Source organism: Camellia sinensis, chromosome 7, assembly GCF_055761805.1.
Source record: "Camellia sinensis isolate YWXY chromosome 7, ASM5576180v1, whole genome shotgun sequence".
Classification (NCBI taxonomy): domain Eukaryota; kingdom Viridiplantae; phylum Streptophyta; class Magnoliopsida; order Ericales; family Theaceae; genus Camellia; species Camellia sinensis.
The window spans coordinates 179,984,312-180,056,400 of NC_138967.1; the positions used below are offsets into that span (position 1 = coordinate 179,984,312).

The following is a 72,089-nucleotide window of genomic DNA, read 5'->3' on the forward strand; positions in this document are numbered from 1 at the left end:
ACACTTGAAACAGGGCCACATCGGACATTCAACCCAACAGCACCCATACGCAACTTACCTTCATGCAGAGAAATAAAAACCCGACTACACTGCTCAACGAAGACCGTCTGTCAGTTTGGAACTCCTCAATGGCAATATCAGTTTGTCACCCGTGTAGTTTGTATACCTAATCGTACGTATGGTTTCAATTACCTAAGGAGGAATAGTTTCATAGTTCATAAATGGTAATGTCGTGCGAGTGGAACACAGTAGGTCATAATAATAATGTGCTCCGAAATAAAAAATAGACAGACTCACACATGCCGGAGAAAATGGTGACTGTTACCGTCGGCGACCTGGCGCAGTCGAAATGGAGACACAGAGAGAGAGTGTGTTACTGGAGGTGGACAGCAAAACCGAAATGGAGAGAGAAGGAGGGACAGCAAAGTAGCCGAAATTTGTATGGGAAATGGAAATGAGTTGGTGAGATTAGAAAGGCTACGGCATGTGTGTCATCATGAAAAGTACTGCGTCTGAGGGATTTCAAAAGCGCTGTCTGCCGACTTTGGTTTTTGTTCCAAATTTGGGAGGGAAACGGAAACGTACGTGACACTACATATTAAGGCCAAGTTTGGCAAGTTGGGAAAAAAAACCAAAAAGTCAAAAAGTTATTACTATTCACAGGAAGTCAAAAATTAGGCCTACACAATTCCGAATTCTAATTTTGCCTTACACATTAATTTATACAATTTTTTAATACACATTTTTTTATAAAAGTCAAAAAGTTAACCCAAACATCCACATTTTTTTCATCCACAAAGACAAAAATTGCACTTTTTTAGTCCAATTTTTTTCCTCACTTTTTAAATATAAATAAATGTATTTTTTCACTTTTTGTGAAATATGAGTTCCGTTTGGGTTAGGGGTTGAAATGATGTGTGTGACAGGTGATGTGACTTAAAATAATGTGATCAAAGTAAAAATATTGACTTTTTGACTTTTGGCTTTTTGTAAACATGCCAAACCAGCCCTAAAAGGTGGTTAGGAAGTTGCTATTTTTATGTTATTTTAGTATTTTCATATTTTTTAAATTTAATTTTTTGTGTTTTCAAAGTAATAGATTTTGTTGTACTTGGATATGATGTTTGTGACAGGAAATTTGCACTGATTATGTGTTAATGTTGTTCGTCCCAGTGTATGGATCAGACAGGTCTAAGCTCCTCCAGGCCGTGTCCAAATGATCAAGCCCACCAGATAACCTGCAGGCAAGTTCAACGGGGAACGGAGTAGTCCCCCAGCGAACTCTCGGACGAGCAAGTTGTTGGAAAGAAGCAGAGTATATGGGAGAGGATTCCAAATAGAGAACTTAACCTTTTTCTTGTTTACAACGGCCCTGTTTGGTAGAGCTGTGGGAAAGTGCTTATAGCTTATGCCTCAACAGCTTATACTTTATAACTTTCAGCTTAAGCTGATTTCCAGCTTATTCTTAAAGCATCTCCTGCCCCACTCAAAGAATAAGCTGATTTCTGACTTCCAAAAAGATATAAGCTATAAGCTATAAGCTAAACTAAACACATCAAAATAGCTTAAATTAAGCTGAAAGTTGAAATAAACTGTAATTAAGCTCTGCCAAACAGGCACAACATTTGCTTATATCCTTTTCTCATCATTTCGTTGTCCCTTCCGACCTGCTCTCCTTGCCGAAAGCCTATGTTGTACCTTACCTTGCTCAGGGTAAGGGGGTCCTGTTCCGACGGAGAGGTGTTGTCGTAATAAATGCTTGCCTCAAAGGTCATGGAGGTGGTGCCAGTGGTGGCGGCGATCGCCATAGGGGGCGCAAAGGTCGTCCCCGAAAGGCAAGTGGAGGATGAGGCTGTTGGCCCTGGGCCAAGGAGGGAGGGACAGCCTCAGGGGGGTCTTCTACCTCAAGAAGGAGGAGTCGGTAGGACCGCAGGGCGGCTGGAGGGAGAAGAAGGCCCAGCCAAAGCAGGGGCAGATCGCCTTGTAGGGATTGTAGAAGAGGCAGCCTTGCGCTCGGCCTCCAGATTCAACGAGGTTGAGCTGCTAAGGGGGTTATACTTCGCTCAAATGGAGGTAACCACCTTAGCAGGGGCCCTGCTGAGGAAGGCGGGGGGTGGCAAACTCAAGGCAGATGAAGCCAAGGCCCAGCTTGCAAAGTTGAAGGAGAAGAGTGCAAGTTGGGAGAGTGTCCACACTGAGCTGCAAACGGTTCAGGCGGAGCTGGAGGACACACGCCGCCAGGTTGTGTCGCTCGAGTTCCAACTTGCTGGCGAGCAGAAGAAGATCGACGAGGCCCAAAGAGCCTGTGCCGCCGCGGTCGAGCGACATGAAGAGGCTATGAGCAATAATGAGGAGCTGGTCAGGCAGAAGGACGAGGTGGATAGCAGAGTAGGCGATCTCTAGAGGGAATTGGAGGGCGAGCGCGCCAAGGCAGGGAAGAGAAAGGGAGGCTCCATAGGGACTTGGAAGCAGAGAGAGTGAATATAGCGATCCCGGTTTCCCTTTTCTTTACTTGTTATATATAGACTTAGGTTCTGTGGAGCTGATTGTTGAGAGTATGTTGTTTGCACCCTTTAATCCTTATTTTCAGTCTTGGGTTGTGTTGGGAAGATTTGGAGTAGGTTGGTTGAGCTTAGGAACCCAGTCTGGTTGCCCAGATTTTGGCTTGTCCGCTCGAGCGGGGGTTTGGACGCTCGAGCGGGGAATACACCTATCCAGTATGTCCTGTGTAGTGTTGGCCGCTCGAGTGGGGGATTACACGCTCGAGCGGGAAGTCGTGAATAACGCTCGAGCGGGGAGTTGGGAGCTCGAGCGGGGACATGTCTGCAAAAACTTCTGCGAGTGTGCATTCGCCGCTCGAGCGGGAGTCTGTGAGTGGCGCTCGAGCGGGGGTTTCCACGCTCGAGCGGGGCGACTGGTATAAAAATCCGAGATCCGACTTTCTGGATCATTTTTCATCTCCTTTTTGATTTTAAAACCCTAGAACCGTCTTCTCCCTCTCCCTACACACCTTCTCTCTTAGGTTTGATCTACTTAGAGTGTATTTCTACCCTAAGTCCTTTGTTAAAAAGATAGAGAGGGTCAAGGGCTTCCGTTTAATCTGAACAATCGTGGGTTTGGAGCACCTTGGTTTTCGTCATCTTTTTCATTCCAGTTCTTTTCTTCAAGGGTAGGGATTTCCTACTCCATCTTATAAGTTTTGTTCTAAGTTTTGGTATTTTGATATGTTGGAAATGCTTTGGTAATTTTGGGAAAAACCCTAGTTGTAATAATAAATTAATTTGTATAATTAATTTCAGGAGATTGGGGAATTTTGTTAAATTCATGAAATTGAGGAATTCATTGATTAAATGGAGTAGTTGTGTAATTTAAATCACTCACCTATTGAATTGTTGATATTGATATATTTATTTGCAGTCTAGAAATAACTGTTTTGGGCTATCGGTGGAGGATAGTCGTGATTGTTGTAGACATTGCATGTGGATTAGGAATAACTGAAACTAATCACATTGGTTAAGTCATTAATTTTTGACTATTGCATTGATACAGAAAATACGTGTATTGATTGAGCATTGCATTTGCATACATTGTTTTGTGTGGGAGGAGATAGGGGATGTACTCCACGGTTTAGGGGAAGATAGGGGATGGACCTCTAAACCGGATTTTGTTTGGGAGGAGATAGGGGATGGACTCCATTAGCATCACTTTTATGTGTGCTTATTTATATAAAAGTGTTTTATTGATACAACACTAAAATGTGTATCAATCTGGAAGTATGAAGTGTTTTGATTTGAGCTTGAGTCTCATTTGTTTGTTGATATTGGAAGAATGTGAATATGATATATATAATTCACTGTTGTAAGTTTGGCCAGGTTCTGAGCCATGTTCATAAAGTTGGAAAGTAAAACGTATCTTAGACAATAGTGTCATGAGACTGTAAAATGAAGTAATTGATTATCTTGGTTAACCATCTGTTGAACGCTATTGCTTTATTCATTGCTTATATGTGGTTTAGTATATTTCTACTGGGCTGTGGCTCACCCTTTATGGGAACATCATTTTCAGGTTCAGGTGATAAGCTACCTCCAAGGACTTAGCTTGGAAGGACTTGGACTTTGAAGACTATTTCTAGTTATTTGTTTTATTTTATTGTTAGTACAAGTAAACACTCAAGCCTAGGGCTTTATTTATATTTGAGTTAGAACTCATACTTTTGTGTCCAAGTGTTGGCTTGGAAAGATGTAAGCCGTTAGGGCATTAAATTTGATGTTACATGTAATGTTTTTGTTTAGTAAGACTCTGATGAATATTATAATGAATTATTGAAGTGTTTTCTTTAAATAATGCATGTCATTGATATATATATAATGGGTAAATTTTTAGGGCGTTACAGTGAATAAATCAACTTGATTTTTTACAGGTATGATATACTGAATAAATCAGAAAATTTGAACGGTTTGGATTATCAAAATTGGGCCTAAAAGTAGGCCCGACGGCTCTGCAAGGACGGGCACAAGGAGGGGCTTGCAAGGAGAGGATCCTTGTACGGGGAAAGGGGGTCCCAGTCTTAATTCATTCTGTCTTTTGTTAGTGATTTTTTGGCTTATGGACTAAAAATTAAAATGAAGACTGTTTGGTTTGTTTTTGGGAGAGTTGTTTTTGAAAAAAAATTTGGGGAGAGAGTTTAAAAATTTTTAGGTTTGTTCTTTTAAATAACAACAGCAGCTCGACAAAATCAAAGCATATTGAAGTTCCTAGTTGTAAAAGAAAGAGTGCAGAGTGAACAGATTTCCATAGAGCACATTGGGACAAACTCCATGATAGCGGATCCACTTACGAAGGGACTACCACCCAAGGTTTTTCATGAGCACAGTGCTCAGATGGGTGTTGTTCTATTTGAGAACATTCTGGTTTAGTGGGAGTTTGTATTTATATTACTGCTTTATGTCAGCCTCGAGTTTTAGCTATGTAATTGGATTAATTTCTGCAGAAATGAAATATTCTGTTTATTACGCTCTGTTACGTATTGTGAAGTATTGATCTCAATAAAGTTAAGTAGGACCAGTTGGAAATAGGCATGTATGGATCACATCACATGTAATTTCCATGCTACGCATCCATGATTGATCTATGTCATTTAGCTGTATTAGTATACGTGACCATTGGTGGGTCGAGTTACGATTGATGTAATGAAGACCGCTTTGATCCTATATTAATATAGTTAATGGACAAGATTGTTTGGATACCCTCAAGTTATGATAACAAATTTCTGAGCTCAGTAAAGTTAAGCACATTTTTCAGGATACATATGTGGTCCAGTGGGAGATTGTTAGATAATGTCTCAATGGGACCACATAATTAAATGTGGTGTTATCATTTATAAGAAGCCTACAATTTAAGTGATTCAATTTAGTTAATAGGCTTAAGGGTATATGTGTTATGGACCTAATGTGTAGATACTAGCTAGTTGTATAATTTCTATTTCTATGACAGGCAGAAATAGAAATTAAAACATATTGGTTAAAATTGGTTTTCATTCCTTTTGAACTTCCACAACCTTTCAGTTTTGAAAACCAATAAATAGAAATTAAAACCAATAATGGTTAAAGTTGGTTTTCATTCATTTTTAACTTCCACAACCTTTCAGTTTTGAAAACCAATTACAACCTTTAAAAGGTTATGGTCCGTATTCCTTCCCAAGTGAAAAAGGTGAAAAAAGAAGAACACTGCCATTTTATTTTCTAAATCCTCTCAAGGAAAAACATAAGGCACCAAAGGGGAAAGGATTAGAAGGCAATAACATAATCAATAACAAAGAGTTCATTAATAATCACGCTTCCGTTTAACCGTTCATCAATGGATTCAGGTATGTCATTTTGTCTTGATTTCTTGATAATACACATGGTAAATGATCAAAAGTGTAAGGTTTATGTTCTGAAATTTATGTTAACAATGGTTGTGTATTTTGGGAGAGTTGTTTTTTTGGAAGTTTGGAATGATTTGATATTTTGGGAGAATTTGAGTAGATGTGTGTGAGAGAAAAAGTGATTGGAAAGGAGAGAGGAGAGAGAAAAAGTGATTGATTGATATGTAAGTGAGAGAAAGTGATTTTGAAATTTTTTTTACAAAAACTAAAACCAAACAATTTTTTAGAAATTTTTTTCTTTAAAACTCGTCTCCCAAATGCAAACCAAACATAAATTTCCGTTTTCCGGCTCTGCTATACAGGTTATACAGAGTATACACCTCAATCTCATTCTCACTCCCCCTCACTGTCACACTCACTCCTCCTTCACCGAATCACTCCTCCTCCACCGAACCCAGCCTCACCGGCGACCACTCCCGACGGCCACCCACTCGTAAACCCAACCCACCGCTGTAGCCCTCATTTTCTCTGCTTCGCGAACCATAGCTCGACCGCGACCACCATCGGCTGTAGAGAAGGAATTTGTTGACGATAACGTGGGCTTTCAGGCCATAGATGAACCAGGTTCGTCCTCCAAACGCTGAAATAAAAAAGTTAGGGTTGTGATTCACAAAATATATTTGAAAATTACTGTTATGCAGATAGATAAATGGTATGCTTGAAAAATGCGGCACATATTGTGACGAACATTTATGCATTTACCTTTTAGAGTTAAAGTATAAATTTTGCAGAACGCAGTATGAATACGCAGAAACTGATCCAACATAAAATGAAAGGATCACATCTTTGCAGAACATAGTATGATTATGCAGATTGATAATTAGTTGAACGAATGCATATAGTTGTGTAATTTTCAATGTGTGATTGATAATGTGATTTTGCTGAATTTGTTGTCAATCACGCATGAATTGTTGTAATGAACTGCTATCAACTAATGTGTTAGCTGCGTGACTTGAATTAACTATTATCAACATTGGTAACTATTATCAAACTGAACTTAAATGTTCATAACTATTACTGATTTGTTGATAAGTATTTCAGTGTGCTTTGTTGAAAATCACATGTGTCATTTGTTGATAACTATTTCAGTTTGATAACTACTGAATCACAGTCTCCAACAATCTGCCCCTAATCATTTCACTTCAGCATGATTTGTTGATAATAGTTGTTTAACATGTGTGATTGATAATTTACTTGACATTGACCTGATATGTTTGTAAAACTGCCATGTTTGTTCAGATTGAAAATGCTATGTGTGTAACATGTGTGTAATTAATCACAAATGCTATGTTTGAAACTGCTGTATTTGTTCAGTTTCAAAATGCTACGTGTGTACATTGAGCTGCGATGTTTGTTCAAATGCTATTAACAGTTTAGTCTGTGTAACCTCTGTGCAAATGCTATTAAACATGGCAGTTTGAACAAATAGATGTTTTCAGTAAAGACACACTCTGTCCCTCAAATTAACCTAGACCTGCTATTAACCCCATCAAACAGAAGCATAGCAGACCACTACAAATTTCTCATGTATGCGGATTTTAAAAATGGCTTCTTCTTCTAACATTAGCAACATAAGATTACAAACGAGGCTGTGCAATTGTGGAAGAACCGCTGCCATACGTATTGTCAGAACAATAAGAATGGAAATGAAGGGCGTTTGTGCTTTGTTTGCCCATCAAAATATGTAACTATGTATTGGAAATTTTAATCCTTTAGTAGTCACAGTAATATTTGTCGTATTCAACTAACTGATTGTCATGCATTGTAGAGTACCACTCCCACTCCCCATTGCAATTACTTCAACTTCGTGGCTGAAGATGATGAAGGCGTTATGTCCACAATCCCTTCCAACACTAGAGCTGGTGATGCTTTAACAGTAGAACACTTCAACGATGTAAGGACGAGGCTTCATGACTTGGGAAATGACCATGGTCGAAGGCTTGAAAGGATAGAAAATATAATCAAAGCGATGGTGTATTTCATTATTTTTTCTAGGGCCTTGCTACATGCCCCTAATTTTTGGCCCCCTAATCCCCCTAAATTTCAAACCAAGGCAAAAAAAAAAAAAACGGTAAAAAAAAAAAAAAATTAAAAAAAAAAAATTTGCCCAAAACCACGTCGTTTGGGGCATTAGGGGGATTAGGGGGGGCATTTTTAGGGGGACAAATCATTTTGCTATTTTCTATCATTGAGAAATGATTTGTCCCCCTAAAAATGCCCCCCCTAATCCCCCTAATGCCCAAAGCAACGTCGTTTTGGGCATGTTTTTTTTTTTGCCTTGTTCTGATTTTTCGGGGGATTAGGGGCCCCCAAATTCGGGGGATGTAGCACAGCCCTTCTATCATTTTGTACTTGATCATGTAACTTTCGTACTTGTTTGTATTTTGGGAAATTGAATGGAAGTTTGTACCAGTTTTTGTTGTATTGTACTTCATTATGTAAGTAATGTTTATGGAATGAATTTTATTATGATGTAACTTATGTAACTTACTTAATAGCTTTGTGGAATGAATTTTATTATGGAATGAATGTACGGAATGAATTTTATAAGTTATTATGATGTGACTTATAATGTTAGTCTGTAATGAATTTTGGGAAACATTGGTGTCATTGTAAGAGCTTTGTGGATGCTATTTGGCAGATCTGTGGACGAATTTTGTGGATGGTATGTGGATTCATTTTTGTGGATGCTCTGTGGATGAATTTTGTGGATGCTTTGTGGATGACTGAATTTTTTCGGTGCATTGTCACTTATCTGTGGCCTGTTTTCTGTTGCAGGTTCTCTTATCTGGGTGCATCAATTTTGGTTGTAATGAACAACTTCTGTTATGTGTTGCAGGTTTGTTTGTAATTAACAGATTTGGCAAATCTGTTATCTGTCAACTAGTATCTGTTTGTCACTTATCTGTGGCCTCAACTATTATCTGTTAGCAAGTTGAAAGCAGATGTAGGATGCGTGGTACATTTCTTCACCATCGTGCTGACTTCTTCATTAATGAATATCAATACTCTGTTTCTGCATGGTCTATTGTATATTTTTTTGTTTGAAGGGGAGCTGATTAGTTCATAACAATGCACAATGGGAGAAAAATTGGTAATGCACAGGTTGACCCCATGGGGTATGCTTCCACACAACCGTCGTCTTTGAAAAAACAAAACATTTTGTGCCCATATTGAAGGTAAGAGTGTATGAGACCGTTGGCTGGTTGTGCACAATTTTTGTTTGCAATTACAGCTTGTGATTCCAGGCAATGATTCCGACACTTAAACCTTGTTGTCCATATTGAACGATTCACAAACATGAAGTAATCAACAAAACGTAGGTTAATGATAGTTTCTGATATCGGTCATTGACATTACAAAAATATTACCTTGTCATCGTACCAACAAAAATCATAAGACAGATTTTAGTCGACGACGGTGACCCAAAAAAATACCTTCAACAAATCATTTTGATGAAGACGTTAATGCATGCACCGTTGCAATGGTTAGCAGAGTATGACGGTCTGTTAGTTTCTAAGTCGTTTATTTTCGCGCGACGATGCCATCTCACAAGACTACGCTTACTATGTCATACACATGTCCAGGTCTGCTAATCCTCGCTCAAATCAACAACTTCGGAGTCTGAGTAATCTGAAAGGTCAGGGTCCGACACCAGTGCAGGATCCTCCATTATAGCCTTTATCGCAGATGCCGGGTTCGATCCATGTATCTTCGACTCTGCCTTTGCGTCCTCTATCTGTGAGTTCCTAATGAGTCGACGAGTCATTTGATCAACCTCACTTTGCAAACGATGCCTAAGTTGGGAGTCGCTGACATGAGGGAATTGCCGCTGCATTTCAACCGATCGGGCTTTTGTGACCTTCAGGAAAGCACATCGACAGTGGTGTTCACACTGAACTCGTTTTGCAAACAGTGAAACTGGAATTCCAAAATACTTCCCCAGGCAAGCATCTTGTATTGGGGTGCAGTTGTAATCCCGTAGAGGTTCAAAACTCCACAGTGGGAACCCTGTTTCAAAGAAACGTCGATCACCGAAGGAATCAATATACCCACCTGCATAATCCAATTCTGGTGACTTCGGTCGGGAGCTGCCAGCCGTTGCAAGTGATTGTCCACGACCACGTTTACCGTGGTGTGCATCCATAGGTGTGAAGCTTCTTGATTGAGTCCAACTTTGTTTTCGCAGGTTCACGAAGAATATATGGACGCAAAAACAAACCCAAATGCAAAGGAAACAACACTGGTTGCAACCTTTTTGTGGTTGGTTGTAAATGTTAAATTACCTTCAACCCATAGTCATTAATACGTTGGTGGTAGGTTTAAAGACGTGAACACACTTATTGTTGTTTGGTGGCAACAACTACCCAAACTGCGTAAAAGCAACTTAATGACTGCGGGTATTGCATTTAAAGGTTCGGTGCAATTGGAACGGCATATGTATCTGATAAGAGCAATTTTGCTAACCTTTATGGATGAGTAGACATGTAATTGGCTTGGGGCACAAATACAAATGACGAATGTGACTGTATGATGAACTGTGGGTGTGGAAATCAATGACAGTGGGCTAGTACTAATGGAAGGTACAATGCATGTGTGTTGGAAATGCCAAATAATGGACGATCAGGGGTACTGAACGGATGACTTGGTGCATGCAAGAAGGAACGAATTTTTGCAAGATGAATTCGGCCAGTTTGAGAAATTAATACGATGTATGTCACAATGCATGAGGTCTTCTGCAAACATACAAGTCATGTACCATATATTACAAATACTTACAGCATAGTGTTGTGTAATATTATGAATCTGTACATTCCTTTAAAAAAGTAGTCAGTAAAATAAACCATACACATATTCCTACAAAATGTCCGATTCGAACAAGATTGAAGCTATTGTTGAAGCTCATGTTGCTCCTGTATTCCAGCAGTTGCAAGCTATCTACGAAAGGCTGAATGAAGTGGACACACGGTTGTCAAGTTTGGAGCGGCAAGTCGGCGCTATCAAGCAGAACGTTGATTGGCTGACCGATGACAAATTGGCGGCGGACGAAGCGAAGTCTGATAAGACAATGGATGAGGACAATCAGTCAGACAGTACGGACAACTCTTCAGAAGACGCTGCTGATGATGCAGCAGATATGTAGATTTGATTTATTTTTTTTTTTATCCTTCCCTGTAAGCCATGAAAGTTTTTTTTTGGCTGGAGTCATATGTGCTAATGGGCTGATATATAACTTACCTACGAAGAGTATTGAGTTTTCATTCATAATGTGGTTTCTTTCATTTTTGAAAATTAATTTTGCCTTTTTTGTAATTAAATTATAAATTAACTTCGGTAACAAAAGCAGCCGTAAATTATATACAGTTACAGTCGCATTCATCCGAACAAGAAACATGCGTAAACAAAACAGTACTAAGTCAGCAGCCACGTCGACATGTTTGATCCATGTTTACATCGACATGTTTGATCCATGTTTACAGTTGGTCCATATTTACATCGTCCAGCAAAAACAATACTGGGGACCCATAATTAACATCCATATTGAAATCAAAGAATAAAAAATTAGTTAAAGTCCTATTGCCACCCAAATTAGTGGCGTACTGGCAGCCCATTCCCATCACTGGCCTAGCTTGTGGCATTGCTCATATGAAGGCAGTCCCGGTACTCTGCGATCTTTGCATTATTGACATCCATAACGATGTCAACCAACAACTTATGACGCACAGAGGGAGCGAACTTTGTCCACAAAAATCGTAAGACAAATCAGTTAAAATTGGAGGACGTACGAGGAAGGATTTGATTGACAAATGGAAATTAAGCGGTAGAATGTACCTTGTGTGGACCGGGGCTTAAATCAGGTTGCTGCATGAATTTGATGACGAACATCCCACAGTCAAACGTGCTACAAAAATAATTTCACATTAAAGTTGTCGTCAATACGTAATAGGTTCATTAAGTCAGTCATGCAGCTTAGACATTAATGTGAGGGAGGGATTGTGGATTACTCGTCCAGTTGTTGTACTGGCCTCTCGTCTAACATGCAGCGGTGGAAGGTACGCACGTCTGTAACATAATCATTTCCAAAGTGTAGTTGCAGCAAGTCGTGCATAGTTTCAACCTGTTCCACAAGGTTGAAGTTGGTTTACGTAAAGGATGTTCAAGTTTTTTGTAGTGTTCAGAAATGCACCAGAAGGACATACCAAAATTTTAGCTACATTTAGCTTCTTTTTGTTCGGTCGGTTGGATGGGACTGAGTCGAATAGGTAGGCTACACGGTCCACCATATCAATTTTAACGCACAACCAATGCACTCCTCTGTAATTGAAAGGCACGTAAATCTACACGAAAACACAACGGCAGACCTTGTTTAGAGGCCATGCAAACATGTAATGGCTTTCATATTTTCGTTTTAATATAACGGGATGAACATTGATATTACCCTCTGGCATGCATCAATCGCACCAGTGTATCTGTCATGTCCGAAAAATGATGTGACGATATGTTCATGGTCCAGAGGTTGCATATCTTTATTTAGAATCATAGTCTGCATGTGTAATGCATAAAGGTCATTGACGGAAACATTTGTCAAAATATTTCATACACAATACACAACGTAGCTTTAAACACTTACTTACCGACAGATATACGGGAAAGAACCAATCAGTGTGCCTCCCGTCATTGTGTAAATCCCTCTGTCGATTAGTCAATTGCACCACCACCAAGTTGATTGGCTGGAACATTGTATGCAAGACACAAGGCAAGTTGATTAGAAAGGTTTCTGAGTTAGGGGTACTGAAAAACGCAGATTCATATTTGTGCAGCCAACACTTACAGTGTCGGATAGCCACGACCCTGGTTTGAGCGTGCGCATGTCACGCCGGGTGCCAACTTCACATGCCCGTCCATGAAGATTCATGGAAACAACAATGTCCCTACAAGCAATAAATGATCCTTAGAACGATAGTTATTTCACAGTGGACTGTCATTGAAAATTTGCAAGTAGTAAATGAAACAATACATTTCATTTTTGCTATCGTCAAATACATAGTGAAGAAGTTTTTGTTCCTCCGCCGATAACAACCCTTCGCTGTCCAACATCGTCAACGAGTCCTACAAAAATAAACAGCCAACTAACAGTACACATTTCATAAAAGTATTGAAGCTTATATTACAAGGTCTGTAGTCATAAAAAAAACGTGAAATGATGTAAAAACTGTGAGCCCCAGAGTTTTCCCAACTTGTGATGTTTCGTGCGGAGTTTGTTAGAAATGTGTACTAACATATGGCAGCAGTCATAACTGCAAACATGCAATTCTTTGACAACTAGTACAATACAACACAGATGATTGTAAAATTACTGATTCACATTATTGATGTGGGCATGAATTGGGTATTCACAACTTGTGGGGCATTAAAGGCAGTATTTGTACCTTGTTCACGTTGTCCACACCATCAACATCCACAGGTGAACTGCTGTCGTCAACTCCACTATTTGTTTTGCTATCGATGCACAATTGCATATCCCCGACCTCAGTGGCTTGAACTCCACTTCCGCACATTTTTCCTTTTCCTTTTCCTTTTCGTCTTCCCTTTGCACTTCTTCTAACGATTCCAGTTGCTCCCAATGGTTTGCCAAGCTTAGTAGGAGAAGTATGCACATCGCACGCCACGTTCTTCACGCCCACTGACTGAAGGTCAGGACTGTATTTATCTTCAGTTTCATATGTTTCCCCTGACTGAAGGCCTCCCTTCTTGTTGTTGTCGCCACCTTCTTCGATGTTCAGCTTGTGCCCATCATGCAAATGACTTTTGTCCCTTGCCAAGGTTCCCTTCAAAATATGTTGTTGGTGATCCACCCCTTGTACATCTGAAATATTACACTCCATTGGGTTAACTTCGTCCGATGGTTTGACCACGCCATCCTCATGCGCCTCGACTCCAACAGCAGGGTCCACACCCTGTTTGGCCACGCCTGCCGGTTGCGGTGTAGAGAATATACCTTCGATGAGGTGGTGTAGCATTTGCTTCAGTTCACGTAAATTGGTTTGTTCAGTGAACGGTTCGTTGCAGCCCAAACTGAAACGTTGAAGCAGTTGCTTCAGCATGTCCTTCAGTTGAGCAACATTGGAGGAGAGGTTAATGATACACACATCATTGCCTTCCACCTAATTATACATACACATTCGTGAACTTAGCCTTACAAACCATCTTCAAATGATGTGGCTCAACTGTGTGAAAATTGCGTAATGCTTGGATGGATTACCTTGTCATTGCGAACAACTTGCTTGCCTTCGAAATGTCGCAACATCTCCATTAAATCTGTTTGGTTGTGGAGAACTTGCTTCATCATTTCCTTCAGTTCATGAATGTCGGACTCCAAATTGCTCATACGGACTTCATTGTACTGTCCTGTTTGTTGGTTCTCGACATGGCATGCATCCATGTCAGCATCATCGGCGTTACTGTAATCAAACTCCACCTAATCATAGAAACGCATAAATGAAGTCTGACATTGTATGTTGAAGACAAGTGGGTCGATGGTGTGAAATGTGCACAGTGGTAGGAGTGCTTACCGCAATTGTTGGGAAATTTTGCTTCCTTCTGATACGTCGCAGCGTCTCCCGTATTTGGGTATCACCCCAATAATGAAGCCGAGGTGTGGACCGCGTCGTAGTCGTGCTCAGACAAACACAATCAAGGTACAACAGCTGTGGACATTAAGGGGCATACCATAATTAAGTTGTTCTTCCCACAGAAATGAACTATATTCAGTAACAATGACATTCATTATTCTCAATTTTGCAGTGGAACGTACATAGCATACCGATTTTGTTGAGGATGCTGTCAACTTTATAGGCACATATCATGCAATGTTTTTTGGGGAAAAAATTGTACAGCACACCAAGGACTTTATTGATGAAACCAAGAAAAAATTTTTATGTACATGTTCCCCTCTTCGCAACGTAGTTTTAATTGGTTCCTCCATTGAGGTTCAGCATACTTTTTGCCCTGTACTCTTTGTTCTTAAATTCATGACGGTAGTCACACAAAATTTATTTCTGCAAGTACCATACTTGGTCAGGAAGAGTGCTGTTTGTCGTACTCACAAAGCAGGTACCATTGTATGTCCCAATCAAGGCCAATTTGTTGAACCATGACAGAACAATGCATGAAACACATGAAGGGGGGAATGGAAAAAAAATTCAAGGTATTGGCATACCATTAGCAGGAAAACACATCCAGTTGCACCGCGATGACCTTTATACTTGCGAACACCGTTGTGAAGGAATTGCAGTGTCAACTTTGCCCAATTACAAGCTCGCATACGATTCACGTCCTTCACGGCATGAATGAACGATGGCTTCAACCCGGTCATTGTGGTAGGACACAACATGGCCCCCAACACGTACAGCGCAAATTTCCGCCGAAACTCGTCCTCCGCACCAGCAGTCTCGGTCAGATAAAGTCTCAACTTGTTCAAAGGAATGACTCCGTTAACAACTCCAACCTCATCGTAGATATTGGGATATGCTTCCAATGACCCAGCCAACTGCACGTCATCGCCTTCACACCGTATTCCCAATAAAACATTAACTGCCTTACACGTGAGCCTGACTTGACAACCATGGACATTCAATGAACTACTGTCAGGATCGAAGTTCTGTACCAACCATGCGCACAAGTCGTGATCTATACGTGTACACTTCATCCCCAGGAGGCCAGCAAACCCAATGTCAATGACTGCCTGCTTTTGTGCTTCGTTGAACCGGTTAACTAGCTCAACAATTGACTTCAATGATATGCGGAGTTGCCTTTTACCCTGCACATTTTTTACCCTTAAATTAATAAAAAAATACAACCAACAATGTCAGCAAAGCAGGACCTAGGCAAATGCATTTACGAAAACATGAAGTACGTAATGACCTTTTCAGACTTCGGTGCACATGGTACTACTTTGGCGTGTTCCTCAGCGCTCGCCTTAGCCATTTCGACAAACCTCTTTTTCTCATCAGAGGGGAGTGCCTTCCACCTTTCCCCAATCTCCTTTCTAGTCTTTAACCAAGAAAATGACAGACGTACAAGACAAGTAACAACTATGAGTCCGAAATTACTGTAACTACAACTTTATGCCAAACGCAATCCGCGTGCATTGTTGCTAATTAAATAAGATTGCAAATACAAATAACAGTTGCAGCAAAAAGTCAGCGACGAAACGTAGCTGGACTTTTACAACGAATTGAAATTTACAAAAACAATAGGAAGGTGACATTATTACATGCTACAATCCTACAAACGCGAAACAATCACAAGCCCACTACGACCATTCAATACAACGTGTGGATAGCAACCCAGCGATGTGTTTCCATCATACTGTATTATAGAGAATACAGATTTCAACACTCACCATTTTTCGTCGAGTGTTGTCTGGCCCTTGCATTTCCTTGAATTGTTGCTGGCTGCATGCAAGCATCGTCAAGCTTATCATCACTAAATGTGAAATATGAATACATATATATATATATATATATGCAAGTTTTTATGTCACGCTGGCCCTGAAATCGGCATAAGACAGCTTTCGTACATCCGGGACTGAATCGACACCAAGTTAAACATTTTCAGACATGCGGAACAAAACCAATTTGAAACATCACAAACTGAACTTCGACGAGGCGCGTAATTTCAGTACGAAATATGTAATTCCAGATTGTCAAAATAAAGAACTAGTACCTGTAACAAATGAATGGTGCAACTGGCCGCTTTCGACAAGAGCCAGCGATAGTGTCAGACATTTGGATATGTTGTTCGGTAATTGTCTTCAATCTTTTCCTTCCCCTTATGAAAGAGCAAATCATACAAATTAGATTGAAGGGAAAATTACAGGGGTGGTGTACACATTTTGTCCGTCGTCTAATTTCGATCGATGCACTTTAAACTACCTAAATTGTGACAGTCCATTTCAAATTTCGTGGACATTTTCGGTCAAATTGCTAATGCCGTTTGTCATTTTTAAAACAAAGATTGTAATGTCAATTGATTCAGATTATGTAAGTTCAGTAAAGTTATAAGTTGACTACAACAAAAAATACAGTTGCCACGTATATGCATATTTTCTGATACAAAACAGTGAAGAGTTGAAATCAAATGGACGTAATTGAAACAAAAGTTCAAAATTGATGGTGCAAAGCGAGGCCATTCAAAATTTGTGCAAAACAAATAACACAAACACAAAAGTACAAGGGCTGCTGTAAGAATTGATCCGGAAAAAAATCAGCGTATTCCTTGGTGATGGATTTCGTTTGTTTACAAACATATGTACCAAACCAACTGGTAGCAAGTCTTTAAGGAGAAAACTAACATTGTTGGTGCGAGGTGACCAATATCCATCAGATGCAATGACGACAACTCCTGCAAAGTATTGCAATCAATATTTACAGGAACACAAACAAACGGCTGCAACATGTGGCTGTTAACCTTAAAATTTTGCGTAAACACAGACAACAACACGCAGAATTTCCCAACACATACAGATTTTGAAACAGACAAAAGAAAGGGCACACATGGAAATTTTGCATTTCTTTCACACAGCTTACAATTAAAACAATTATGTGTACAAGCGATAAATGCATAATTTCACAAATATTCAAGAGGAAGGACTACATTGTGTTTTTCATTTAGGGCTGAAGGACTACACGCACATACTTTTATGAAGGCCCGCCTACAAATGACAAAGAAGCAACTGAACTATTTCATGACGGGGTTAAACAATCAGGACACGATTCTTCTGTGACAGAAATTGGTGCTCATCCTAGGCACAAAAACCAGATGAAACCCCATCCATCAAGTTGAGGGCTTCAATTTCCTACTGAGCAACTTGGTTGCAGAGAATCGAGGTGGCTGCATCGTGGCCCGTGCTCCATTACCTTTGGGTGGTCAGACAGTGGGCAGATCAGAGAAGAATACTTTTCTGTGGTTGACGTGTCTGTAGGTGAAATCTTTAGGAGGGATCTCAACTGTGCGTGCACATACAGTGTGCTCCCATCGTAGGTGATGTTCAACTGCTTAACGAAGTTGTTCAGTTCTTCAACTTCACGAACTGTCGTAAGGGTGAGGTGAAGAAATTCAGAGAAGTCAACAAGCCCAGGCAATTCACGAAGAAAATCTAATTTGTAGAAATGGACAACCTTGCCTGTCATTGCACGCAACTTTTGAATGACGGTTACCTTTCTGTTGAAGTTATCATCTTGCATATATATACAGCAGTTACATTTGAAGAGGAAGGTAGCTGTCATTCATGAGTTGCGGGCTGTTTGAACTTCATTGAGCGTAGAAATGAAATGCGTACTCTCATTTGTCTTTTTTATGACCTTCGTGCAGAATGAGAATGGATGGGTACGTTAGTAATATTTTTTGGCAGGCAGTGGCAGTCTTGCTTGTTTCATTGTCGCATACAATTGATGAAACTTGTTTGTCAACCACAGAAAAGTATTCTTCTCTGATCTGCCCACTGTCTGAGCACCCGAAGGTAATGGAGCACGGGCCAGGATGCAGCCACCTCGATTCTCTGCAACCAAGTTGCTCAGTAGGAAATTGAAGCCCTCAACTTGATGGCTGGCCTTGCCAACAACTTAAGCGGCCGGAGAGTGCGTGCACACTGTATGTGCACGCACAGTTTAGATCCCTCCTAAAGAGTTCACCTACAGACACGTCAACCACGGAAACAGAGGGCATTGACGATGCCCGGATGGACCACATCTTAGAAAAGTTGGATATTAGACAAGGACTGAAGGCAAACTTCTTCCTTAATCTGTTAGGGTTCTCCGACTCAGATGGGGAGAAGGTATTGGTTTTCAGCCATCGTCTCCGGCCACTTAAGTTGTTGGCAAGGCCAGCCATCAAGTTGAGGGCTTCAATTTCCTACTGAGCAACTTGGTTGCAGAGAATCGAGGTGGCTGCATCGTGGCCCGTGCTCCATTACCTTTGGGTGGTCAGACAGTGGGCAGGATGCAGCCACCTCGATTCTCTGCAACCAAGTTGCTCAGTAGGAAATTGAAGCCCTCAACTTGATGGTTGGCCTAGCCAACAACTTAAGTGGCCGGAGACGATGGCTGAAAACCAATACCTTCTCCCCACCTGAGTCGGAGAACCCTAACAGATTAAGGAAGAAGTTTGCCTTCAGTCCTTGTCTAATATCCAACTTTTCTAAGATGTGGTCCATCCGGGCATCGTCAATGCCCTCTGTTTCTGTGGTTGACGTGTCTGTAGGTGAAATCTTTAGGAGGGATCTCAACTGTGCGTGCACATACAGTGTGCTCCCATCGTAGGTGATGTTCAACTGCTTAACGAAGTTGTTCAGTTCTTCAACTTCACGAACTGTTGTAAGGGTGAGGTGAAGAAATTCAAAGAAGTCAACAAGCCCAGGCAATTCACGAAGAAAATCTAATTTGTAGAAATGGACAACCTTGCCTGTCATTGCACGCAACTTTTGAATGACGGTTACCTTTCTGTTGAAGTTATCATCTTGCATATATATACAGCAGTTACATTTGAAGAGGAAGGTAGCTGTCATTCATGAGTTGCGGGCTGTTTGAACTTCATTGAGCGTAGAAATGAAATGCGTACTCTCATTTGTCTTTTTTATGACCTTCGTGCAAAATGAGAATGGATGGGTACGTTAGTAATATTTTTTGGCAGGCAGTGGCAGTCTTGCTTGTTTCATTGTCGCATACAATTGATGAAACTTGTTTGTCAACCACAGAAAAGTATTCTTCTCTGATCTGCCCACTGTCTGAGCACCCGAAGGTAATGGAGCACGGGCCAGGATGCAGCCACCTCGATTCTCTGCAACCAAGTTGCTCAGTAGGAAATTGAAGCCCTCAACTTGATGGCTGGCCTTGCCAACAACTTAAGCGGCCGGAGAGTGCGTGCACACTGTATGTGCACGCACAGTTTAGATCCCTCCTAAAGAGTTCACCTACAGACACGTCAACCACGGAAACAGAGGGCATTGACGATGCCCGGATGGACCACATCTTAGAAAAGTTGGATATTAGACAAGGACTGAAGGCAAACTTCTTCCTTAATCTGTTAGGGTTCTCCGACTCAGATGGGGAGAAGGTATTGGTTTTCAGCCATCGTCTCCGGCCACTTAAGTTGTTGGCAAGGCCAGCCATCAAGTTGAGGGCTTCAATTTCCTACTGAGCAACTTGGTTGCAGAGAATCGAGGTGGCTGCATCGTGGCCCGTGCTCCATTACCTTTGGGTGGTCAGACAGTGGGCAGGATGCAGCCACCTCGATTCTCTGCAACCAAGTTGCTCAGTAGGAAATTGAAGCCCTCAACTTGATGGTTGGCCTAGCCAACAACTTAAGTGGCCGGAGACGATGGCTGAAAACCAATACCTTCTCCCCACCTGAGTCGGAGAACCCTAACAGATTAAGGAAGAAGTTTGCCTTCAGTCCTTGTCTAATATCCAACTTCTTTAAGATGTGGTCCATCCGGGCATCGTCAATGCCCTCTGTTTCCGTGGTTGACGTGTCTGTAGGTGAACTCTTTAGGAGGGATCTAAACTGTGCGTGCACATACAGTGTGCACGCACTCTCCGGCCGCTTAAGTTGTTGGCAAGGCCAGCCATCAAGTTGAGGGCTTCAATTTCCTACTGAGCAACTTGGTTGCAAAGAATCGAGGTGGCTGCATCCTGGCCCGTGCTCCATTACCTTCGGGTGCTCAGACAGTGGGCAGATCAGAGAAGAATACTTTTCTGTGGTTGACAAACAAGTTTCATCAATTGTATGCGACAATGAAACAAGCAAGACTGCCACTGCCTGCCAAAAAATATTACTAACGTACCCATCCATTCTCATTCTGCACGAAGGTCATAAAAAAGACAAATGAGAGTACGCATTTCATTTCTACGCTCAATGAAGTTCAAACAGCCCGCAACTCATGAATGACAGCTACCTTCCTCTTCAAATGTAACTGCTGTATATATATGCAAGATGATAACTTCAACAGAAAGGTAACCGTCATTCAAAAGTTGCGTGCAATGACAGGCAAGGTTGTCCATTTCTACAAATTAGATTTTCTTCGTGAATTGCCTGGGCTTGTTGACTTCTCTGAATTTCTTCACCTCACCCTTACGACAGTTCGTGAAGTTGAAGAACTGAACAACTTCGTTAAGCAGTTGAACATCACTTGCGATGGGAGCACACTGTATGTGCACGCACAGTTGAGATCCCTCCTAAAGATTTCACCTACAGACACGTCAACCACAGAAACAGAGGGCATTGACGATGCCCGGATGGACCACATCTTAGAAAAGTTGGATATTAGACAAGGACTGAAGGCAAACTTCTTCCTTAATCTGTTAGGGTTCTCCGACTCAGGTGGGGAGAAGGTATTGGTTTTCAGCCATCGTCTCCGGCCACTTAAGTTGTTGGAAAGGCTAGCCATGAAAGTGAATGCTTCAACTCTTGATTCAGAATTGGGTGTGGGAACGAATAGCTCTCTACAAAATTTGGAAATCGTCATCCTCATTTCAACTCTTTCAATTGGCTTTCCTATGTTTTAAGTTGAATACCGTCAACTATGCATGAACTTCAGCACTGAAAGAAAGAGTTGTTTACTGTGTTACACGGACTCGGGTACGGGTCCCAGGTGCGGTATGCATGTACAGGTCCGACTCATTATATCTTAACCCTACATTCAATGGTACACGGTGTGGGGAAAAAATATCATATTTTTAATCTAATATGTGCCATAAAATGGTACTATATGTAACTCACGGTGTCAAAATCACATTTATAGTAATTTCACAATAATTTGCACATATAATAATTGTGTTTTATACAATTATATAAGAAGTGTCCGTTGAAAAGTATCCGACACATATCCCATACCCTTGTCTGACTCTCAGGTGTCCGACACGGGTATTTGATCTATTTTGAAGAGTCCGTGTACCACAGATTGTTTCTAAACATAAGTTCCGGCAATATAAAATCACCGAGTACAGCAAAATTTAAAGCACAATTCAACCGAGTGTGCTACCTGTTGCGGAAACAAGATTAGTCATTGTTTGTTTATCGAGTTTCTTATTTTTGCTTTTTTGGCTACTCGAAAAGAAAAAAAAAATTTGTTTTTCCCGTGCCAACATTACACAAATTTCTTTTAAAGTCTTCTTTCGTTATATATAACCCAACATAACAAGTTCGCCATGTAAATGCAGAACACCTTTTATTCTTGTTGCTAACTACTATCATACCTATGTTCAACTTGCAGCACTGATAGCAGAGGGAAGACTTCCTATTCGGAAGGGAGAAAATACAAAAAATCGAGTACAGAACAGTTCCTATTGGGTTCATTTCGGTTAGCAGAGGGAAGAGTTCCTATTCGAATAGCACAAAATACCAAAATGGAGTACAGAACAGTTCCTATTGGGTCGATTTCTGGTTGGGTGTGAAGGTATATGCGAATGATAGAAGACAAACAAGGAGACAGATAATGTACCAGCACGAAATAAAGGAAATACCAACCGGATCAGACGAACCGACGGTGGTGCTCGATTAACCCTTGCGGTTGTGCTCCACCGACAAAAATCAACTCAAAAAAAGTATTTACGCATCCACTTCCATGGCTACCCTTCCCAAGAACTTAAGCTCAGCACTCAAATATTGTTCTCTGTAAAACCCTACAGCTACGGGGAAATGGAACAACGGAGAGACGGGCAGACAGAAAGACAAACAAAGAGAGAGGTCCGAGATGGAAGAGAGACGGACGGGCCGACGGAACTTACACCTCTTCTGAACACTTCGGCAATTTTTTAAGTTTTATACTTGTTCTGACAACCTACACCTTTTAATGAAAACTGACATCATTTATAAATTAATTTTCTTCATAAAAGTTACACCTTGGAACTTTATCTTTACATTACATTAATTTTCTTAGTAAAAGTTACACCTTGGATCTTTTCCAAAAATGAAACATTCAGCTTTAATTCGGATTGGTCTTCTTTGGGAACTTATATCTTTTGTAAAAACGAAACATTCAGCTTCGATGGTTGCTCTTATTTGGGAACTTGTACCTTTTGTAAAAAATCACAAAGTTTACAACTATTCCTAAAGTTTACACCTTTCCTAAAAATTTACACCTCCTCTCGGAAATATTTGCAACTTCTTGAAAAATGACACATTTTGTGGAAAAACCTTTTTCGTAAAATTTACACTTATTATTTCAAGTTACACCTTTAGTGAAAAACAAAACTTACATCTTTTCTATGGTCATTTACACCTTCTACGGACAAACATACACCATATTTGAAAAGGTTATACCTTTTGTCAAATAATTTCTTGGTGTGTTTGGTAACGTTTACGTTTTCAGTTTATATTTACAAAAAATTTATAAACTAGTTTTTGTTTATTTTTTGAAAAACATAAACTACAAACGCGTTTCGTAATTGACAAAATGTTTTAAAAAAATTTAAAATATAAAAAAGAGTGAGAAATGGCGAGTGGTGGCAAGTGGCAGCGGAAGACGGTGGTGGAAAGTGGTGACGGTGAGTGGTGGGTGGTGGTGGTGGTGGTGGTGGGTGGGTGATGGTGGCAGGTGGTAGCGAGTGGGTGGTGGTGGTGGTGGTGGTGGTGGTGGCGGGTGGTGGGTGGTGGTAGCGGGTAGGTGGGTGGCGGATGGCGGGTAACGGTGACGGGTGGTGGGTGGTAGCAACTGGGTGGTGGTGGCAGGTGGGTGGCGGATGGCGGGTGGTAGTAGGTGCTAGGTAGTGGCGAGTGGTGATGGTGGGTGGGTGGGTGGGTGGGTGGGTGACAGCGGCGGGTGGTGGGTAGTAACGAATAGGTGGTGGTGGTGATGGTGGCGGGTGGTGGTGGCAGGTGGGTGGCGGATAGCGAGTGGTGGCGGGTGGTGATGGTGGGTGGGTGGGTGACGGTGGCGGGTGGTGGTGGCGGCGGGTGGTGGTGGGTGGTGGCGGGTAGGTGACGGATGGTGGTGGTGGTGGTGGTGGGTGGGTGGGTGGGTGGGTGACGGTGGCGGGTGATAGGTGGTAACGACTGGGTGGTGGTGGTGGCGGGTGGCGGGTGGTGGTGGCAGGTGGGTGATAGGTGATGGTGGTGGTGGGTGGTGGGTGGTGGTGGTGGCAGGTGAGTGGCAGGTGGTGGTGGGTGGCTAGTGGTGGCAGGTGGTGGTGGCAGGTGGGTGGTGGCAAGTAGGTGGTGGTGGCGAGCGGTGGATGGTAATGGCAAGTGGTGGGTGGTGGCGGTTGGATGGCAGGTGGGTGGTGGGTGGTGGGCAGTAGTGGTGGTGGTGGTGGTGGGGGTGGGGGTGGGGGTGGGTGGTGGTGGCGGAGGCGGAAGACGGTGGTGGAAAATGGTGGCGGGTGGTGGCTAGTGTTGGGTGGTAAAAAAAAAAAAAACTGAAAGCTCAAAATGGAAACACATTTTTTGTGTTTTTATTTTTTGGCCAAATTTATAAACTGAGACCACTGATTTATAAATCAAAAATTTTGCCAAACAAGTTTTTATTTGAGTTTTTTAAATTTTTGTAAATATAAACAGAAATTTTACTCCTTCTGTGTTTACGAATATTTTGAAATGAACGCTTTGTTACTCCATTTGTGGTTTTGAACACTTTGAAATGTTACTCCTTCATACTTTTCGTAAAAATACTTACACCATTTTTGAAAAGTTACTCCTTTAAGTTTGTGAGCGGCAACTTAAAGCTTCGTCAGAAGTCACTTATAGCATTTGTGATAAAAAAAACAAAAAATTTACACATTTAGCTTATGCTTACACCTTTTCGTGGCAGGGCTTACACCATTTTTGAAAAGTTACTCCTTTTGTGTAAGAATTTTTTTCATAACATTTATACTTTAACTTCCAACTTACACCTTTTGTGAAACCCCAACTTAAAGCTTTATTCGGAAGTCACTTACACCTTTTGGGAAAAAAAAAAATCATCAAATTTACACCTTTTTCTTAAGCTTACACCTTTTCGAGAAAATACTTACACCATTTTTGAAAACGTACTCCTTTTGTGTAAGAATTTTTGGCATAACATTTATACTTTTTCTTCCAACTTACACCTTCTGTGAAAGATTGTATAAGCACAGAGTAAATGTTATGACAAAAATTCTTACACAAAAGGAGTACATTTTCAAAAATGGTGTAACTATCTTCCCAAAAAGGTGTAAGCTTAAGCAAAAGGTGTAAATTTCATTAATTTTGTTTTTCACAAAAGGTATAAGTGACTTCCGAAGATGCTTTAACTTGGTCTTTCACAAAAGGTGTAAGTTGGAAGAAAAAGTATAAGTGACTTCCGAAGATGCTTTAACTTGGTCTTTCACAAAAGGTGTAAGTTGGAAGAAAAAGTATAAGTGTTATGCCAAAAATTCTTACACAAAAGGAGTACCTTTTCAAAAATGGTGTAAATATGTTCCCAAAAAGGTGTAAGCTTAAGCAAAATGTCTAAATTTTATGAATTTTTTTTTTCACAAATGGTATAAGTGACTTCCGACGAAGCTCTAAGTTGGGCTTTCCCATAAGGTGTAAGTTCGAAGACAAAGTATAAATGTTATGCCAAAAGTTATTACACCAACTGAGTAACTTTTGAAAAATGGTGTAAGCACTTCCACGAAAAGGTGAAAGCTTAAGGAAAATGTGTAAATTTGATGAATTTTTTTTTCCACAAAAGGTGTGACTTCGGAGCAAAAGTATAAATCTTATGAAAAAAATTGTTACACAAAAGGTTTAAGTTGGGCTTTCACAAACGGTGTAAGTTCGAAGAAAAAGTATAAATCTTATGCCACAAAGAAATGTCAGTAACTTCGCAAAACGTCTAAGTTCGGTTTTTTCCCCCGAAAACCTGTAAGTTCCTAAAATCGAATCACACTGTATTTGTCTTGTTCAGATAATGGCAATGTGAGAGAGAAGGGCGTTTCGGAGGGCTTGGCCTTTCTCCCAGTAGAACTCCGTTTCATACAAGACGAGTCTGGGAAGGATTCCAATAGCGACTCCGAGTCCAAATCCAACCAAGTATGTCAATGTAAAAGAGAACCGTTGATAGACTGAGGTCAACAGACATAGAGACCTAGATGGACACTTATCGACAGAGGGACCGAAATCGACAGAGATCGACAGAGAAGAGACCCACGCTGGAGACAGACCGAGATAAACAGGGATCGACAGAGACAGACCGACATCGACACAGAGAGTCCAAGATCGATAGGCAATCTTTCAAAAAATCTTTGCTTTGCGGCGGCGGTGCAAGTGGAGTTGCCGATCTCAGAAGGTTGTGAGGACCGGAGCCCACCGACGCTTGGGTGGTCAGCGGGGGTCACGAACCCTTTGATTTGTTCAGTGGTTGTGTCAATTGGTTTATGAACACTTCGAAATGTTACTCCTTTTGTGTTTACTACTTTGAGATGAACATATATTACTCCTTCTGTGTTTACGAACATTTTGAAATGAACCCTTTGTTAGTCCTTTTCTGGTTATCAACACTTTGAAAAGTTACTCCTTCGTTAATATATTTACACCATTTTGGAAAAGTTACTCCTTTTGTGTAAGAATTGTTGGCATAAGATTTATACTTTTTCTTCGAACTGACAGTTTTTCTGAAAGCCGAACTTAAACCTATTTCGGAAGTCACTTATACCTTTTGTGAAAAAAAAAAATTCATTAATTTTGCACCTTTTGCTTATGCTTACACTTTTTCCTGAAAATACTTACACAATTTTTGAAAAGTTACTCCTTTTGTGTAAGAAGTTTTGGCATAACATTTATACTTTTGGGCTTATATACTCTTTCACAGAAGGTGTAAGTTTGAAGAAAAAGTATAAATCTTATGAGAAAAATTATTTCATAAAGGAGTAACTTTTCAAGAAAAATATAAGCAGTTTCATGAAAAGGTATAAGCCGATGCAAAAGGTGTAAATTTGATGAATTTATTTTTTCACAAAAGGTATAACTGACTTGCGAAAAAGCTTTAAGTTGGGCATCCACAAAGGTGTAAGTTCGAAGAAAAGCTATAAAAGTTATGCCAAATATTTTTACAGAAAAGGAGTAACTTTTTAAAATAAATATATGCACTTCCACGAAAAGGTATAAGTGACTTGCGAAAAAGGTTTAAGTTGGCCTTCCACAAACGGTGTAAGTTCGAAAAAAGGTATAAATCCTATGCCAAAAATTCTTACACAAAAGGAGTAACTTTTCAAAAAAAATTATAAGCACTTCCACGAAAAGGTATAAGCTTCGGCAAAAGGTGTAAATTTGATGATTTTATTTTTCCACAAACGGTATAACTGAATTCCGAAAAACCTTTAAGTTGGGCTTCCACAAAAGGTGTAAGTTCGAAGAAAAGGTATAAATCTTATGCCAAAAATTCTTACACAAAAGGAGTAACTTTTCGAAAAAATATATAAGCACTTCCACGAAAGGTGTAAGCTTAAGCAAAAGGTGTAAATTTGATGAATTTATCTTTTCACAAAAGGTATAAGTGACTTCCGAAATGGGTTTAAGTTGGCCTTCCACAAACGGTGTAAGCTCGAAGAAAAGGTATAAATCTTATGCCAAAAATCTTACACAAAAGGAGTAACTTTTCCAAAAAAATATAAGCACTTCCACGAAAAGGTATAAGCTTAAGCAAAAGTTGTAAATTTGATGAATTTATTTTTTTAGAAATGGTATAACTGACTTCCAAAAAAGCTTTAAGTTGGACTTTCACAAAAGGTGTAAGTTCGGAGAAAACGTATAGATCTATGCCACAAAGAGATGTAAGTAACTTCGCAAAACGTCCAAGTTCCGTTTTTTTTGTAAGTTCCTAAAATCCAATCACACTGTATTTGTCTTGTTCAGATAATGGCAATGTGAGAGACAAGGGCGTTTCGGAGGGCTTGGCCTTTGTCCCAGTAGAACTCCGTTTCAGAGAAGACGAGTCTGTGAGGGCTTGGAATAGCGACTCCGACCCCAAATCCAACCAAGTATGTCAATGTAAAAGAGAACCGTTTTTAATATAGCGCAACGGACAGAGAGAGAGAGAGAGAGAGAGAGAGAGAGAGATAGACTGAGATCGACAGACATAGAGACCTAGATGGACACTGATCGACAGAGGGACCGAGATCGACAGAGATCGACAGAGAAGAGACCCACATGGACACCGACAGACCAAGATCGCTGGAGACAGACCGAGATAAACAGGGATCGACAGAGAGAGACCGACATCGACACAGAGAGACCAAGATCGATAGCCAATCTTTCAAAAAACCTTTGATTTGCGGCGGCGGTGCCAGTGGAGGTGCCGATCTCAGAAGGCTGTGAGCACCGGAGCCTACCGACGCTTGTGTGGTCAGCGGTGGTGACGACCCTTTCATTTGTTCAGTGGTTGTCTCAATTGGGTTTATGAACACTTCGAAATGTTACTCCTTCTGTGTTTACTACTCTGAGATGAACATATGTTACTCCTTCTGTGTTTACGAACATTTTGAAATGAACCCTTTGTTACTCCTTTTCTGGTTATCAACGCTTTGAAATGTTACTCCTTCATACTTTTCGTGAAAATGTTTACACCATTTTTGAAATGTTACTGCTTTTGTGTAAGAATTGTTGGCATGAGATTTATACTTTTTCTTCGAACTTACACCTTTTGTGAAAGGCCAACTTAAACCTATTTCGGAAGTCACTTATACCTTTTGTGGAAAAAAAAAATCATCAAATTTACACCTTTTTCTTAACCTTATACCTTTCCGTGGAAGTGCTTATATTTTTTTTGAAAAGTTACTCCTTTTGTGTAAGAATTTTTGGCATCAAGTTTATACTTTTCTGGTTATATACTCTTTCACAAGAGGTGTAAGTTTGAAAAAAAGTATAAATCTTATGACAAAAATTATTTCACAAAAGGAGTAACTTTTCAAAAAAAATATAAGCACTTCCACGAGAGGGTCAAAATGTGTAAATTTGATGAATTTATCTTTTCACAAAAGGTATAAGTGACTTCAGACAAAGCTTTAAGTTGGCCTTCCACAAACGGTGTAAGTTCGAACAAAAGGTATAAAAGTTATGCCAAAAATTGTCACACAAAAGGAGTAACTTTTCAAAAAATTATAAGCACTTCCACGAAAAGGTATAAGCTTAAGCAAAAGGTGTAAATTTGATGAATTTATCTTTTCACAAAAGGTATAATTGACTTCCGAAAAAGGTTTAAGTTGGCCTTACACAAACGGTGTAAGTTCGAAGAAAAGGTATAAATCTTATGCCAAAAATTCTTACACAAAAGGAGTAACTTTTCAAAATAAATATAAGCACTTCCACGAAAAGGTATAAGCTTAGGCAAAAGGTGTAAATTTGATGAATTTATTTTTTCACAAAGGGTATAACTGACTTCCGAAAAACCTTTAAGTTGGGCTTCCACAAAAGGTGTAAGTTCGAAGAAAATGTATAAATCTTATGCCAAAAATTCTTACACAGAAGGAGTAACTTTTCGAAAAATATATAAGCACTTCCACGAAAGGTGTAAGCTTAACCAAAAGGTGTATATTTGATGAATTTATCTTCTCACAAAAGGTATAAGTGACTTCCGAAAAGGGTTTAAGTTGGCCTTTCACAAACGGTGTAAGTTCGAAGAAAAGATATAAATCTTATGCCAAAAATTCTTACACAAAAGGAAAACTTTTCCAAAAAAATATAAGCACTTCCACGAAAAGGTATAAGCTTAAGCAAAAGGTGTAAATTTGATGAATTTATTTTTTCAGAAATGGTATAACTGACTTCCAAAAAAGCTTTAAGTTGGACTTTCACAAAAGGTGTAAGTTCGGAGAAAATGTATAGATCTATGCCACAAAGAGATGTAAGTAACTTCGCAAAACGTCCAAGTTCCGTTTTTTTTGTAAGTTCCTAAAATCCAATCACACTGTATTTGTCTTGTTCAGATAATGGCAATGTGAGAGACAAGGGCGTTTCGGAGGGCTTGGCCTTTGTCCCAGTAGAACTCCGTTTCAGAGAAGACGAGTCTGTGAGGGCTTGGAATAGCGACTCCGACCCCAAATCCAACCAAGTATGTCAATGTAAAAGAGAACCGTTTTTAATATAGCGCAACGGACAGAGAGAGAGAGAGAGAGAGAGAGAGAGAGAGAGATAGACTGAGATCGACAGACATAGAGACCTAGATGGACACTGATCGACAGAGGGACCGAGATCGACAGAGATCGACAGAGAAGAGACCCACATGGACACCGACAGACCAAGATCGCTGGAGACAGACCGAGATAAACAGGGATCGACAGAGAGAGACCGACATCGACACAGAGAGACCAAGATCGATAGCCAATCTTTCAAAAAACCTTTGATTTGCGGCGGCGGTGCCAGTGGAGGTGCCGATCTCAGAAGGCTGTGAGCACCGGAGCCCACCGACGCTTGGGTGGTCAGCGGTGGTCACGACCCTTTGATTTGTTCAGTGGTTGTCTCAATTGGGTTTATGAACACTTCGAAATGTTACTCCTTCTGTGTTTACTACTCTGAGATGAACATATGTTACTCCTTCTGTGTTTACGAACATTTTGAAATGAACCCTTTGTTACTCCTTTTCTGGTTATCAACGCTTTGAAATGTTACTCCTTCATACTTTTCGTGAAAATGTTTACACCATTTTTGAAAAGTTACTGCTTTTGTGTAAGAATTGTTGGCATGAGATTTATACTTTTTCTTCGAACTTACACCTTTTGTGAAAGGCCAACTTAAACCTATTTCGGAAGTCACTTAAACCTTTTGTGGAAAAAAAAATTCATCAAATTTACACCTTTTTCTTAACCTTATTCCTTTTCGCGGTAGTGCTTATATTTTTTTTTAAAAGTTACTCCTTTTGTGTAAGAATTTGTGGCATCAAGTTATACTATTGTGGTTATATACTCTTTCACAAGAGGTGTAAGTTTGAAGATAAAGTATAAATCTTATGACAAAAATTATTTCACAAAAGGAGTAACTTTTGAAAAAAAATATAAGCACTTCCACGAGAGGGTCAAAATGTGTAAATTTGATGAATTTATCTTTTCACAAAAGGTATAAGTGACTTCCGACAGAGCTTTAAGTTGGCCTTCCACAAACGGTGTAAGTTCGAACAAAAGGTATAAAAGTTATGCCAAAAATTGTTACACAAAAGGAGTAACTTTTCAAAAAAATATAAGCACTTCCACGAAAAGGTATAAGCCTAAGCAAAAGGTGTAAATTTGATGAATTTATCTTTTCACAAAAAGGTATAATTGACTTCCGAAAAAGGTTTAAGTTGGCCTTCCACAAACGGTGTAAGTTCGAAAAAAGGTATAAATCTTATGCCAAAAATTGTTACACAAAAGGAGTAACTTTTCAAAAAAATATAAGCACTTCCACGAAAAGGTATAAGCCTAAGCAAAAGGTGTAAATTTGATGAATTTATCTTTTCACAAAAAGGTATAATTGACTTCCGAAAAAGGTTTAAGTTGGCCTTCCACAAACGGTGTAAGTTCGAAAAAAGGTATAAATCTTATGCCAAAAATTCTTACACAAAAAGAGTAACTTTTCGAAAAAAATATAAGCACTTCCACGAAAGGTGTAAGCTTACGCAAAAGGTGTAAATTTGATGAATTTATCTTTTCACAAAAGGTATAAGTGACTTCCGAAATGGGTTTAAGTTGGCCTTCCACAAACGGTGTAAGTTCGAAGAAAAGGTATAAATCTTATGCCAAAAATTCTTACGCAAAAGGAGTAACTTTTCCAAAAAAATATAAGCACTTCCACGAAAAGGTATAAGCTTAAGCAAAAGGTGTGAATTGGATGAATTTATTTTTTCACAAATGGTATAACTGACTTCCAAAAAAGCTTTAAGTTGGACTTTCACAAAAGGTGTAAGTTCGGAGAAAACGTATAGATCTATGCCACAAAGAGATGTAAGTAACTTCGCAAAACGTCCAAGTTCCGTTTTTTTTGCAAGTTCCTAAAATCCAATCACACTGTATTTGTCTTGTTCAGATAATGGCAATGTGAGAGAGAAGGGCGTTTCGGAGGGCTTGGCCTTTCTCCCAGTAGAACTCCGTTTCATACAAGACGAGTCTGGGAAGGCTTCCAATAGCGACTCCGAGTCCAAATCCAACCAAGTATGTCAATGTAAACGAGAACCGTTTTTAATATAGAGCAACGGACAGAGAGAGAGAGAGAGAGATAGACTGAGATCAACAGACATAGAGACCTAGATGGACACTGATCGACAGAGGGACCGAGATCGACAGAGTTCGACAGAGAAGACACCCACATGGACACCGACAGACCAAGATCGCTGGAGACAGACCGAGATAAACAGGGATCGACAGAGGGAGACCGACATCGACACAGAGAGTCCAAGATCGATAGCCAATCTTTCAAAAATTCTTTGATTTGCGGCGTCGGTGCAAGTGGAGTTGCCGATCTCAGAAGGCTGTGAGCACCGGAGCCCACCGCGCTTGGGTGGTCAGCGGGGGTCACGAACCCTTTGATTTGTTCAGTGGTTCTCTCAATTGGTTTATGAACAATTCGAAATGTTACTCCTTCTGTGTTTACTACTCTGAGATGAACATATGTTACTCCTTCTGTGTTTACGAACATTTTGAAATGAACCCTTTGTTACTCCTTTTCTGGTTATCAACGCTTTGAAATGTTACTCCTTCATTAAAATATTTACACCATTTTGGAAAAGTTACTGCTTTTGTGTAAGAATTGTTGGCATAAGATTTATACTTTGGACTTTTTCTTCGAACTGACACCTTTTGTGAAAGCCCAACTTAAACCTATTTCGGAAGTCACTTATACCTTTTGTGAAAAAAAAAAATCATTAATTTTGCACCTTTTGATTAAGCTTACACTTTTTACTGAAAATACTTACACCATTTTTGAAAAGTTATTCCTTTTGTGTAAGAATTTTTGGCATGACATTTATACTTTTGTGCTTATATACTCTTTCACAGAAGGTGTAAGTTTCAAGAAAAAGTATAAATCTTATGAGAAAAATTATTTCACAAAAGGAGTAACTTTTCAAGAACAATATAAGCAGTTTCACGAAAAGGTATAAGCCGAAGCAAAAGGTGTAAATTTGATGAATTTATTTTTTCACAAAAGGTATAACTGACTTGCGAAAAAGCTTTAAGTTGGGCATCCACAAAAGGTGTAAGTTCGAAGAAAAGGTATAAATCTTATGCCAAAAATTCTTACACAAAAGGAGTAACTTTTCGAAAAATATATAAGCACTTCCACGAAGGTATAAGCTTAAGCAAAAGGTGTAAATTTGATGAATTTATCTTTTCACAAAAGGTATAAGTGACTTCCGAAAAAGGTTTAAGTTGGCCTTCCACAAACGGTGTAAGTTCGAAGAAAAGGTATAAATCTTATGCCAAAAATTCTTACACAAAAGGAGTAACTTTTCAAAAAAAATATAACCACTTCCACGAAAAGGTATAAGCTTAAGCAAAAGGTGTAAGTTAATGAATTTATCTTTTCACAAAAGGTATAACTGACTTGCGAAAAAGCTTTAAGTTATCCTTCCACAAACGGTGTAAGTTCGAAGAAAAGGTATAATCTTATGCCAAAATTCTTACACAAAAGGAGTAACTTTTCAAAAAAATATAAGCACTTCCACAAAAAGGTAGAAGCTTAGGGAAAAGGTGTAAATTTGATGACTTTATTTTTCCACAAAAGGTATAACTGATCGACAGACTGTTATCGACAGATATAGATACCGTTTTTAGTATAGAGCAACGGACAGAGACATAGAGAGAGAGAGAGAGAGAGAGAGATAGACTGAGATCCACAGACATAGAGACCTAGATGGACACTGATCGACAGAGGGACCGAGATCGACAGAGATCGACAGAGAAGAGACCCACATGGACACCGACATACCAAGATCGCTGGAGACAGACCGAGATAAACAGGGATCGACAGAGAGAGACCGACATCGACACAGAGAGACCAAGATCGATAGCCAATCTTTCAAAAAACCTTTGATTTGCGGCGGCGGTGCCAGTGGAGGTGCCGATCTCAGAAGGCTGTGAGCACCGGAGCCCACCGACGCTTGGGTGGTCAGCGGTGGTCACGACCCTTTGATTTGTTCAGTGGTTGTCTCAATTGGGTTTATGAACACTTCGAAATGTTACTCCTTCTGTGTTTACTACTTTCAGATGAACATATGTTACTCCTTCTGTGTTTACGAACATTTTTAAATGAACCCTTTGTTACTCCTTTTCTGGTTATCAACGCTTTGAAATGTTACTCCGTCATACTTTTCGTGAAAATATTTACACCATTTTTCAAAAGTTACTGCTTTTGTGTAAGAATTGTTGGCATGAGATTTATACTTTTTCTTCGAACTTACACCTTTTGTGAAAGGCCAATTTAAACCTATTTCGGAAGTCACTTATACCTTTCGTGGAAAAAAAAATTCATCAAATTTACACCTTTTTCTTAACCTTATACCTTTTCGTGGAAGTGCTTATATATATTTTGAAAAGTTACTCCTTTTGTGTAAGAATTTTTGACTTCCGAAAAGCTTTAAGTTGGGCTTCCACAAAAGGTATAAATCTTATGCCAAAAATTCTTACACAAAAGGAGTAAGTGTTCATAAAAGGTGTAAATGATTTATACTTTTCAGTAATCAGTTACGCCTTTTCTGAAATTCCTTACGCCTTTCTTGAGACCATTTACACCTTTAGTCATATAATATATTATTTTATTAATTTACCTGGAAACTGACCTGCTTAGCAGGTCACCAATGTGTAAGTTTCCAAATATTTTGATATAACCCAATACATATAAATGTGTAAATGCAAAATGGAAGGGTGTAACTGCCTTGCATACCATATGCAAGGCACACATGAGAAAAGTCCACTAATTAATGTACTAACTAGTATACTAACACATGATGTGGCATAATTTTAGAGGTTTTGAGTATTTGTAATTTGTATAATATGTGGGGTCAGTAATAATGGCATAACACTAGTTGGTACACTAGTGTGTATATTAATTGATACATGTAGCACCATTTTTTTATAATAATGAATTGGGTTGACAAGATTTAGTAAAGTGAAATTAATTATTTTTAGGCCTACCACTAATAAAAACAACTTTGTTGTTGGGTTTGATATTAAAAAAAATATTGTTTAGTTGGGTGTTGATATGCTAAAATTAAAATAATTGGGAGCCTCTACAGGAATTTTATTTACAGTAAAAAAATTATGAAGTGTTTTTAATTTTTCAATACATTCTGTTCAATTATTTACAGTTTTATGTTACTCTCAGTATATCCTATAATTTTTTTTAAAATACTTTTTGAGGTACACCCAAATAAGAACAAAATCACCATGTTCGAAGATACAATGTCGAAGAATATTGTTTGGTTCAAACTTTCATATCCGAACATGTTGACTTTGCTCGGTAGTGTACTGCTGAACAAAGTGAATTTGTTCGAATCTGAAAGTCCGAACAATAATGATGTTAAATAGGTTGAATATTTGTTTTTACGTAAAAAAAAATACAAAAATAAAAAATTATACCTTGATATTTATGTGAATACTTATCTCCTCTTTGATAGGTTGTTTCAAAAAATAGTTTTTATTACTATTCTCGTCTATTGTTTGATTTTGTTCAAACTTTCTTCTATTTGAAAGAATAAGAAACAATAATGTTGATTATAATGGTGAGTTTTGGTGGGGTGGTTTGAAATTTTGTAATGAGGAAGAAGAATAATAGAAGACAATTGAAACTTGGGAAAGGATATGAAGAATACATATATGTGATAAGGTTGTATCATGAGAAAAAAATAATATTTTGTTTTAAGATTTAATATGTATCGTCCTTATTAATAAATTTACATTAAAATATAATAAGAATTAACAATTTAAAATTTTAATTTAACGTACTTAATAATTTTTTTGAGTATAAATAGAATCTCCAACAATGATTGGTAGTCCAAATTTTCATAACCTGAATGGCTTAAATGTCTCAAAACGATGTCGTTTTGGGATAAAACAATATCATTTTGATACATTCGAGCCATTAGACCACACAAATTCGAGTTGTGAAACATTTTTCGAGAATCTCCCAACCTTTACTAATAAAAACAAATTTTTGGGTTTGGTGTTAAGAGTTGGACTTAATAATTTGCCCTATCCCACGTTCGTTTGTTTTGGGAGATAAAGGAAGGAATGGGATTGAGATAAAGGTGAGATCTATTAATATTATATTTGTTATGGAAGATGGAGAGGGGATTCATAAGCCCTCCGGATTAGGATTAGGATGGGCCTTTGATATTATTATTTGTAACCAAAAAAATAAAATAAATAAGCCCTCCGGATTAAGATGGGCCTTAAATATTGGGATTGAGATGGAGGCCAAATTAGTATTAGAAAATTAGTCCTCCGACTTAGGCTTTTTTTTTCTTTTTTTTTTTTAAAACAATGTTGGGCATTTTTTTTTTTTTTTGAACATTAATGTTTAATGTTTTTGTATTTTTTGTTAAGTAAAAATCATTGTTTTATTTGTTTTATTATTTTATATTTCTTTTATATAAAAATAATTTAACAATTCTCACACTAATAACTATCATCAAAACAAACATAATTTTATTTAATCTCCTCACTATTAATCCATTCATTATCAATCACCTCCATTCTACTTCTAGAAAAAAAAAAAAAAAAAAACGAATGAAAACAAACGAAACAAAAGGAATTATGTTCAATCTAAGACACGACATCTCCCATTTTAGTATATATATTTTTAGTCATACTATCTTTTTATTTTTATATTTTAATATAATTATTTAGATTATCTCAAACACCCTAGTATTATTGCTAAATTTGAATCCTATTTTTTTTGGTTCAAATAGGTTGCTTTGTCCAGGGCGAGTTCTACTAGTCAAGAATTGTGTCCTACCCACCACGAGCCCGGTTAAATATTGAGTTTTTTTTTTTTTTTTTTTTTTTTAAGGTTAAAAGTTTGTTTGGGAACACCTATGGAAGTATTTTTTTTTTTTTTATCTTTTTATTTTTTTATCACATTGTTTCTTTATTTTTTTTATATATCTTTTTATAAAAAATTAAAAAACATACTTATTTAACACTTCTCAAACAACTCTTAAATATTGAGTTACTCTCTATTTCATAAATGAAATAGAAATCTCTCCGTTTGTGTTATTTTTTCACAACATTAAAAAGGAGGGAAGTGTCATACCATTAGGTTGCCACATTCCTCCATCACTAATTTTTTATTTTATTATCTTAACGTTAACTTATCAAGATTATATTTCAACATTGATTATTAGTCGATTTTCTATAAAATAAATTCATAAACAATTAACTTGAAAGTATGTATAACATCTATCTATCTATATATTATATAAGGAAAATAGAATTTTTAGTGAGGAGTCTTGTGAGAATTTCAATATGTCATACTAATTTTTTTGATTTTTTTAATTTTAAACAATTTAGAAAATATCTGTTGATTAGTTTTTATTTGATAATCCCACATCGAAAAAAGAAAGAAAAAATGAGTTGTTTTACTCATATAAAGGGAATCTTGTACTCGCATCCCATTTATTGATGGGCCTTATGAGAGTTTAAATATCTCATACTAATTTTTTTGATTTTCTTAATTTTAAACAAATAAGAAAATCTCCATTGACTAGCTTTTATTTGATAATCTCATATCAGGAAAAGAAGAAAAATGAGTTATTTTACTCATAAAAATTGAATCTTATATTACCATTTTATTTAATATTGTAGTGTTGTACATGTTTCAATTCAATATAGTTTAAATTTTAAAAGTTTTAATTAATTAATTATGACATAGGCAATTAGGTTAAATCATTTTTGATTTGATTGATTTGTTAGTTTAACCATGATTTTAGTGGCTTTATAAAATATATTGATTAGATATGTTTGATTCGAAATAAACTAAAGATTGATCTCATTAAAGATGGAAAGATTGAGATTACTTGATTAGAAATAAACTTTCTGTCCAAATAATTGTTAACTTTTATTTTACAATCCTACATCGGAAAAAGAAAAAAAAAAGTTGTTTTACTTATATAAAATGAATCTTAATAATGTAGTATTGTGTATATTTCAATTCAAGACGGCTTAAATTTTAAAATTAAAATAACATTTAAAAGTTTTAATTAATTAATTTTTGTATAATTTGGTTGTTCATTAGACCTAACCGATTAGGTTGAACCATTTTGGGTTTGACTGATTCGCCGGTTTAATCGCAATTTTTCATACTGATTTTATTAATTTTAAACAATTAAAAAAATTTCTATTGGCTAACTCTCATTTAAAAATATAAAAATAAAACTCTAATTAGTTTATGATTTATTTTATAATTCCATATCGGGAGAAGAAGAAGAAAAAGCAAAGTTTATTTCACAATCTATCTATATATTATATAAGGAAAAGAAGGTTTTTAGAGATAAACATTCTAGGAAATCCAAACCCCTTATTTTAAGAAAATTCTCATTGGTTAACTTTCATTTACCATTTATTTTACAATCTCACACCAAAAAAAGAAAGAAAAAGTAAATTATTTCACTTACATAAAGTAAATCTTATGCTACCATTTATATAAGCAAATGAGATTTTTAGTGAAAAGCTCTATGATCAATATCTCATACTCATTTTTTTGATTTTCTTAATTTTAAACAATTAAGAAAATCCCCATTGATTAGCTTCTATTTAACTTTTATTTTACAATCCCACATAAACGTTTTGATTTTAAAAATAATTTTGTATGAGATTTTGAAACTCTCATAATATTTAATTTTAAAATGATTACAATCCCACATCGGGAATAGAAAGAAAAAGTGAATTGTTTGACTTGATATAAAGTGTTACAATCCCACATTAGGAAAAAAAAAGAAAAAGTGAGTTGTTTTTTACTTATATAAAGTGAATCTTATAAAGAGAGTTTTGAAGGAGAAGTCTTCTAGAAGCTCCAAACCTTTATTCTAAAATTATTGAATTTTCTTAATTTTAAACAATTAAGAAAATTCTCATTGGCTAACTTTCATTTACCTTTTATTTTACAATTCTAAATCGAGAAAAAAAAGGAAAAAAATAAATTATTTCATTTATATAAAGTGAATCTTGTGCTCTAATTTATACAAATTATTGAATTTTCTTAATTTTAAACAATTAAGAAAATCTTCATTGGTTAGTTTCTATTTAACTTTTATTTTACAACCTCATATCGAGAAAAGAAGTAAATATTAAATTATTTCACTTATATAAAGTGATTTTTATACTTCTATTTATATAAGCAAAAGAAGATTTTTAGTGAGAAACTCTATAATCAATACCAATTTTTTTTTTTATTTTCTTAATTTTAAACAATTAAGAAAATTTTTATTGATTAGCATCCATTTAACTTTTATTTTACAATCCCACATAAACGTTTTGATATTAAAAATAATTTTGTATAAGATTCTGAAACTCTTATAAAATTAACTTTAAAATAATTATAATCTCACATGAGAAAAGAAAGAAAAAGTGAGTTGTTTCACTTATAAAAAGTGAATTTTATACTCTCATTTAATATTATAGTATTGTGCATATTTTAATTCAAGATGGTTTAAATTTTAAAATAAAATTTAAAGGCTTTAATTAATTTACGTTGTTATAAGTTAGTTGGTCTTTTGACTTAGTCAATTAGGCTAAATCGTTTTTGATTTAACTGATTTATTGGTTTAACCGTGGTTTTAACTGTTTTATCAAAATATATTATTTAGATTTGTTTGATTTGAAATAAATTAAGATTGATCTTATAAAAATTAAACGACTGAGATTGCATGATTAGAAATGAACTTTCTGTCCAAATAACTGCTAACTTTTACTTTACAATCCCATATCAGGAAAATGAGAAAAAAAATGAGTTGTTTTACTATATAAACCTTATGCTCCCATATAATATTGTAGTGTTGTGTATGTTTCAATTCAAAACAATTTAAATTTTCAAATTAAAATAAAATTTAAAAATTTTAATTAATTAATTTTTGTATAAGTTGGTTGATTTTTTGACCTAGCCAATAGGGTGAATCGTTTTCGATTTGACTGATTTGATAGTTTAACTGTGATTTTATTAAAATATATTAATTAAATTTGTTTGATTCGAAATAAATTAAAAATTGACCTAATTAAAGATTAAACGGCTAAAATTGCTTGATTCGAAATAAATTTCTCGCCCAAACAATTGTTAACTTTTTGAACAATTAAGAAAATCCCCATTGGCTAACTTTCATTTAATTTTTATTTTATAATCCCACATCAAGAAAAGAAGGAAAAAATAAATTGTTTCACTTATATAAAGTGAATCTTATGTAAGTGAATTGTTTTACTTACATAAAATTTATTGCTTGATTCGAAATAAACTTCTCATCTGAACAATTGTTAACTTTTAAACAATTAAATCTTCATTGGCTAGCTTTTTACTACCATATCATCTATATAAGCTTCCATGGTTTTCCCAAGTTGATCCTTGAACATCTGAGTGATCATTCGCTGGTAGGTTGCCCTGGCGTTCTTGAGGCCGAACGGCATTACTTTGTAGCAATAAGTTCCCCTTGGAGTGATGAATGCTGTCTTTTCTTGGTCCGGACTGAACAGTGGTATCTGGTGATAGCCGCTATAAGCGTCCAGAAAGCTCATGCGCTCATGCCCTGCTTTTGAGTCTACCAACTGATCTATGCGAGGCAGCGGAAAGCTATCTTTAGGGCAGGCTTTGTTTAGGCAAGTGAAGTCAACACAAACTCTCCATTTTTCATTTTTCTTTTTGACTACAACTGTGTTGGACAGCCGTTGCGGTTACTGAAGTTCTTTGATTGCTCCTGATGCCAGGAGTTTTTTTACTTCGGCAATTACTGCTTCAGTGTGCTTAACTGAGGATCTTCGACTTTTCTGTACAACGGACCGAGCGGAAGGGTTGATGTTGAGCTTGTGGCAAGCAAATTCTGGGTCCAACCCGGGTGTATCATATGTTGACCATGAGAAGACTTCCATATTTTCCCTCAGCAGTTCCAGCAGCTGAAGTTTCTCATCAGTGCCTAGCGAGGTACCGATAAGGAAATACTTTTCTTGATCATCCTCTTTTACCAGGACTTTCTCCAAATCCTTTACTATCTTTTTCTCTGGGGCTCCCCCTACATCTTCCAAAACTGGCTGTTCGGCCACTTCCACTGCCTGTACCCGGTTACAGAGTTGCTTTGCCTTTAGTGCCGCCATAAAGCAATGTTTGGACGTAACTTGATCCCCTGAGATCTGCTCTACTTCGTATTCCGTTGGAAAACAGATGAGCTGGTGGTAGGTTGAAGGGACCGCCTCCATCTGATGAATCCATGGACTACCAAGTATGGCGTTGTAAGGGGATGGTGTATTAATAACTAAAAACTCTATCTGGAAGGTTTTTGTTCCTACCATAACTGGCAATACTATTCGGCCAAGCGGCCATTCTGGCTATGAATTGAAGCCAACTAAGGGGCTGCCGCTGGAGTGAGATGCTGCTCAGAGAGACCAAGCTTTCTGAACAAGTCATAATACAAAATGTCTGCTGCACTGCCTTGATCTACCAGGACTCATTTTACATCAAAGCGTTTCCCAATTCCCACAATTATAATTAATGCATCAGTATGTGGGTGTTGTATGCCTTCTAAATCTTTTCTAGTAAATGAAACAGTGCACAAGGGGGATTTGGGTACCGTGCATACCTTTTTCGATGCAAGCTCCACTGACATGACCTACTGAATTTGCACAGCCTTAGCAATCTCTTCTTTCAGTGTCTCCTCAGATTCTTGAGTTGTTGTTCCATAGATCACATTTATTATCAACCGAGGTGGGTGCTCAATATTCGGTTCTGGTGGTGGGTTCCTCAGTTCGGTCACTTCCTTATCCTGATCAATGTAATCCCGGAGGTGTCCAGCTGCTACTAGGTCCTCCAAGTGTTGCTTCAGTGCCCTGCAGTTCTGAGCCATGTGCCCCCTATCCTGATGATAGGTGCATCTGAGCTTCTGATTACGCCGAGCCGGATCTCCTAACATTTTTGGCAGCCAAACAAAGAAGGGCTCTCTCTTGATCTTTTCCAGGATTCGATAGATCGGCTCTTTGAATACAGTCACGATGGCTTCGTGGGATTTGGACTTATCCACTTCATTCACTGCGATCCCTCTGTGTTCTTCTCGATCTGTTCTCTTCTTGTGCCGAGTTGTTTGTTCTGCTGACACTACCTCGATGGGGATCTGATCATCTTCGAGGCGAGTGTATTGCTCAATCTTAGCACGCAAATCTTTTAATACTGTGGTTGGGCGCCTGGTAAGTGATTGTCTCAACTTACTTTCCGGGCCCAGACCATGTTTGAAAGACATAACAGCCATCTGCTCACTACACACATTTTCCTCCATGTCATTGTACTCTTCCCAGTACCCCCTAGCATAACTGCGCGGCGTTTCCTCCTGCTCCTTTTGGAGGTCGAACAGCGTATCCGGCTCCTTTGAGATCTTAGTACTGGAGACCAACCTGGCTAGGAACTCTTCGAAGAGCTGCTTCCAGCCATGAATCGATCCAGCGGGGAGTCGATCGAACCATCGAAGTCCAGTTTATCCCAAGCTGGATTGGAAGACTTTGCACATCAGTGCCTCATCTCGGCTCCATAGAGACATCATCTGTCTGTAATGGCTAATATGTGTTAGCGGGTCCGATTTCCCATCGTATGAAGTGAACTTTGGTGGGGTGAATTTCTTTGGAGGTCTCATGGCCTCAATTTTCGGGGAGAAGGGCGAGGAGACGAGCCTATCCAGCGTTCGGTGTTCTCTCTGGTGAACAGTGCGGTCCAGATGATCCCGATGTTGCTCGTTTTGCTTGTTGTCGATCAACCAAGTACAAAGGTCTTGGGGAGGGTATTCAGTCTGTTGGCTAACCGTCTTCTGCCTCTTAGCCCTTCTCCGGCGTGATCCGCGGGTGTGGCTGCTCGCCGCCTCACTCTGTACCGGGATGGGCTGGCTTTGTTGCCCAGACTTATTTCTGGAAAACTTTTTCACTGGTGATAGGAATAGCAACGGGGCGGGGTGGGGCCGGGGATCACACTCCCCGTCCCCGATCCCCGATTGTGAAAATCTCCCCAGCCCCGGCCCCGATCCTCGACGGGGAACGTACCACCATCCCCATCTCTGCCCCCTAACGGGGATCAAGTTTCTCCAACCCCGAAAATTCCCCGGCCCCCAAATCTGTTTCAACACCACCATCAACAACAACAACAACATCAACAGAATCATCTATATGAACATATCATTTTCAACATCATATCAACAAAATCATCAATAGATAATAAACCAAAAAAAAATAAAAATGAACAGACATACATGTATACCTATACAAACAGATCTGAGATCTGTGTCACAGAGAGAGAGAGAGAGAGAGAGAGAGAGAGAGAGTGGAAGATCGGATAAAGATGGAGGACGATACACACATACAGATCTCAGATCGGAGGAGATTGGACGATACACACATACGGAGGAGATCGGAGGAGGAGGCGATGGTGGACGAAGGAGGAGGAGGACGATCAGAGCTTCCGAGGCGATGGATGGCTGTGACTGCGATGACAGAGGCCATGGACGACGGAGGAGGCCGATCGGCGTCGCGGACAATGACGATCGTCGTCGCGAGTAGTGCGAGGTGAGTGAGAGAGTAGCACTGTGCGAGAGTTTACCACATGAGTGAGAGAGTAGAACAATGAACTGATGAGGACGGTTTACCAAATTACCACGTGTATATAATATATATGTATATAGGGGTAACATAGTAATTTCACATCGGGGTAAACTGGGCCGGGAAACGGGGCCGGGCCGGGCCGGGTACGGGGCTGGGACACTTATCCCCGTCCCCGGCCCGAATCTGTTTGGGGATTAATTTTTGAATACCATCCCCATCTCGTCGGGGGTATTTTTCGGGAAAAACCCACTCAATTCGGGGTCGGGGGGTCAGGTCTCCGTCGGGCGGGGTTCAAATTGCCATCCCTAACTGGTGGCTCTCTGGATGAGCTCCTCCGTCGCAAGTGAGAGGGCTCTGCTTCAGTCTTCTTTTCCATTGGATCACTCATCACCCTTTTAAGTTGCGCTTTCAGCTCCTGTATCTCCATTCCCATGGAGTCTATGATTTGATCTCTATAATCCTTTTCGAGAAGAAAATGATGAGAAGAACCTCCAGTGAGGGGTAATCGATGCTCGATGGATTCAGGGGTCCGATTATTGTTTCCAGTTTGTTTTTCTAGGACAGTTGGGAGTGCCAAGCCTTTGTCCTTTGTTTTCTCCGTCTGTGGAGTATGTGTCGAAGGTGGGATGTCCTCAATCCCCATCGCCGGAACTGAGTATAGAGTTTAGAGATGAAGTGATCCACGTTCACCGCACCAATTGTGCGTACCAGATTCCGCACTAGATGAAAGTGGATCGGGGCTCCGCACTCGGTTGGACTATCCAGGGATTGAGGTTCCTACCATAAAAAGCACCGTTAGAGCTGCCCGGCCGGGGTTGGCCGGATAACCCCTCTAGTGTGGGAATTAGCGATTGGAGAAGAAATGTATAGAGAGTTGAGTTTGTATGTAAGTGTGGTTTAGCTTGGGATAGTTCAGTTACCTTCAATGTGAAGTTCATATAGTATATATAGGGTTCCTTACTTGCTTCTCAAGATGGTTTCATGGAGCTTAAGTGCTGCCAAGTGTCCTTTTAGCATTGCTCAAGGTGGGGGACCACCTGGTAGTTGTCATTGAATGCATATACTCATTGTAGTCATACTGATAACAAACCACATTCCTTTGGTTCAACAACTTCCGTGATTTTAGGTGTAGGGGACCAGTTGAGGTGGCAACTTGCACATGCATATGCTCACAACTTCCACATTTCTCTGTAAGGTTTCCTCTGCTCGGTACCTTAGTACCTCAGTTCGGCCCTAGACCAGACTTTTGTTGGGATGAGCCGGTCCATTCGGACATCTTTGTGTGGGCTTGGCCCACTATCTGTTTGGCCCATAGATTCAGTCTCGCAGCTCGGCCCAGCCCAGCGTCACGGCTGGACTAGCCTTTCCACTACGGGTTGGGCCCAAGTGCTTGAGGACTTGGGTTGACTGTTGATCATGAAGTTGGGCTCAATTGGCTTGCCCACATACTCATCTAACCCACTTGGATTTGGGCTTCAGTGGATTGGGCTGGCCCAAGGCTTGGATCCGACCCATTTCACTTCAGCCGCTCCACTTGGGAAATCCATCTCTGTTATGGCAATCCAATAGTGTCCTCCGAATACACCCATCAGACCAATCTCCATTTTCCCAATCCTTCGGATATTTGGGCACAAAGTTACTCAAACAACCGCATACTGGTATGTTTTCAATATTACAACTACCATATGGACCACACCGTTTATAATTATCACAATTATCTGTCGGTGTAGTCAGGTAAAGGACTCATTCCTGGGTTCGATCAATCCATGTCAAGCGTTGCATAATGCCATTATGACTCAGAGGAAACCTTGAAACAACTGAGTTGTTAATGAGTTCATAACCATAAAACACCTCCTCTTTGGTGAAAACCAATCCATATGTGTAGATGGAATTTGGTTTAAGGTTTGGTTTTCCACTGAATCCGAGACGATTCCATGGCCCAGTTCGGTACAGCTCAATGGAACGATTGCTCAGAATAAGTTGCGGATATCCTTGGGGTTCACACCGAAATGCAAAATCACCTTGACCTGGATCATATTGTAACAAAAACTATGTGTATTGTTTTTGTTTTGAGAAAAATGTAGATGGTGAAATTTTCAAAACCTAGGGTTAAAAAAAGAGTAATTCTAGGGACGATCTAGTGTTATTGCTACTCTTAAGATTGTCCTATGATGTCGCTAGCAGCATCGAGATAGACATTGCTAATGGTATCAAGATATGAGATCTGCCACCAACACCGCCTTTTACACCTTTGACACTAACAACATTTTCTTCGTCTTGTTGCTCTTCCATCTCACTTGTCGGTCCAAATATTTGTATAATGTTTTCTATTTTTCTAATATGTTTTTTTTAAAATTATGTCAATTTTTAAAAACTTTTCTTTCCATCTTAGGAATTTAAAAAGTAACGAAAATTTAAAAAAAAATTAAGAAAAAAATTAAAAAAAGTCCACTATTTTTTGGGTCATTTCTTGACTTTTTTTAAAAAAAAAAAAAATTAATGGTCCGTCTAGTGGGTAGAACTTGGAAAATTAAATATTTCTGAAATTAAAAAAAAAAATCATTAAATTACAAATAGATGAAAAATATTATAAATATTAATAATTAATATTATAAAATTTACCATAAATTTTTAATAATTTTTATAATTTACCAATAAATGGTAACTTCCTCTTTTTTTCCCCAAAAAAAAATAAAATAAAATTCCGAACAACCCTCAATTTCAACATTAATATATTAAAAAAAAAACATTTATAATATTTATCAACCATAAATTGGGCTCTCAAATTCAATTGTGTTGCGTCATTGGCGATGCACAGTGAGCGCAATCAAAAGTCCGGTGACATAGCGAGTGCGAATGAGATAAAGCTTCTACTCGGTGAAAAACTGCAACTACATAATCTAATTATGTATTATTAACGTGTGCAATTAAAATAAGTAAAAATAAAAGGATAAGTGAAAATTTTCACAACAAAACCAACAATTTTTAAATATTTTATAATGCTAAGAAGAAAGAATACAAAACTCCCAATCTATATTCATATCTGAACTTGATTATTCCATGTAAATTCCCAAAATTTTGGGAATGCATGTGCCGCTCCTGCCCTCATTGTTAATTATATAATGAATAAATCATAGTTGATTCATTAGGCCTTTGAAATGAACATGAAAATTTCAGCCTCATTGTCGACACTATAAAACATATTTGGTCTGGCTAAAAGTGATCTAGGCGATGAATTATATGCAAAACATCGCCTCTCAGGATCAATAAATCTATTTGATGAATGTTCTGCTGTACAAAATATGTTATTATAAAGAAAAATCATGGTGATTCCTAGTAGGGGCGGAGCCATGTAGCGGTAAGGGGGTCACGTGCCCCCCTGACTTTTTTTTTTTTTTTTTTTTTTTTTTTTTTTTTTTTTTTTTTTTTGTGCTATGTAGAGTATGTTAAAGATTCGAAAAATTTGTTACTCGGTGACATAATCACCAGTTGCACTGTGTGGAGTGTGTGTTAAAAGATTCGGAAAATTTGTTACTTGGCGACGCGATCACCAATGCCTCTGCCATTTTGTTTTTAATGGATATATATCTATAGAGAGATAAATTAGTATTTAATAGGATTCTCCTCTTTGCAGGCTGATTACAACACAAATAGGTTAAAAATTAATTTTTAAATTTTTTATAAAAAAATAGAGAAATAATATGATTAAAAAAAATTAAAAAGTAAAAAAATTAACTTTTAATTAATTTTCTATAATAAACCTATATAGTGGTATATGTACCCTCGATGGATCTGTTGTTAATTATGAAGATTATAAATTTTATTCCTTTTCATTTTAAAATATTAATTTCTTATTTTATTTTTTATTATCTTAAAATATTAATTATTTTTTAAAAAAAATAAAAAATTAAAATAACATGAATTTTTTTATTTTGCTCTTATTTTAAATTTATTAATATTAATATACATAAAAACATGAAATTGATGTTCTCCAAATGAATGATATGTTTGTAGTTCGAGGGAGAAAAAGGCACAATGCTCAAGAAATTACAAACCTACATCAGTATCGTGCTGAATTATTCTTTACTATTTTGGATATGCAAATTTAAGAACTAAATGCTAATTTCACTGAATCAAACACTGAGTTGTTATTGATTGGGAAAGAAAAATTTTGAAATTCTAATTAATAGGTACTCTCCCTATATCAAATTTCTGGCTCCGCCACTGATTCCTAGGTGGGTTTGTGGAGTGTACACATATGGAAGAACAATTGTGGAACTATATTATTTATTTTTCTACATGTTTTAATTCAGATGTTAGCTTGTTTTTAGGGAAACTTACAAGCAGGAAGGGGCAAGTGAAGGTCATATTAACCCTTTCAAAAATTGTCTTCTAAAAATTTAAGGTTGTTAGGGAATGCGTCCACCATTGTATATTAAGCGCTAACAAGCGTATGCTATGGACTTTATTTATTATGAGCTCGACCCTCAAAATCTAATGGCTAACACCAATAATCCAAGGATGAGAACATTTTCTCATCTTGTTTTCCTGTTAATTTCTTCATGTTTGCTGTTTGTTGATGCCTCAACAGATACAATCTTACACGGACAGTCAATCACAGCCTCCAATACCATCGTATCTGCTGGCAATCGCTTCGAGTTGGGATTCTTCAATCCTGGGAAAGGGAGCTCGCCAATGAATTACTACCTGGGTATATGGTACAAAAGTATTTCGGAACAAACTGTTGTTTGGGTAGCCAACCGAGACTACTCATTCACAGATTCCTCCGTGGCTCTTCTCATCAGCGCTGATGGAAACCTCGTAATAGTGAAGGGAAAAATTTCATACACGTTGACTAACATATCATCAAATGGTAACACTAGTGCTACCCTTTTGTGTTAAAACCTACCACTACCACCTACTCCACCTACTACACACCTATACCACTACCACCTACTACCACCTACTCCACCTATTACACACCTACCTACTCTATTCTTCTATATATAGGCATCATTGTAAACATATCAATACATCAATCATAATACATATAATTTATTCTCTGTAATTCTCTCTCTATCAATTTATTTTACATGGTATCAGAACTAGGTTAAGAACCTAGTAATTTCGTTCCACCGGCGGGCGGCAATCTTGCCTTGGCCGCCCGCTGGACAAACCCAAATTTCCTTAATTTCTTCTTTCATGGCAGATTCTTCAGCAACTCACCATGATGGATTCATTCACCAAATTTTAACAGCCAAAGCAAACAAAGAGTTTCAAATTTCAATCATGGAAGTCCCTTCTAGGCTTGTGTTCCTCTTGGTCTCTCTTCTGAGTCTAGTCTTCTCACTTTCTGACTCTGCAACAGTAGTAGTAGATGGAGTTTCAGAATGGAAAAACCCAACTGTTCATATTGGGGATTCTATCATTTTCAAGCACAAGTATGATTACAAGCTTTACATTTTCCAGAACAGAGGAGCCTTCAATCTCTGCAACTTTACTCAAGCTTCACTTCTTACCAAACCCAATTCCAACTCCTTCACTTGGCATCCATCAAGAACTGGTATCTTCTACTTCTCCTTCAACAATGGCACTCTCAAATCATGTCAATCAGCTCAAAAGCTCGCCATAACAGTATCTCTATCACCACCACAAAACTCCGCCACCTCGCCGGAACTATCTCCGGCAGCCTCTCCAGCACCGAGTTCAGGCGGCATTGTATCATCATCTCCAGCATACCCATGGCCATTCCCTCTCTCTCTTCGACTGGATTTCAGATCTTTTTGGTAAGTAGATGTAGCTGTTGTGGCCAGCCACATCATAGCCCATTGCTGCCACTCTAGGCGCCATCGTCGTCACCGAAGACCCACGCCACCTTGCACACCATCGGCGGTTACAACTGTGGCTACCATTGATGCCGAAACAGCTTCGGCAGCCACGGCTCCACTTTTCACTCATCTCTGCCATTCCCATTGCCTCGCCAAAGCCACCGATCCTCACGACCACCATCATGGAAGCAGCAGCAACTCATCTTCACTCATAGTCTCCGCTCCGCCGTACACGGCTGAAACTAACGCAGATCTACTCTCCCTCTCTCCAGGCTCTTTCACTCTGCAGCTTTGAGCTTTGAAACATGGGGTGGCTTGAGTGCTCTCCTTTTTATTCTCTTTATTCCCACTTCCTGCCCCTCTCCAATAAAATAATTCTCCACTACCTCCTCCATATATCAAACCCAGTTCCACCGGCACCAAACATGCTCATATGCATACCCAGCTCTCTCTCCACTTTCTCACATGGGCTTGTCCCCTCTGTCTCCTCCACGTTTGATTTCAAAATCTATTATTTTTATTTATTTTCTCCAAATCATTTTTAATCTCTTTCAAATACCCACTTTTATTTTATTATATAATCAACATACCCATCATTCTTTTCTCCACTCAAATATATTATACTGGCCTTCATTGATTCCACTGGCTTCCAACACTTCATTTTATTTATTATTATTATTATTATTTTCAGCAAAAAAAAAAAAAACAAAAAACAAAAAACAAAAACTACATTCATTCCAGTTGATTTTTCTGCCTTACCACCCCTCTCATTCGAGTTTGCAAAACACACTTGTTTTATTCATATCAGGGATTCACCCCGCTCACCATTCTACACCACAAAAAAAAAAAAAAAACAAACAAACAAACAAACAAACAAACAAACAAACAAAACCACAACAAAACAACCACACCCACAGTGGGATTTTTCTTCTCTACTCTGCCGCCGGTCTTTTCTTCTTGCCTCTGTCCTGGACGGCCCTTGACGGTGCTGCCTCTGTGTTTCCCGCGCCGCCGAGCACGTTCACTCCCTTCTGCTCCTCCACTGCAGCATATGGCGGACCTCCAAATCGGAACATAACGGTGGCCTTCCGCTTCAGCTCCTTGTTTTCCGCCTTTAGTACACATATTTCTGCTCACGCATCCTTATACATGCGCTGGAGCAGAGCCAGTTGAGCGTTTAACTGCTGCACCTCATTTGTCCTACTCTGAAGCCGGTGCGACAAGTTTGTGACTGCCGTCATCGTCTCCACACATGACTTCAATGTATACTGATTGGCCTCAATATTTGATTGTGCTGCCATTCTTTGCTCCACAGACCGCATAGGAAAGGTCAACGGAGCAAACTCAGGGGCGCTTGGTTGAGGTTCAAGGGCAACCGCACCAGTTATCTCTCTTGTGGACTCGTTGAGGTCTGGAAAGAGAGTGAGTAGACCACGGGAAGAAGAGGCCATGTTTTGGGTTGATGAGTGTTTCAGAGAAGCAGCGATTTCCGACTGGTAATGTCAGAACGGGTTGATTACAGAGTGTTTCAGAATGACAATGCTCAGAGGTTTCAGCCTGGTTTGATTTACACAGCCTCCGCATTGGCTTATATCGACAATGACGACGCGGCCGACACGCCGCTCTGTCGCTCACGTGCATCGCCGCGTGTCTGGCGTGCCTTTTGATGGCTCGCCGCTCGATGCTTTCTGTCGGGCACGGCTTTTGATGCAGTGGGCGCGCCTTTTGAGGGCGCGATGTATATATATACATGTATATCTTTTGGGCAGCCTATATACGCACTCATACAGTGTCATCTACATCGGTCCGACATGACCCCATAAACTGTCCCGACATTGATTCCGGTCAGCTCTTACAACGGTCCGACATGACCCCATAAACTGTTCCGACATTGATTCCGGTTAGCTCCTACATCGGTCTGATACCACCATACAGTGTCTTCACCAACGGTCTGACACGACCATACAGTGTCTCCTATCCTCTTTTATTTTATGTATTTTCTTATTTTGTTACTCTTTCCAAACTCAAGTTGATTTGTGTCTCTCCTCCTTGAGTTTGCGGGGGGCTGTTAAAACCTACCACTACCACCTACTACCACCCACTCCACCTACTACACACCTATACCACTACCACCTACTACCACCTACTCCACCTATTACACACCTACCTACTCTACTCTTCTATATATAGGCATCATTGTAAACATATCAATACATCAATCATAATACATATAATTTATTGTCTGTAATTCTCTCTCTATCAATTTATTTTACATTTTGGATTCAGGAAATCTTGTTTTGAGAGATGAGACATCTGGTGACTTACTATGGGAGAGTTTTGACTACCCTTCACATTCTCTCTTGCCTGGAATGAAGCTTGGTCGTTTTAATAATTGGTTCTATTGGAAGCGCTGGTCTTTGATATCCTGGAAAAGCAGGGAAGACCCTAGCCCTGGAGTTTTCTCTCTGGAAAGTGATCCTCTAGGCATGCACCAGTTCTTCATCAGAAAGGGATATCAAAAGTATTGGACTAGTGGGGTATGGAATGGAAAAAGTTTCCCAATGATCCCTGATATGACAGCTCACAATATAAACATCACCTTTAGTTTCAACCCGTCGGGGGGCTATTTCACTTACTCTGTTACTGATGCTTCTGTGACTATTATAATTGTGTTGGATGTATCAGGGAAACTTCAGCTGCTGTTGTGGTCTGAAACTAATCATCAATGGGATTTGTTGTGGTCTCAACTGAGCCAGCAGTGCGAGGTTGATGCCTACTGTGGGGCTTTTAGCAGTTGCAGTCAAAAGGCCCTTCGATTTTGCCAATGTTTGCCTGGTTTTGAACCCCTTTCTATAGAAAATTGGAATGCAGGGGACATGTCAGGAGGGTGTGCGAGGAAAGCCCCATTGCAGTGCAGCAATAGAAGTCAAGCCAATGGGAAGAAAGACCAGTTTCTTTGGATATCTAAAGTAAGACTCCCTGTTAATCCAGTAATTTTGCAACATAGAGGTGGTTCAGATTGCAAGTCAGCTTGCTTGGGTAACTGCTCTTGCTCTGCTTATGCTTATGGCAGTGATGGGTGTTCAATATGGAGTGAAGATCTCTTTAATGTGGGCTGACAAATGATGACCCCCATGGGGGAGATTTCTATCTAAAACTTGCTGATTCTGAGTTTCTTAGTAGAGGTAAGAATAATGGAATTGCCTCAATTGTTTTGGTGGCATGGTGACAGAAATTAATTACTTTGTTTTGGATAAAAATGAATTCAGTCCACCTAACTCATTTTTCAGATTCAAGAAGCAAGTGGTGGAAATGGCTAATTCTGGCACTAGCAGTTTCTATGACTCTATCAGCCTTGGTTTATTGTATGTGGAGGAGAACGTTACAGAAAAGGGGTACGCATTTCACTCTTGGAACACAATACTAAACCAATCCACGGGAGTTTTTATTTTTATTTTTATTTTTTATATAGTAAAACTTAGTCCTTGTGCTTCTATATAAGTTCAAATGCCCAAATATAATTCCAAAAAAAAAAAAAAAAAATTAATAATAAGCCCCTATATTTTTTTTGTCAAGCGGGGAAGGATTTGATGCTATTCGATATTGGTACAAGCATTGGAACTAGTAAGAGTCTTATTGGTGGAAAGAAGGAAGTTGATTTACTGTTGTTCAGTTTCGCTAGTGTTTCTATTGCTACTGATAACTTTTCTGATACAAATACGCTTGGAGAGGGTGATTTTGGACCTGTTTATAAGGTAACATTCAATATCACTGACCACGACTCTTTAGGGATGTTGAACACTAAACAGAAATCATTTTGATCCTACCAAGTAGTTCAGTCCCAATTGATGCATAGAGCTTTGTTTTATTTTTTGAGAGTCCATGTTTACTTAATAATATGTTAGTTTCAGATAGTGTTTGATGTTAGTTTTCCATAGATCATAAACAAGCTAAGAAGGTTCTATATCAGGGAAAGTTGCTAAAAGAATATGAGGTGGCTGTGAAAAGGCTTTCAAGAAAATCTGGACAAGGATTAGAGGAATTACAGAATGAGGCTATGCTCATAGTAAAACTTCAACACAGAACCTTGTGAGACTACTGGGCTGCTGCATTGAAAGAGATGAAAAGATTTTAATCTATGAGTATATGCCCAACAAAAGCTTGGATTTCTTGCTTTTTGGTTTGTGCCTTTGCATTCTTGAATATATTTGATCGTTTCTGTTTCTATGTTTATCCATATTTTGTACTACCATTTAAATCTATTAATTTGATGTGAAATCGCGACAGATCCAATCAAACACGGGACACTAAATTGGGAGTTACGAGTTAACATCATTGAAGGAATTGCTCAAGGGCTTCTCTATCTTCATTAGTGAAAAATCTAGAAATCCACTAGATGTTGATTTGTGATTATGTATCAATTTTAAGTAGAATATGACAATCCCAATCAAACAATCAAACAATCAAGACAAAGAAACACAACGATTTAACGTGGAAAAAACCACAATTGGACACCTCCAACTGTGATCAAAAAACCACGGGCAACAGCCACAAGAACAATCCACTAAGAAGATTTAAAGGAATTACACAGGTATACTCTCAATTTCCTAGCGAATCCACAACGCCTAATTGAACCAACCTTTATGTGCCTCTTCCAACCCCATCTTCACCACGGAATTGTCTTTCTGATGAGCCACTTCGAATTCCACCAAAGCTTCAGGCTCGAATTCTTCAGAATCCACAACTGAAGAATAACTCTCTCTTTTGTAGAACAAAACAAACCTTTGATGTACTCTCTTTAGATCATGGGTTGAATACTCAATAAAAACATCAAAGAAAACTCCCAAAGTATCCCCAGATATAAACCCTAGAAACCAAAAAGAAGATCTGGAGAAGTAATCCTAAAATCTGACCCAACACGCAAATTTATAGAATCTGTCCCGCGATCTCCGCTCGAGCTCAACACAGCCCGCTCGAGCGGACTGACTAAAAACTGCGTGCGAACAAACTGAGATGCGCTCGAGCGTAGGAGCATCCGCTCGAGCGTAAAATCACACCTTCCAGTATTTTTACAGGCGACTGCAGAGATGCTGAGAGCTTCCAATCCACGCTCGAGCGCCCCTTTCCCCGCTCGAGCGAGACGGCCAAAAATGGAAAAACTGGAAAAATATAATATGATCGGACAGGCAACTTTTAATGCATTTTTGCATTTTGCTTCGGGGGCGCTGCCCCTCGACCCCGCCGTGGCGCTGCCTCGGACCCGCCAAGGGGCGCTGCCCCCTGGACCCCCGCGAGCTGACCGGGCAGCTCGATCCCCGTCATAATCAGCGAAGTGGCAATCTTGAAAGCTTTATCAACACAAACTTCTCTGAAAAGGCTTGATTCGGGTTGGATTCGCATCTAAACACTCAAAGTCTCACTGAAATAAAAAAATGCGAATAAAATTACAACTCAAAGGAGTTTTGTCAAACGGGTTTGCCAAGAAATAAAACCTAACAATTAGTATTCAAGGTTACAAATCATCCATAGAGATTTGAAAGCTAGCAACATTTTGTTGGACAAAGATATGAACCCAAAAATTTCTCATTTTGGGATGGCAAGAATTTTCAGTGGAAATGGATCACAAGCAACAAATCAAATTGATGGCACTTAGTGAGTAAAACACAGTTTATGCACCTTTGCACCAAAACATCTTATTTTTTCATACATTGATATCTTTAAGGCTACTAAACGATTCAATTTAATACTTGAATCCAGCGGGTATATGTCACCTGAGTATGCTTTGGATGGCCTATTCTCTATCAAATCCGATGTCTTCAGTTTTGGAGTCTTGTTGTTAGAGATTTTGAGTGGCAAAAAGAATACAGACTTTTATCTAACTGGCTCTGTTAATCTTCTTGGATATGTGAGTACCAGAATGCTATTACATTTATCATGCCCTTCTTTTACCTTTCCACTTTTTTTTGACTTTGAAGGATTCACATTGAGATATACTTTACTGTCTTATGTTCTTTAGGTATGGGACTTGTGGAAGAGTGGCATGGGACAGAACCTGAAGGACCCAATATTGGGAGACATACCTTCTACACATATGCTGTTGAGGTACATAAACATTGGACTTCTTTGTGTTCAAGAAAGTGCAGCTGATAGGCCTACCATGTCCAGTGTTGTGTCAATGCTTAGCAATGAACTTGTGCTTCTACCCTCTCCAAAACAACCTGCATTTTCAACTATTACAAATGTGCCAGATCGGAATTCATGCAAAGCCCAGAAAGATGTTCACTGAACAATGTGACGGTTTCAATTCTGGAACCCCGGTAACAGTTCAGTCTTCCATGTCAATTCATTTTATTGTCTTTACTTGTTCTTTCTTACTGAACTTACATTTTGTGGTTGTTTTTTTTTTTTTTTTTTTCATAAGAGAAGTTTGCTGAAATGAACTAAAAAATTGTTAATTTGGTGGAGAGTGACACTGAGTGCTGTCTCTATCTATTCTGTGTACACTTTGTAACCCTTATTCTGGAAGAGGGGAGGTTCAACTCTTTTAAAATGTCAAATAGGTTTAGTGAGTCGGTTTGTTGATACAATACAAAAAATTGTCAACCAATTTCAGGATCCATTCCAAAAATCAATAAAGCACTGGAGTTTAAGTTTCTGATTGGTTGTTTTATTTATTTATTTTAAGAACAATTGTTTGATCTCGTTTGTTAAAATTTGGTTATCTCATTAAGTAGATGTCTGTATGAGTTAGAGTTCAATTTTTTATTTAATTTTAACTTTCTTTTAATTTGCCCTTTTGGAGTACAGCTAGAACCAAAGTGAAGAACAAAAGGTGACTGTTTGCAACCCATTCGTCTACACAACCTCTCAATTCTCACGCTCCAAAACAATTTGATTGCATTGTCTCACAATGAATTTTCACCGTGTGATTTTTCACTATGATAGACTGATAGTAAGTGAAATTTCACTTAAAATTGATCATTTTTTTGGAACTCTCAATTTGAACCTTTTAGTGATAAATTTGGAATTATAGGCCTAATTTTTATAATTAGTCACCAGTTTTAGAATTTTTAGTGCTGAAATAGATATTCTATTGACTTCAATTCAAATAGAGTCCATAAAGTTTCACTGCGCCAAATCAACAAAACTTAGCAATTCCGAATTCAAACAAACTATTATATATTAATAACATATATGTCTCTATATTGGGCCTAATTTAACCCTTCCAAATTTAACTCTGAATAAAAAAAGCTAAAGCTCATCCACTTAACTTGATATAAATGGGATTTTTGTGTGAACTATTAAATAAATTTTATCCCTATTACCACAAGTGTTTGAATTTGAACATTTGACCACATATTAGAATTTCAGTCTTTATATTTATACACTTGTAAAAGTGAAATATTTAAATATTTTCTAATTTATTGTATAACTAAATAGCAAAAAAATAAAATAAAATGAAATTTTTATCAATGAGTTGGTTGAGACGGACACTCTCATTCCAAAATCTGTTTGAAAAATAAACAAGTTCAAAAACTCCAATTAACATTATAAATCAATTTTTTTTTCTTAAAAATATGAATTGAACTGAACATACGAACTTACAAACAGTGGCGGAGCCAGGAAATTAAGTTAGCACCTATTAATTATAATTTTTTATTTTTTTTTAAAAAAATCATGAGTAACATTAAGATAATAATAATTTTGTGAGATAAATTTAAACATAAAAAATTACATATTCATTATTAATAAGAACAAATCAAAATTCTATAATAGTGTGGAATAACTCAGTGTGGAATGATGATGTAAGTTTGCAATTTTAACACAAAAAATTATGGATCAAAATTCCTAATTTAAAAAAATAAAAACACTTCATTTATAGCACAAATTATTATAAAATCTATTTAATTTTTATTTGGCAAAATTTTTTTAAAGAGATGACATTACTTATAAATGATGTGTTTTGAATGAAAATTATTAAACAGCCTTAGAGTATCATATGGCATTGCTTATGTGATGCTCAAAGTATAGAAAATTACAAATCACACTGGTATGTCAACTATTTGAAAATAATGAGTTCATTGTATCCAATCTATAATATTTTTTGCTATACTATCGATTTAAACTACTGCATAGTGTTTCTAAAGTATCAAATACTATTTGTTGTGAACAATACAATAAACCCTTAGCCAAAGAACATGTTAAGAAAAAAAGAGAATACATTTTATACATGACAATAACCAAAAAAAAAAAAAAAAAAAATTCAAAACTGAGGAGGGCACGTAACCCCCCTGCCCTGCTGTGCCTCTGCCCCTACTTACAAAGAAATCATTTGACAAATGATAATTTTATCCAAAAAAATAAAAATAAATTAATTGATACAAAAAAGTGAAAAATTTCTTTCCATTCACCTTTACAAGTCCCATTCATTATAATTTTTGCATGTTTGTTTATAAAAAAGAAAAAAAAAATTAACAAACATATTTCACCTCATCTTTTAATAAAAAAAAGTTTAAAAAATACTAAAAAACTCAATATTTACATTAATAAAAAAACGTTTTAAATATATTTATCAAATGTAAATTGGGCTCCCAAATTCAATCATATAGCGTCGCCCGCGACGCACAGTAATATCTATCGAAAGTCCAGCGAGACGGCGAGTCCGAGTGAGAGAAGCTTCTATTCAATAAATGCCCGACATAATTTTATATTTTGTGAGTTATAATTAAAAAAATTATTATAACCAAACAACATGAAGTATAATAAAAGATCTCTCATAAATAAAGTAAGGTCATAAATAAAAAATAAAATAACATAATTTAAGGGTGCATATGGTAGGAGGTGTGTATACTAGAATTTCCTCTATCTATATATTTATATGGGTTTAGGGTTTAGGGAGAAAATGAACTAAAATTTGTTTGGTTTGGAATTTTTTTATTATTTATTTTTAATCAAAATAGAAAATATGTGTAAAATAATTTCAAAAAATTCATTGAATACAATTTTATTTTATTTTTTTACATTTTCATATTTTGTTGTATTTTAATGAATTTTTTTAAAGATTTTTGTATAAATGCTAAAAATTCCCCATCTATATATTTATATGGGTTTAGGGTTTAGAGTTTTAGGAGAAAATGAATTAAAATCTGTTAGGTTTGGAGTTTTTTTTTTTTAATTCTTTTTTCATTTATTTTTAATCAAAATAGAAAATTTGTATAAAAATATTTTTAAAAATTCATTGAATATGACCAAAAAAAATTTGGGTACATTTTCATATTTTGTTGTATTTTAATGAATTTTTTTAAAAGATTTTTGCATATATATATATATTTAAATGTATGTAAATTAAGTGGGTTTCAAAAATAAAATAAAAAAAAATTGATTAAAATGTTCAAAAAATTACTAAAAAAACATATGCATTGAAAATTCGGTTTTAGAAAATTCTAAACCAGACAGATTGTGTTTGGCCAATAATAAAAGAAAAATTCTAGTATCTAATGAAAATTCCCTCAAATGCAACCAAGAATTTTTAATTATTTTATAATGCTTTTATTTCAGTTGGAATTTGGATGTATAATCTGTGATCATGCTCTGTTTGGTTGATTAGAATATTGATGATGCTAAAAAAAAAAAAATACAAAAACTCCTAATCTGAATTCATAGCTTTGGACAAAGTTGGGGAAGAGGCAGAATAGCCTCGCCACTTCCTTGAAGATATTCCAATGTGGCCAAAATCGGTGCTTGCTATATGCATACATTGTGATAGTCAATCAGCAATAGGTAGAGCACAGAGTCATATGTATAACGGTAAGTCGCGACACATTTGTCGTCGACATAACACCCTGAGACAACTACTCTCTAATAAAATTATTTCCATTGAATATGTAGTCTAAAGAGAATGTAGCGGATCCACTAACCAAAAAGTTAGCAAGAGAGTTAGTTGAGAATTCATCGAGGGGATGGGACTTAAGCCTATTAAATAAGAGTTACCACAACGACAATCCAACTTAGTTGACTGGAGATCTCCAAATCTAGGTTCAAAGGGACAACCGACTTGTGTATGACTTATAAGAATCACTGGGGAGTCAAACTCCTACCTATGTCTATGATGAAATAGTGATGCCTACAGCGTTTTAGGTTAAGTAAAATTTTAATAATTCTTATATCTAGGTGTAGCTAGTGGAGTATGACAGGATACTTTTCATAAGAATCACCTATGTGAGTATGAACTGGGTTGGTTCTATGAGATTTGTGAAGGGTTACAATTCTCTAGAGCACTTATGAAAGACTGGGTTGTTCAGGGCCAAAATGAATACAATAGTGAGAACTAAACTATGTCTGGTGATATACTGCGTGAGTTCTATTGTCTTAGTTTACATAAATGGTTGAACAGTTCCAGATATCATGTTCACTGGTTAGCTAGTAAATTCGACAGTGTCTTACAATGGAAGGTGTCACGACCCAAACCTGCCCCTATGGGTTTAGCATCGTAACTGACCAGTAATCTGTGATTACCAAAGACCTACTTATCAACAATGACAATAATACAATAAAAAGGGGCTGGCGGAAGCCAATCAATACTAGAATATATTGCCCAATGAGCTGCGAGGACTTAAATGAACAAAATAATCTTTCTTATACTTGTATACGCACAACACTTAAATTCACAATTCACTTATAGACAAAACAAAACATGAGATAGGGAATTAAATCCCATTGCCAAAATAGTAGTAACAAAAGTCATAAAATACACGTAATCCTTAATAACAAATCAAAAGGGTGAATTCAAGCCATCCAAGCTTTGACACGTGTTGGTTCGGAACCTCGTGGTGAGGCACAATGGTTGGCTTGGCAAAACAAGATATAGGTTGACGTCGCTAACTCTAATCCGGTGCTCAATCACCTACATATATATAATAAACAAATGAACTAGAGCCTAGTGAATAACAATTGTGTAAAGAGGTTATGAATAATGTCCTTACAATAATTGAAATAGTCAATTCATTAATAAATCAATTTCTCAATCAATGTTTCATATCATATCAATCATTTCGATTCATTTCTATTCATAATAGTTGTGGGGATATATTTTCTGAGTACCAACACGTGGCCAAGGTCACGCCGACGTGTCAGCCGAGGTGCCACGTGTTCTGGTCACGACGCCAATGTGATCTCGGCTAGGCCGAGGTTACCTCCGAAGATATCAGAATTCGGGATAAGCGGATAAGGCACAAGAGTCCTAGAATGAGGAAGGACTTCAGTATGGATAAGGATAACACTCTTAGGGAGTTTATCTTTATCTGTTGAAGAGTCCATGACAAGCACTGAGCTAAAAGTCCATTGAAGCAAGGCTTCTATTGGGACTAGGATTGAGTTAACTATAAAAGAGAGGCATCCCCATAGGTCTAAGGTACGCAATTTATATTCTGAACATGAGTTAAGCACTATTGATTATCTTTGAGAGATACTTTACTGACTTGATTGTCGGAGTGCCCCCGGGTGGACGAACCACCACCGGAATCTTCTCTTTCTGTTGCAGGTCATTCAGGCGCCATCTATTCTGCCAGTGCTCTCCAGCTGAATACTGAGTTGGCAGTGTGGTCGGAAATTCACTCACACAATTTGGCGCTGTCTGTGGGAAAGAAAGGAGAATAGATGGCCAGCGACGGACAGAAGGATAAGGTTGAGGACGAAACCCCTGCACGGAACGGTAAGCACATTGATCCTAATATGGAGGAAGATGGTCGCAACGAGGAGACTCAGAACTAAAATCACGGCAAAGAAAGACGTCGGCCAGGACGGCGACACGCCAATGAAACCAGATCGAAGCAGGTACTACAACGAGGATGACCTCCAGGTATGGAAGGATAGATGCTTGCGGAGGGACAGAGAGGTGAAAGAGATAGCGAATAAATTGGCAGACCTATAATCAGTTGTCAATTTTATGATGCAAAACAACATAATGCAGCCACCATTCCCGTTGCACGACACGCCGATTCCAGTGGCTAATGCCCAGAAGGGAGGGCAGAAAACACGCCCTATAGCCCCCCAGCACACCAGGAGTAAAAGACACTCTCACCGGCCTTCAAGGGAGGTCGGGCGAGGAGAGTCGAGGAGGGAAGAGTCTCGAAGGACACATCACACCAAGGAGGCAGACCCTAAAGAACATTGGCATGTTCAAAGGCAGGCGCTGTGCTTCGACACGACTAATAGAGAAAGGTCAAAAAACGCTCACAACGAAGCTGAAAGTAGTGCACCAAAAAGATTGAAATCAGGAGATAGTCGAGCTCCTGGGCGGACCAAAGAAGACTTGAAAGATTACCTCAAGAGGAAACAACAAAATGTCGATGCCGAGTAACCTCCCTTGATAAGCCGAGAACACTATTCTCAGTGGAGTTAGACAAATTTGAGGCTCCAAAGAGATTCAGTATGCCGAGGTTTTAAATATACGACGGTAAGTCAAACCCCAACTTTCATGTTGGATTATACCTGAACTCAATGGCATTGTATAGTGGGAACGAGCCGCTGCTTTACAAGGTGTTCCCCTCATCCTTCGGAGAGATTGCATCAGATTGGCTTCACAAACTGCCAAAGGGAAGTGTGAAGACCTGGGACGGCCTGGCCGAGATGTTTGTGGCCAGGTTTGTGACAAACAAGCTACAGCCATTAAGGGTGGACGCATTGATGGCTCTGAGAATCAATAAGGATGAAGTCCTTAAGGCCTATGCAAAAAGGTACTATGAGGTGTTCAACAGAATACCCGAGTGCAACCAAAAGGTGGCGGTTATGTCTTTCAAGAACAGCCTAAAAGATGACTATCCACTACGAAAGTCTTTGGCAAAGACATTGCCAAAAAGCATGGAAGAGCTCATGGCCAGAATCGAAAAATATGCCAGAGCCGAGAAAGACACGTCAGGAACTAAGGAGACTGTAACAACCCTCGTCACTATTTACCGAATAACCACTGATTACCGTTAAATTGAAACTGATTATGACTGATAAGTGAACTGAATAAACTATGAAATGCCTGACTGAAATTGAAACTGAATTGACTGAATATACCTGTTTAATTGTAATTCTATCTGTTTGGTTATTTGATTATTTGTTCGTGTCTCTGTGTTTAAACTGCTAATTGAGGGCCTTACCGGCGGCCGAATCTGAAATTGATAGATGATCTATGATCGTTAGAATTAATGTGAATTTATGGCATATTTATCTGAAAATTGATTTGGTATGATTAAATTAGAGTAACTTAAGCCAAATTAATAGAGTTGGACTTATTTACTATTAGACCATTGAGTGGACCACTACCCAATATCCTTTGAAGCCTTATTACATTAGAAGCAACACAATTCATCAGCCATTCTCCTTGTTATTGCCGACCATAGAGAGAGAGAGAGACTAGAAGAGTTGATTTCATCTCACTTTTGCTTGAGTTTTGCTTGATAATTGAAGTAATTGAAGAGTTCTTTGCAAAATTGAGCTTGTACATCTTGAACTACAAGACCTAAGGTAGATTCATTGCCTCTTGTGTATGTTTTGAATTGATTCTTGCTTGGTTTTGAGCAAGTTGAAGTCTAGAGCCAAGTTATGGCTCTTAATTGTTGAATTATAGCTTAATTCATGCATGCATGCCTATATTGTTGAATTTTGAATTGTTTCCGTGGTGAATTGTCACATGCATGCTCATAGTTATGTTAAGTCCATGTTTTCATCTTGTCCTTGGAAGGAATTGGCTCATTAAAGCATGAAATTGAAGCTTTGAAATGGTTGAAATTCATGCATGTTTGCATGTTCTTCATATTCATGAAAATTGGTTTCAAATTGAGTTGTTTGAAACACCCTTGGGTCTTGATTTTACAAATTGAGCTTTGAATCATGTTAAAGTATGAGTTTTGATGTGTTTTCTGGAAAATTGGCCCAAGAGGATCGAAATTTATGATTTAAAACTTGGTTTTGAGCTTGAGGTTCAAATCTGGAATTTCCAGAATTTGGACTCACACTCGAGCGGGGTGACTGGCGCTCGAGCATGGAAATCGTGCTCCCAACATCTTGTTCTGTTTTGAATTCTGCTCGAGCGGAAGAATTGACGCTCGAGCGGGATATTGTGTCTCATGCTCGAGCGGGTGTCGAGCGCCCAATCGAGCGTGATTTTCACCTATCCAGCACTTTTGACTGTTTTACAGAACACTCGAGCGGATAAGTCTACGCTTAAGCGGAAACCTTTGTCTGCATGTCCGCTCGAGCGGAGTAACCTACGCTCGAGCGTGACCCCTGTTTTCTGAAAATTCTGAAAATGCTTTTAAAGTGCATCTTTGCATCCCCATCCCATCCTAGGCATTCTTAGGCCTAGTTTAAAACATCTTAATGAGAATATAGATGTAGAACCACACCGAGGCAAATTAGGGATTAAGTTATTATCTTTCCCAACTGTGTAGCTTAGTGTGTGTTCAATCTGTAAACTGTGTAGGGTTGGCGACCGGGGACGCGCTCTAGCCTTACTGTAGCCCAGAACTCTGTGAGTAACAACTGTGTAAAGATATGTTCAAAATGATTATCTTCTGAACAATTGAACTGTACTGCTTTCTGAATTGATTACTGTTAACTGAATGAATGTATGTCCTATATTCTGAACTGTATTATGGCATCCTTAGCACCTACTGTTTACTGTTACTGTTACAGAGATCTCTGTCGGTTCCCTTGTTGGAACCACTACTGTTACTGATTGATGACCATCATTTACTATTCGGTCTTTTAAGACCTACTGTTTACTATACTGTTATGCTAATGGATGTACCACATATGACTGTACCGACAGAGTGACTGATATACTGAATTAATGAACTATTTTCATTACTACTGTAAGGACATTCATTCTTAATCCCTTTACGCATTGTGTTATTCACTGGGCTTTAGCTTACTGCTCATATATATATGTAGGTGTACAGGCACCAGACCGCAGCTAGAAGCGTCGGGGTAAACTCCAGTTTTGTCGAGCCAACCTATATGCCACAATGCGAGGTTCCGAGCCTGTCAAGCTACGGCTTAGGGGTGTTTTTAATTTCCCCGTCTGTCTCTGTATCTGTTTTGTACGACTGTATAGACTGTTACGGTACTGTTTAATAGGGATTAAGTCCCTGAACTGAATGATTGTATATATGTACATACTGTTTTGTCTGACTGTATATATTTGAATGAAAGTCTTTTTGGCATACAGATTATCACAACTCATTGGACATTGTTTATTTACTGTATTGGCTTCCGCCAGCCCCTGTACTCTGTATTACTGTACTACTGTTAAGCAGGCCTTCGGTAATTTCGGATTACTGGCTGATTACGGCGCTAAACCCATAGGGGCGGGTTTGGGTCGTGACAGAGACAAAGCAAGAGAAAGGTAACGGCTCGCCAAAACGAGGCCGAGGTAACAACGGATCCAACAAAGAGATAGGACTGAGGGCTACACAGGCAGTCACAACTGTGTTCCGAATCCCAATTCACAAAGTCCTAGACAAAATCCGATCCCAGCCCTATTTTAGAGCACCAGCTAGGGTGCCAAGAGAATTTATGAGAAGAAGCCTTGGAAAGTATTGTGCTTACCATAATGAAGATGGGCATATGAATCAGGGCTGCAGAGCCCTTAAGACACACCTGGAAGACCTGGTAAAGCAAGGCCATCTGAGGGATTTTGTAGATGAGGCCAGGACAAGAGAAGAACAGGCAAGATTGCCTCAGGCACCAGCAGCTCCACCCCCTCCAGCATAGCAACCTCAGGCAGGAGGACCTCAGGTAATTAATGTAATCCACTTGAAGGTCAACGAAAACGAAATTAGAGGGAAAACTTAGAAGGTAAAGCACTTGCAGCATGTGTACCAGATCGGAGAGAAGAGACATCGGACAGAGGAGTGCCAGGGACCAGTAGTGTCATTTACTGAAGCCGACCTTGAGATGGTGCAGCACCCGCACAACGATGCCTTGGTAGTATCCCTCCAGGTTGGGAATGCCAAGTGAAGCGCATCTTAATTGACCAAGGCAGCTCTTGTGACATTATGCACGTCAGGTGTTACAAGGAGCTTGGCCTTCACCCAGACGATATGGAGCAATCTAATGGCCCAATGGTCGGGTTCAATGGAATGCCGACGTGGCCACTTGGGAACAACGAGCTTGGAGGTGTAGGCAAGCACCAAGAAGATAAAGACAGAGTTCACCGTAATCGACACACCCTCCCCATATAATGTAATCCTGGGAAGACCATGGCTACACGCAATGAGGGTTGTTCCCTCAACATTGCATCAACTACTGCGGTTCCCAACAGAGCATGGGATAGAAGAAGTCAGAGGAGATCAGCTGCAGGCAAATAATTGCTCTATGGCAGCAATGAAATCTACCTGCAGCATACGAAAACCAGAGAGGGCAGAGATCGAAGATGTGGAAGTCCTAGAGGACGTCGACAAGGAGCCAACCGAGAAAAGTGAAGAAACACTGAAGAAAATCCTCGTCCAGGAGGGGGATGAAGAACGCTTCTTCCTTCTTGGCTCGGACTTAGCCGAAGAAGAGGAAAAAGAGTTGGAGGCTTTCCTGAGAGCAAACATTGAAGTGTTTGCCTGGACGCCTTACGAAATGCCTGGCATTGACCCCGAGGTCACTTGCCATAAACTGAACATTGACAAGTCGGCCAAACCTGTAATCTAACGAGCAAGAAGACCGACATTGATGCACGTCGAAGTAGTGGAGGAAGAAGTAGACAGACTTCTGGAGGCTAGGGCCATTCGAGAGGTAAACTACCCGACATGGCTATCGAACACAGTAGTGGTGAATAAAAAGAATGGCAAATGGAGGGTCTGCGTGGACTTTACTAGCCTAAACAAGGCCTGTCCCAAAGACAATTTTCCTCTACCCAAGATTGACCAGCTGGTGGATGCCACTTCAAGGCATGGAAGGATGAGCTTCCTAGATGCCTACATGGGGTACCAGCAGATAGCCATGTACCCCCAGATGAAGAGAAGATTGCGTTTATCACCGCAAAAGGGCTGTATTGCTACAAAGTGATGCCTTTTGGGTTGAAAAACGTAGGAGCAACTTACCAAAGATTGGAAACCAAGATGTTCAAACACTTGATTGGACGAACAGTGGAAGTTTACATCGACGACATGGTCGTGAAGACCAAGGAACCTGAAGGTCATCTAGCCGACCTAAAATCAGTATTTGAAATCCTTAAAACATATCGGCTCCGACTTAATGCATCGAAGTGTGCATTTGGAGTTGGATTTGGTAAGTTCTTGGGACACCTGGTGACCAGAAGGGGTATTGAGGCTAGCCTAGATCAGATCAAGGCCATCCAGGAGTTGAAGAGCCCGACGTCAGCAAAACAGGTACAAATGCTAACTGGAAAGGCCGCAACCCTGAATAGGTTCATAAGCAGAAGCTCAGATAAATGCAAACCTTTCTTCAACTTAATGAAGAAAGCCACAGACTTCTTATGGACCGAGGAGTGCGAAGCCGCCTTGGCCGACTTAAAGAAGTATCTGACCACAGCTCCAGTTCTTTCAAATCCAGAACCTGGAGAGGAGTTGTTCCTGTACTTGGCAGTTTCAGAACATGCGGTAAGTGCAGTGGTAATCCGAGAAGAAAAAGGAAAACAAAGGGCTATTTACTATGTAAGCAAAACCCTGGCTGATGCAGAGACTAGGTATTTACCCCTAGAGAAGTTGGCACTAGCCTTAGTAATGGCTTCAAAGAAGCTAAACCATTACATTCAAGCCCATAAAATCGTGGTGCTCACTGAATATCCATTGAAGTCCTGGTTGCAGTAGGGAGACCTGACAGGGAGAATAGCCAGATGGGCAGTGGCCTTGGGCCAGTATGACCTGGAGTTTAGACCCAAAATAGCAATCAAAGGCCAAGTTTTAGCCGACTTCGTGGCCGAGTTCACGCCAGAATCCATCATACATCGGGCTCCGCTGAGCCGAGGTGAATGATGTCAAAACAAGCAAGGAGGAGCCTAGCCGAAGGCGACGGAACAAAGGAAAGAAGAAAAACTCAAACCCTGCAGCATCTACATCGGCGAATCCTTCCGACTGTTTGTCGATGGGAGTTCAAACCGACAAGGAGCGGGGGCAGGAGTAGTACTGGTATCTCCAGATGGACAGATATTGGAACAGTCCATCCATTTGGGGTTCTAGGCCTCAAACAATGAAACAAAGTATGAAGCATTGATTGCAGGATTGAAGCTGGCAGTAGCATCAGAAGCAGATGAGGTAATAGTTTTCTGCGACTCCCAGCTCATAGTCAGCCAGACGACAGGCGAGTTTGCAGCCAGAGACGAGAGGATGTCGGCGTACGCAAAAGAGGTCAACAGGTTGGTGGCCTTGTTTCAGAATTACCGACTACATCAGGTTAGCCGAGATGATAACAGTCACGCCGATGCACTGGCCAACCTGGCGAGTTCAATACAACTTGGAAAAGTAAGGACGATAATGGTCGACTATTTGTCGGGCCCGAGCATCGAACCACTGACCATAGAGCGTGAAGCAATGTGTGTGGACATGGGACCAAGTTGGATGGATGCAATAGTAGCATTCCTGAAAGAAGAAAAACTGCCAGATGAACACAAAGAGGCACACAAGATCATATTGAAGTCGGCAAGATTCAGTCTGACAGCAGAAGGACATCTCTACAGAAGATCCTTCACTGAACCTCTTTTGAGGTGTGTACATCCCTTACAAGTTGAAGATTTTTTATATGAAATACATGAAGGAATTTATGGAAGCCATGCTGGGGGCAGATCACTAGCTCATAGGGCCATCACCCAGGGGTATTGGTAGCTCTACATGCAGAAGGATGTAGAGGCCTTTGTCAAGAAGTGTGAAAAGTGTCAAAGGTTTGCACCTCTGATACACCAACCAGCAGCAGACCTAAACCCAGTATCCAGTCCTTGGCCATTTACCCAATAGGGCATGGATCTCGTTGGGCAACTGCCCCAAGCAACTGGACAAAGGAAGTACCTGTTAGTAGCAATAGATTACTTCACCAAGTGGATAGAAGCTAAGCCCCTAGCCAAGATCCGAGATGTGGATGTAAAGAGCTTCATATGGAAGAACATAATCACAAGATTTGGGATCCCAAGAGCAATAGTTGCAGACAATGGAACACAATTTGACAGTAAGCTAATCAAGAGCTTCTGTGCAAAGTTCAAAATCAAGAATTACTTTTCAACCCCAAGTTTTCCTCAAAGCAATGGACAAGCAGAAGCATCCAACAAAGTTATCCTGGTGGGATAAAGAAGAGGCTGCAGGCAGCAAAAGGAAAGTGGGTGGATGAACTGCCAAGTGTACCTGGGCATATCGGACGACGCCGAGAAGATCAACTTAAGAATCTCCATTTGCCATGGCTTATGGCACAGAAGCAGTCATTCCTCTAGAAGTTGGAATCTCAGGGATCAGAACCCAGGGAGTAGAGAATGGGACCAATGATGTATTATTAGCCCGAGATCTGGATCTACTAGAAGAAAGAAGGGAGAGAGCTGCAATTCAGCTAGCGGCATACCAGCAGCAGCTTGTCAGTGCTTATAACAAGAAGGTTAACCCAAGGGAGTTCCAAGTCGACGACCTGGTCTTGAGAAAAGTCGTCGGCAACAAGAAGGATCCCAGGGAGGGCAAGCTTGGCCCAAATTGGAAGGGACCCTACAGAATCATCTCGGTATTAGGCAATGGGGCATATTGGCTCAAAGATAATGAAGGCAAAGAGTTGCCAAGACCCTGAAATATTTGCAATTTAAAATTTTTCTATCATTAGACTTTTCTGTTGTTTGATATTTGCCGAAATAAATAAATAAAGTTTTAGCTTGACTTCCTACACTTATTACTAATATGATACTTGCCAATGTTTCTGGAATACATGCATAATAAAAACCCAAGTGAGACTTAAATTCACATTAGGGAGCAAAGAGTTGGAAAATGGTTCCTGGAAAGATAGAATCATGTTTAACACTTGTTGAAACCTGTGAAAAGTTTACAAGGTGAAGTTAAACCAAGATCATGTTTAACACTTGTTGAAACTTGAGAAAAGTTTACAAGTGGAAGTTAAACCAAGATCATGTTTAACACACTTGTTGAAACTTGAGAAAAGTTTACAAGCTGAAGTTAAACCGAGATCATGTTTAACACTTGTTGAAACTTGTAAATTTACAAGTTGAAGTTAAACCGAGATCATGTTTAACACTTGTAGAAACTTGTGAAAAGTTTACAAGTTAAAGTTAAACCGAGATCATGTTTAACACTTGTTGAAACTTGAGAAAAGTTTACAATTTGAAGTTAAACCGAGATCATGTTTAACACTTGTTGAAACTTGAGAAAAGTTTACAAGTTGAAAGTTAAACCGAGATCATGTTTAACACTTGTTGAAACTTGTAAAAAGTTTACAAGTTGAAGTTAAACCGAGACCATGTTTGACACTTGTTGAAATTTGTGAAAAGTTTACAAGTTGAAGTTAAACCGAGATCATATTTAAACACTTGTTGAAATTTGAGAAAAGTTTACAAGTTGAAAGTTAAACTGAGATCATGTTTAACACTTGTTGAAACTTGTGAAAAGTTTACAAGTTGAAGTTAAACCGAGATCATGTTTAACACTTGTTGAAACTTGTGAAAAGTTTACAAGTTGAAGTTAAACCGAAACCATGTTTGACACTTGCTGAAATTTGTGAAAAATTTACAAGTTAAAACCAAGGTAGTATCAAACTGAGTACTTATGTACTTGCCGATGTAAAGCGTTGATGGGTATAGCCGAAGTGTTTCACTGTGAGAAAATTACATAGATAAAGTGTGTATTGAAGATATGCAAAATATTCTAAGTATGGAGTCATACAAAAGCAGTAAAGGGATGATAAAGATACAAACATTCAGGAAAAGAAGTTGCATTTATGTACAAAAGAGGGCACTTCGGCCTACCAAAAGAGTAATTGTTCAGAGATTACAAAAGAAGGTACATCGGCCATGTAAAGGGCTTACATTGTTTCAAAAAAAAAATAAAGAATCATAGAAAAAACAAGGAGAAGATCAAATTAAGATTCTTTGGCAACACCAAATGGTTGGGTTTGAAGTTCAGAAGACTGCTGGGAGGACATTTCGGCAGCCTTCTTGGCCGCAAGCTCAGCATCTATTTCCTGAACGGTTTGATTTGATCGAGGCTCTTGTCGGTGAAAGACACATTCGATGATGCCTTCTTAGGAATAGCATCCCTAGGAACCTCTTCACCCTCTTCATCTTGAGTCAAGTCCAGGACTTGCTCATTTTGAGTAGGGGACTTGGCCCCAGCAGCTTCCTTGGACTTTCTCACCAAAGCTTCCTCCTCAGACTCAAAATCGTCGTCAGATTAGCTTGGAGTTGGAGGGAATGGAAGAGGAAGGATGTCGGCGTTCCTAAAGAGGGAGTCCTCGGGGACTTCGAGCTTTTTCAGCAAAGTCATCCAACCAAGGGTGAAACCCTTGTTGCATGCCTGCTTCACCTGTTTTTCATAGTTTGAAGTGACATCGGCCACCCCCTCGTTGTATCCCTTCTGATCGGCGGCCTTGAGCTTGGTGTCTTTCGTGGCCAAGGCGTCTTGCAGTTCTTTCTGGGCCTGGGCCATCTTTTCCTCGGCCTCTTTCTTTTCGGCCTCAAGAACCTTCTTGATGGCCTCTGCGGAATCTACCTTCTCCTTGGCATCATCTTTGGCTTTGACAGTCGCCTCGGCCTGATCTGCTAGAGTCTTCATTTTTATTGCAAGTTTTTGTTGGTCTTTTGCAGACTAGTGGCCTCTCTAGTCTTGTCAGCGAGCGCCTTCCTTGTCTCAAAAGATTGCATTGAGAAGGAGTAGGCGTGCTGGATTGCCTGAAGAAAATAGACAAAACAAAAGTTGTTAGAAAAATTTTCTAAGTATAAAGGAAAAAAGAAAGACACCAAGTGTGAAGACTTACTTGAACAGAGCGCTGGAGCATCAGAGCAAAGTTTTCATACTCGCTCATCTCGGCGTTTTGGTCGAGATCTCCAGGGAGGCACAAAGCGGTACTAAGGGAAACGCCAAAATTAACCTCATCGGCACTATCGCCAGCTCTGACTGGCCTATCCTCCAGTGTAATTTTGGCGGCCCAAGGGGAACCAGACTTCATGGAGCCTGAAGCTGTTGTAGATTCGGACCTCGGCCTCTTTGACCGAGTGGATTCGGACAGTTGGACCTCGGCTGGCCTCTTCTCGACAGCAGATGAGGTCTTCTCACTCTCAGCCAATTTCGAAATTAGCAAAGTGTCCTCAATATCAACCTGAGTCACTATTGCCTTTGGCTGAGCCTTCTTTATTCTTTTTGGCTTTGAATTTTGTGGAGGTTGGGGCTGCACTGGTTGGGCGTCTACGGTAGAGGGAATGTTGGCTAAAAGATCTTTAGCAACTGCTTTCTGGCGGCCCATCTTGGCAGAAAAAACAGTTCGTCACCGGTGTTGGCGCTGGGATATTGGGATCAGATATGGAGCCGAAGTTGACGGCTGCTCTGCGAGATCAGAAGTCGATCCTTGATCTGGCCGAGATGTGGAGGCAACTTGAGGAGTTGTGGCGGAAGGAGGAGACAGACT

General features: G+C 38.9%; 4 protein-coding genes and 1 pseudogene across 4 annotated transcripts; 2 read left to right on the forward strand and 3 right to left on the reverse strand.

Moving 5' to 3' along the window:
* Positions 1–11,228: 11,228 nt before the first annotated feature.
* On the reverse strand, positions 11,229–14,710 carry LOC145796338 (uncharacterized). Its single transcript, XM_082881424.1, has 11 exons — positions 14,657–14,710; positions 14,190–14,405; positions 13,357–14,091; positions 12,945–13,036; positions 12,759–12,858; positions 12,562–12,657; positions 12,366–12,470; positions 12,127–12,264; positions 11,932–12,044; positions 11,759–11,828; positions 11,229–11,662 (listed from the first exon to the last, which is right to left on the reverse strand). The coding sequence occupies exons 1-11, from the start codon at positions 14,708–14,710 to the stop codon at positions 11,552–11,554; spliced, it is 1,830 nt and encodes a 609-aa protein (XP_082737550.1). The 3' UTR covers positions 11,229–11,551.
* Positions 14,711–14,881: 171 nt separating this feature from the next.
* On the reverse strand, positions 14,882–15,977 carry LOC145794861 (uncharacterized). The gene is made up of 2 exons (XM_082877205.1): positions 15,851–15,977; positions 14,882–15,746 (listed from the first exon to the last, which is right to left on the reverse strand). Exons 1-2 carry the CDS (start codon positions 15,911–15,913, stop codon positions 15,060–15,062), a joined length of 750 nt encoding a protein of 249 aa, XP_082733331.1. The 5' UTR covers positions 15,914–15,977; the 3' UTR covers positions 14,882–15,059.
* Positions 15,978–41,696: 25,719 nt separating this feature from the next.
* Positions 41,697–42,356, reverse strand: LOC114257987 (uncharacterized). Its single transcript, XM_028197820.1, has one exon. The coding sequence runs from the start codon at positions 42,354–42,356 to the stop codon at positions 41,697–41,699; it is 660 nt and encodes a 219-aa protein (XP_028053621.1).
* Positions 42,357–50,989: 8,633 nt separating this feature from the next.
* LOC145789204 (G-type lectin S-receptor-like serine/threonine-protein kinase At2g19130 pseudogene) lies at positions 50,990–53,034 on the forward strand (annotated as a pseudogene).
* A 46-nt stretch (positions 53,035–53,080) lies between these two features.
* On the forward strand, positions 53,081–56,097 carry LOC114296274 (G-type lectin S-receptor-like serine/threonine-protein kinase At1g11300). Its single transcript, XM_082881425.1, has 5 exons — positions 53,081–53,245; positions 53,419–53,556; positions 54,994–55,142; positions 55,248–55,395; positions 55,507–56,097. Exons 1-5 carry the CDS (start codon positions 53,081–53,083, stop codon positions 55,774–55,776), a joined length of 870 nt encoding a protein of 289 aa, XP_082737551.1. The 3' UTR covers positions 55,777–56,097.
* Positions 56,098–72,089: the final 15,992 nt, after the last annotated feature.

What these genes read in the sequence shown, in the direction of transcription:
- LOC145796338 (XM_082881424.1), bottom strand. Translation starts at nt 14,710, where the DNA reads ATGTCATTGTTACTGAATATAGTTCATTTCTGTGGGAAGAACAACTTA. An exon ending in GACGATAGCAAAAATGAAAT is followed by an intron (nt 12,859 to 12,944) that starts GTATTGTTTCAT and finishes TATTGCTTGTAG; the next exon opens with GGACATTGTTGTTTCCATGA. An exon ending in TAAGCCCCGGTCCACACAAG is followed by an intron (nt 11,663 to 11,758) that starts GTACATTCTACC and finishes TTGTGGACAAAG; the next exon opens with TTCGCTCCCTCTGTGCGTCA.
- LOC145794861 (XM_082877205.1), bottom strand. Translation starts at nt 15,913, where the DNA reads ATGGCTAAGGCGAGCGCTGAGGAACACGCCAAAGTAGTACCATGTGCA. An exon ending in GTGCACCGAAGTCTGAAAAG is followed by an intron (nt 15,747 to 15,850) that starts GTCATTACGTAC and finishes AAAAATGTGCAG; the next exon opens with GGTAAAAGGCAACTCCGCAT.
- LOC114257987 (XM_028197820.1), bottom strand. Translation starts at nt 42,356, where the DNA reads ATGGAGGAAAATGTGTGTAGTGAGCAGATGGCTGTTATGTCTTTCAAA.
- LOC114296274 (XM_082881425.1), top strand. Translation starts at nt 53,081, where the DNA reads ATGCTATTCGATATTGGTACAAGCATTGGAACTAGTAAGAGTCTTATT. An exon ending in AGAATGAGGCTATGCTCATA is followed by an intron (nt 53,557 to 54,993) that starts GTAAAACTTCAA and finishes CCTAACAATTAG; the next exon opens with TATTCAAGGTTACAAATCAT. An exon ending in AATCAAATTGATGGCACTTA is followed by an intron (nt 55,143 to 55,247) that starts GTGAGTAAAACA and finishes ACTTGAATCCAG; the next exon opens with CGGGTATATGTCACCTGAGT.